Source organism: Chenopodium quinoa, unplaced genomic scaffold, assembly GCF_001683475.1.
Source record: "Chenopodium quinoa cultivar QQ74 unplaced genomic scaffold, ASM168347v1, whole genome shotgun sequence".
NCBI lineage: Eukaryota > Viridiplantae > Streptophyta > Magnoliopsida > Caryophyllales > Amaranthaceae > Chenopodium > Chenopodium quinoa.
In genome coordinates, this window is record NW_018744420.1 from 1,052,944 (window position 1) to 1,121,071 (window position 68,128).

The 68,128-nt window shown below is 38.1% G+C and overlaps 6 protein-coding genes across 9 annotated transcripts; 1 reads left to right on the forward strand and 5 right to left on the reverse strand.

The window, feature by feature from the left end:
• Window positions 1-27,531: 27,531 nt before the first annotated feature.
• On the reverse strand, window positions 27,532-30,101 carry LOC110696945 (nascent polypeptide-associated complex subunit alpha-like protein 1). Its single transcript, XM_021874284.1, has 4 exons — window positions 29,927-30,101; window positions 28,831-28,915; window positions 28,139-28,266; window positions 27,532-28,054 (listed from the first exon to the last, which is right to left on the reverse strand). The coding sequence occupies exons 1-4, from the start codon at window positions 29,984-29,986 to the stop codon at window positions 27,722-27,724; spliced, it is 606 nt and encodes a 201-aa protein (XP_021729976.1). The 5' UTR covers window positions 29,987-30,101; the 3' UTR covers window positions 27,532-27,721.
• A 9,732-nt stretch (window positions 30,102-39,833) lies between these two features.
• LOC110696946 (protein FAR1-RELATED SEQUENCE 5-like) lies at window positions 39,834-43,114 on the forward strand. 4 transcript variants are annotated; one of them, XR_002506434.1, is made up of 4 exons: window positions 39,834-41,278; window positions 41,406-42,571; window positions 42,825-42,890; window positions 42,982-43,114. XR_002506434.1 is itself a non-coding variant. In XM_021874285.1 (2 exons), exons 1-2 carry the CDS (start codon window positions 40,110-40,112, stop codon window positions 41,944-41,946), a joined length of 1,710 nt encoding a protein of 569 aa, XP_021729977.1. In that variant the 5' UTR covers window positions 39,834-40,109; the 3' UTR covers window positions 41,947-42,651. The 4 variants fall into 4 exon arrangements, 1 of the variants encoding a protein (XP_021729977.1); XR_002506435.1 differs by lacking the exons at window positions 42,825-42,890; window positions 42,982-43,114 and adding an exon at window positions 42,658-42,675; XR_002506433.1 differs by lacking the exons at window positions 42,825-42,890; window positions 42,982-43,114 and having other exon boundaries at window positions 41,406-42,408; window positions 42,482-42,651.
• Window positions 43,115-43,906: 792 nt separating this feature from the next.
• On the reverse strand, window positions 43,907-45,190 carry LOC110696911. Its single transcript, XM_021874238.1, has 6 exons — window positions 45,144-45,190; window positions 44,903-45,062; window positions 44,662-44,790; window positions 44,438-44,581; window positions 44,136-44,336; window positions 43,907-44,020 (listed from the first exon to the last, which is right to left on the reverse strand). The coding sequence occupies exons 1-6, from the start codon at window positions 45,188-45,190 to the stop codon at window positions 43,907-43,909; spliced, it is 795 nt and encodes a 264-aa protein (XP_021729930.1).
• Window positions 45,191-46,599: 1,409 nt separating this feature from the next.
• LOC110696912 lies at window positions 46,600-47,417 on the reverse strand. Its single transcript, XM_021874239.1, has 2 exons — window positions 46,823-47,417; window positions 46,600-46,724 (listed from the first exon to the last, which is right to left on the reverse strand). Exons 1-2 carry the CDS (start codon window positions 47,154-47,156, stop codon window positions 46,600-46,602), a joined length of 459 nt encoding a protein of 152 aa, XP_021729931.1. The 5' UTR covers window positions 47,157-47,417.
• On the reverse strand, window positions 47,234-48,188 carry LOC110696913. Its single transcript, XM_021874240.1, has 2 exons — window positions 47,601-48,188; window positions 47,234-47,431 (listed from the first exon to the last, which is right to left on the reverse strand). The coding sequence occupies exons 1-2, from the start codon at window positions 48,186-48,188 to the stop codon at window positions 47,234-47,236; spliced, it is 786 nt and encodes a 261-aa protein (XP_021729932.1).
• A 540-nt stretch (window positions 48,189-48,728) lies between these two features.
• LOC110696914 (translation initiation factor IF-2-like) lies at window positions 48,729-55,629 on the reverse strand. Its single transcript, XM_021874241.1, has 6 exons — window positions 55,559-55,629; window positions 49,889-50,056; window positions 49,612-49,811; window positions 49,176-49,454; window positions 48,899-49,081; window positions 48,729-48,805 (listed from the first exon to the last, which is right to left on the reverse strand). The coding sequence occupies exons 1-6, from the start codon at window positions 55,627-55,629 to the stop codon at window positions 48,729-48,731; spliced, it is 978 nt and encodes a 325-aa protein (XP_021729933.1).
• Between the last annotated feature and the right edge of the window lie 12,499 nt (window positions 55,630-68,128).

A 68,128-nucleotide genomic window follows, 5' to 3' on the forward strand; every position in this document is an offset into this window, starting at 1 on the left:
AACAATTAAATTAATTTATAAAATATAAAAATAAAAATAAAAAAACCATAACCACCTCCACCACCAATCAGCCACCCCTCCCTTGCCAGCAGCCCCCTCCCCCTTCCCACCTGCCCGCCTAGATTTCCCAACCCATGGCGAGTTGTGTCCACCATGAGCTGACCCCTTTCCTTTCCTCTTTACCCCAACTACCCGCCGCGACCACCCAGAAAACCCTAACCCCCGAAAATCCTTTCTTCTCCCTACCACGAAATAACCCCCCCTTTCCCACACCCGAAACAACCTATATATTTAAACCCCCACTGTTAATATCAAGCCATTTCGTCATTCTCTCTCTTCTATCTTGACCACCATTGTAAAACAAGCAAAACCGTTGTTGAAACATTTGGGTTTGAAATGGGGGTGTTTAAACTCTGTCATTTCGATTGGAGAAGAAGTGACATTGAATTGCAAGTTTCAAGGTTTGGAATGGCTTGGTAGGTTACAATGGCTTGATTTTGATTTGATTTCCATTTTGTTGAAATTATTGGGATTTTGGAAATTTGAGGAGAAATAAAAGGGGTGAGAGTGAAGATAAGGTAAGGAGAGAGCGGTGGAGGGTGGGTTAGCCGGCCGGCGGTGGACGGTGGCTCATCAGGGGTGAGGAGTTCCGGGCGGTGGTGGGATGGGGGAGGAGAGGAGGTGGCTTGCTAGTGGTTGGTTTTTTATTTATAAATTAATTAAATTTTTAAATAATTAACCAAGGTTAAACAAGAATGAGTTGAGGAAAATTTGAGGGAAATAAGAAGAAAAGGGGGTGGGATTAGTAAAAAACAAAAATGTTTTTCTAAATTATAACCCTCTAACTTTTCGTTTTCTACGATGTGCCCCCCTTTTTGAGAAATCTACACTATAACCCCAAAATACATTTAGTTTCTACACGGTAACCTTGTCGTTATCCCGCCGTTAACAAATTCCGTTAGTGAGGCTCGCTCTCCAATTAATAATATTTTTTTATCGATTTGCGTGTTGGAAATTGTTCCGTTAAAGGTTTTGGGGGCTATTGTGGTCTTAAGGTACCAAATTGAGCTCAGATTTGGCAAAAAAATAACGTAAATGTCTCGTTTTGCGTGTTAAATACGTAAACACGCAAATCGAGACATTTCTCAATACGTAAAAAGAGGCGTTACGTGTTTTTTCTCCAAAATTTGAGCTCAATTCAGTCCCTTAAATACCAAAATAGTCCCCAAAACCTTTAACGGAACAATTTCCAACACGCAAATCGATAAAAATAATAATATAAGTGGAGAGTGGGCCCCACTAACGGAATTTGTTAACGGCGAGATAACGGCAAGGTTACCATATAGAAACTAAATGTATTTTGGGTTATAGGTGGATTTCTCAAATGGGGGGGCACAACGTAGAAAACGGAAAGTTAGAGGGTTAATATATAGAAAAACCCAAAAAAAAAATGAACATGTGCATGTCACAAGGGAGGTCAATGCCGGAAAGAGAGAAGTCAATGTCGAAAGTGACGGTTGGTTGTTTTCAACAAAAAATAAAAAATAAATAAATATAAGTTATAAACAGGTTTTAAATTGCCAAAAATATTTAAAAAGTTTTTTAGAACAAAAAAGTTACTTTAAAAGGTTTTCTTTGACAAATTTTCTTATTTTTATATGAGAAAAAAAATGATGAATTATGTAACAGGAGAAAAGTTGACACAAAGGTGATGGTAATAATAAAAACGGTAAAATTCTCTCAAAGCGATCATCATGGGTGATTAGGGCTGCTTCCTCATCCATGTTCCGGCGCCTTCCATGGCCAAATTCTAGCGGCTTCCACGTTTAAGCGACTACCACAGTGGCGGGTGCTGTTTCTGACAGCCTCAGGCGGTTTCTAGCAGGGTTTTCATGGCATTTTCCAAGCTGTTTGCGTCTTTTTCAGGGGGATTTTGCGCATGTTCAGGTCAGGCATCGGGTTGTGCGTTCAGGTTAGGCGTATTTCACGCGAATTTCAGGCAGTTTCCGGGAGTTTTTGGGTGCAACTTCCTCGGTTTATTGGTGCAGTTTCTGGGATTGGTCTTGTTCGATTTTTTCTGGGTGTTTTTTGGTGCGTTTTCAGGCGTCTTTTAGGTGCAGTTTAGGAAGGCGTAATTCTGCTGTGTTTTCAAGCGTGGAGCTGCTCTATTTTCTGGTGTGGTTTTTGGTGTGACTTTGGTGCAAATTTCAAGTGGTTATTGCGGGCAGTTTTCCTCTTGGATATTGGAATATTTTGGTGCTGCTTTGGTGTGTATTCGATGTTGGATTTTGGTGCTGCTTTGGTGTGTATTCGCTGCTGTTTTTTGGTGCAGTTAGTGTTTTTGGTGCTATTTTTGGTGCAGTTTGGGTGTGTATTTGGTGCTGTTTTTGGTGCAGTTTTGGTGTGAATTGGGTGTGTTGTTTTGGTGCATTTTTGGGCTGTTTCAAGTGCAGTTTGTGTTGTGTTGTATTGCAATCTTCTCGTGGCAAGTTGTGGGGGGTGTTATGCCTCCTTCTGTTCGCTTTCATGCTCGTTTGTAAGCCTTAATGGGTGTCTTGATGGGGGGGAATGAGCTCACTAAAGCATATTTGATCACTCATCTCCGTGATCGTCATTGTTGTGTGGATGCGCGGGATATATCCCAAATCTCTCTTACCTCTGATTTTGCTATTTTCTTAGAGGCGGAGTCAACCTTTTGTCGTATGGGCATTTGGCTTTGTGGGGAGTGTTTCAAGACACATACTCTTTGTACAAAGTGTCAACATGGTCCTGGTTCTGATGATTTTGTGGCCCCACCTGATTCTGGGGATGGTGTTGTTCAGTTTGTTCTTTATGGTTTTCCTAAAATGCAGGGTCCTTCGGAGGTATCTGATCTTGTTCGTAGTGTGCCTCGTCAGCCTCTTTTGGCATTCGATGTTGCTCTCCTGGATAGGTTGCTATCTAAGCAGTTCTGTTCGGATAAATCTATTCCTCCTAAGTGTCGCTTGGGGTTTTCTCGGGTTCTCAAGGGAGCTCTTGATAAGGTGATTTGCAAGCCTGATGACGTCTCTTGTTGGGTTCAACTGCTTGTGTTTCCTCTCTGTGTTCTTAAAACCTTTTCATAGAGGAGTAGTCATGAGTGTTCTTCGGGTGTCAGGCGGCAGCGGCAAGAAAAAGAGTATCACCGCTGCTATTCGTTCTTGGTGTGAGCGTGGTGGTTTTGTGCATCTTGTGCGGGATACGTTGGCTGATGTGTCTCCTCCTTTGTTGGATGCTGATGATGAGCATAATTTGTCTGAGCGTAATATTAAGCAATGTAAGAGAAAGATTTGTGACGGACATTACACTACTACGGTTAGGGTTCTTTCGTCTTCTGGTCTTGCCCCTTACAATGATGCTACTCTTGCTGATTTACAAGCTAAGCACCATTCCTTTCCGGCTCCTATCTTACCGGATATCCCCGTTGATCAGCCCCTTATTGCTACACCTGCTGTTGTTTTGGATCAAATTAAGGGTTTTCCGCGTGGTACGTCATGCGTAGGGACGGCTTACGTGATCAACACCTTTTGGATTGCTTGAGTGGTGCTGCAGTTGCTATTTCGGATGGGTTGGTAGATTCTATTACGAAGGTGGTTAATCTCTTTCACGCTAGGAAATGTCCTGTTGAGTTGGGAGAATACATTGCTAGTGCTTGTCTCACGCCACTTGTTAAGTCTGGTGGTGGTATTCGGCCTTTTGTTGTGGGTACTGTTTGGAGGCGTCTGGCTTCAAAGGTTGGGGTTGCTTTAATTGGTCCACGTCTAGAAAGCTATTTAGGAGGTCTTAAGTTTGGTTTTGTTGTGTCGGCGGGTAGTGAGGCTATTCTTCATGTTGTTAATCGTTTGGTTGAGGCTCGTGGTGGTGATGTTGGCCTCTCCATGTTGCTAGTGGATTTCCAGAATGCCTTTAATTTGGTTCATCGTACGGCTTAACTGCGTGGGGTCCGTCTCCGTTGTCCAGCTCTCTCGCATTAGGTTGAATTCTGTTACTCTTCTCCAGCCAGACTGTTTTATGGGGAGCATACCTTAAGGTTATGTCAAGGAGTGCAGCAGGGTGATCCTCTTGGCCCTTTGTTTTTTTCTTTGGTGCTCCATCCGTTGGTGTGCCGTATCAGGGATTCATCCGACTTATGTTTGCAGGCTTGGTATTTGGATGACGGCACTATTATTGGTGACACCTTGGTGGTAGGAAAGGTTATGGAGTTGATTTTGGTGGAGGGACCTCGTCTCGGCCTCCATGTAAACGTTAAGAAAACGGAAGTTTTATGGCCCACAGAGGACCCACGTAACCGTCTGGTCGGTGTCTTTCCTCCAGATATTGCTCGTCTTGTACATGGTGTTAAGTTGCTTGGTGGTCCTGTTAGTGCGGATTCCTCTTTCTGTGGTGAGCTTGTTTCGCAGAGAGTGTCGAAGACCATTGTGTTAATGGATGTTGTTGCTAAGCTTGATGATCCCCAATGTGAGTTGTTACTACTTCGTGCTTGTGCTGGGGTTTCAAAACTTTACTTTTCTATGCGCACTTGTCCTCCTCGCCTTTTTGAAGCAGCTCAGATTTCTTTTGATGTGGCCCTTCGATCTTCTTTGGAGCGCATTGTCACTACTTCGGGGCCAGGTTTTGGTGATTGGCAATGGCGACTTGCCACCTTACCTTTTTCTTATGGTGGATTGGGTGTCTGTTAAGCGGGTGATGTTCGGGACTATGCTTTCCTTGCGTCGCGTTTGCAGTCTTCTGGTCTTCAGGCTACGCTTCTTCGCAATTCTAGTATTGTTGGTCCCGGACTTGCCTTCGATGGTGCTCTTAGTCTTTTTAATAGGACTGTGGAGACTGACCTTATGCGTAACCGTAGTGAGATCGCTGCCCTAAAACTCATGAAGAATTTGGCAGATATATATTTCACGAAGGTCACTGCATCTGTAGAATCCACTTTCTCCTTATCCCCGCGTCAGGTTGCCTTAAGGAAGTCCCAGCAGGGAGATCACACTTCTGTCTGGTTGCAAGCAGTCCCAATATCAAGTTTGGGTCAGACTATGAATGGTAAGACTTATCGTTGTGTTCTTTGCTACCGATTGGGTGTTCCCTTGTGAGCGCGGGGAAATTATGTCGTTGACTAACCTCCTCACGGCCAAACAAAATTTATTATAATCCTAAACTAACCCCTAAACAAGTCTAGTGGTAAGTTCGGAGTCGAACCACAAGGAACGGTAATGTTGGATTGTTCTCGATCTAATGCTTAAGCTACGCCGAAGTCGGTTTATGGATAGTGGACACTACAACTACACTAACACACATATAAAGATCAAGATATTACAAAGTCTACTAGGGGCAAAGATCCACTTTGAACAATTAACAAGTTAATGGGAATCGATTTGATAATCAATCATGCAAAGAAAGAATTAAAATGGGAATTAATTACCATCAAGAGCAATCTCTCAAATTCCTAGCCTAGATCCCTCATTGACTAGGTGCATAGAAGAAATTTACCCAAAATGCAATCAAATATATAAATTCTAATTCACAATCCCTTGTCAAACTAGAACTAACATGCAATTAAGTTTGCTATCTTGGGAGATCAATCCAATCTAAAACAAACAACATGCCATCATCAATTCAATCAATTTAATCACACAATTATCATCAAATTTATCTCAAATAACTCAATTAACCATAACAAAGCTTCACTCAACACCTAGTAGAAGGAAATCTACTCAAACATGATTAACAAAGCAATTAATAAAGCATAAAGAGAGAAGAGAGTAAGAAATGCTCATTGATATAAAATGGAGATCTTCAAATCATCAAATTCCTCCTTTGATTATCCAAAATCCATGATAACCATTGTTTCTCTCACTTTCTCTCTCCAAAATTTGAGAGTTTCTCTCTCTAAAAACCTAAAACTAACCTAAAACTACTGAAAATATGAATTCTCTCCTCTAAAATGAGCAAAAAATCTATTTATACCCCTTACTAAATTGCCTAGGAAGCTCCGCAAAAAGTCGAGCAGCGTGCAGAGGAGCGGGCGCTCCAATTTCGTGCACGGGCGCTCCTAGCTGCAGCAAAATATGGCAGAATCGTTCCAGAAAGTTTAGAGCGGGCGCTCCTCATAGGATGCGCGCCCGCTCCTATCGGACTGGGCAAACCGCTCAGCTTCAAATGAGCATATCTCCCACGTTTTACGACGGAATTGGGCATATGACCTGTCTTTGGAAAGCTCTCAAGATAAGCTTTCATCTCCAATTGGAATTGCCCCAAAATGTTTTGTAGATCAAAAGATATAGGCGTTTGAAGTTCGATCATTGAAAATCAAGTGCACATTTCTTCATTACTTGTTCTTTTATGTTTTATATTTCTTCAATCTTGAGCAATGAACTTATCCAAGTGTTCCTAAACATAAGAATAAACCAATAAATTTTAATCTAATGCCATAAGCAACTAAAATATGCAAGAAAAGCCAAAATTGAGCAATAACGACATTTCACACGCAATCATGACAAATGTAATAACATGTTATTAAAACCAAGTAAAAAGATATAAAAACTATGAAAAAATAACTAGAAAACTCTTAAAAATAGCGACATAAATGACACTTATCAAATTCCCCCAAGCTTAACTTTTGCTCGCCCTCGAGCAAAACAAAAGAAACACAAGGGAATGTGATGCATTTTATACAAACAAAGAAAACTAGAAGGGGAAGAATATACACTAACTCACTTTCGTAGGAATCACGAATACATTTAGCGTATGCATCAAGCACTTTAAACCCCTTAGATTGCTCTAGAGGACGAGTAAGCTCTCGTAAGGGTGTCCTAAGAGTTTAACCCATAACTCTTGACAAAAATCAAGGCAAGGCAATAAATAAATAAAATAAAATAAATCGAAGTAAGAAAAAAGTTACAAGCGTTCTAGAGTGGACTTTTATGATGGAACAAACACTAATGAATGTCAATATTTCTAAAATAATAAAGGTATGCACGTTCTAAGATGTCCAAGGTTGGTTGAAACATAACATATGCTAAGCATAGAGAACTAAAGGAAACACATTCCACCTTTTGTTCCAACCAATCAAACCACGTTCTCTCTACTAGTTTCAAATCCACTTTCAAGTTAGCTTCTCATGATTCCACGAAGGAACCGGAAAATAAATAAGAAATTAAAAACATTGAGAAGGTTACCCAACATCTTGGCTATGCAAACTCGCTCTATAGGCTTGATTCCTATTTCCCACCATCATTGAATGACTTAACCCTTTAGGATCAAAAGGACTTTCAAGGTTGTAACATATAAGCTAGGAGAGTAAGGGTGTGGAGAACTCTTGAAATTGGCGGTAAACCTATGTGAAGCACGGGTGGAACTTCTTCCACAAGATCCAAACGATTCCAAAACAAAAGTGCCAAGTATGCTTATTAAATAACTTTCCCCCAAGCTTATTTAACACAAAATAACAAAAACAGGGAAAACAACAATAACAAAACCTCTTTTTTTTGTGCTTTACATTCTTCTTTACTTTTTTTCGATATTTTCTTTTTCCAAGCTTTTGCTTTTGCTATTTTTTTTTTAATGTCCTTGCCTCTTTTAACTTTGGGCGGCTTTTTCTCAAAATGCATTTGGTTTTATGCAAAAAATTATATACAACACATACTTGCTTTGCAAATGAACTCATAATTCTAAACTTGCACCATAAACAATAAAACAAGCTCCAAAACAAAATTGCTTCACAAACTAAAGGTAGGAGTTAAAGTGAAACCAAGGCTGGAAGGCTTGTATTGTGGTTAGAGAAAAGAATGTATACGGCTCAAATGGGCTAGTAATAGGGTCAAATGCAAACCAAATCTAAAATTTAAAATTAATCCTATAAAAAGAGAAATGTCTTTGTCATCCCCTAAAGTGGCTCAGTCGCGATCTTGGGAGCTAAAAGTCAAGTTCTAGATATGAGAATGCAATAGCCAAGGATCCAAATATGCCGCTCAACAAAGTATGATGAAGGCTAGAACAATTATACCTCACTAGGGATAGCAATAACTAACTCTTGATTTCATATCCACTATAGAGAGCAACTCCATCTTACCACAAGCAAGTGAACTAGAGCTTCATGGTCCCAAAGTTCTTAGCCAACTACCTTAGCATACCATATCCTAGAGTCAACCTAACACATTCTCAAACCGTGCACACCTCTAAAATTTAGGAAGAAAGACATTCAAGAATACAAGTCCAAAAGTATTATGTCCAAAGCAAGAACAAAAGAAAATACATTGCAAATTTGCCTTGATAGAAACAAAAATCTTTTTGTGATTTTCAAGACATAGAAAATGGAAAAGCATATACAAATGTGCATGGAATATATATGAATCAAAATCTACCAAATATGATAGAATCCCCTCCCCTAAGCTTGAATGAGACAACATGCTCAAACATAAATCAAATAATCCATGGGAGGGGAAAACAAGGAGATCAATCCAACAACCCAACATATCTCCTATTTCAAAGCCACTTTAGGTATCAACTAACGGAGAAAGAGCAAGGAAAGATATTACCGGATTTTAGGTGGGTGTATATACCCGCAAATGACCCAATTGAACTTTTCAAAGCCACTTTTCTCAAGAATTGAATCTTGTTTTCCATATGCTAGCAATTGTGGTGCCAAACTTCCTTGATCCTTGATCCAAACCAATGCACCAAAGTATACCAAGTTATGTACCTAGAAAAAGGCACACAAACATTTCCATGAGAGAAAATCTATTCTAAAAAGAAAAAAAAAATGAAAGCAATAAAACACGGGTTACTTCCCGAGAAAGGCTTGCTTAAGGTCCAAGCTTGACCGCTCTAGTAAATAATATTGCAACGATCGCAAGAGCTTGTCAAATGCACTACTACACATCTCATAAGATAACAAGTAGGTAAATGATATAAGAAGGGCATGCACCAAGATTAGGGCACGCAAAAGAAAGTGAAGAGGGAGTTGCCAAGAAGAAGAATAATCAAAAGAAAATTCAAGAAAATAAGAAGAAGAATAGAAAGGCAAACTCTCTTCACAAAAATCTTTTTGGGTGGCAAAATCACCCTTTTCCTCAATATAAGACGAATGAGGGACATGAAAATCATCATAGGCAAGGGGTTCCCCAATAGGCTCATTAACAAAGGAAGGAAGGGATATAGGAGTGTAGGGGATATGGTTGAAATTCCTTGAAAAAGGGACATGAGAAAAGGGGATAGGAGCAATGGTCTTACAAATGGTCTCTTCTTCACCACCATTCCTCAAATCACCAATTTGAGCATGAAAATCAATCATAGAATCCTCAAAAGAAGAACACTCATGATCATGATCTCCCTCAAACATCCAACTTCCAAGAGGAACTACATAATCCTCTTCACTACAATCATGAACAACAACTCCCTCAATTTCCTTAAAGCCTAAAATCTCAAAGTCATGCATGAATGGATGCAAATTCATTTCAAAATCATCTCTCTCCCATGAAGCATTCTTAATGAACTCACTCAAAAGGCTATGGGTTTTCATTTGACACTCAATAAACACATTAGACATAACCTCAAATGAATCCAAATACTCATGGATAAAAGGATCACAATCATGCACTTGAGACTCATCAAGATGGGAAAGAGGGTTAGGATTTTCAAAATCAACTCTCTCTTCATTCTCAACTCCTTCACCATCACTCATATGCTCACCAATGGGATCCTCACACTCTCTTGGTTGCTCAAAATCATCATCATCATCCTCAACACACACATTAAATTGGGATTTTTCACAAACAAGCATTAAGGGTGACAATTGGCTTTCTAACTCCTCTTTTCTTCTCCTTCCCTCCTCAAGACGCTCCTCATTCTTTTTTATTATCTCTAATTGACCTCTCATAGAATTAAGAATCATTTCCTTACTAGGCCCAAGCTCATTATCAAGCTCAATGCACCTAATTTGAGATTCAAAAGTAGAAATAAGGGATTCAAAAGGTGTTGAAGGTTGAGGCTCAACAAGAGAAGAAGAAGTACAACCAAGATTGGAAAAATCAACATTAATATCATGAGCATATACATCACATTGGGGAGTGGGGGCACAATCAAACACATGAGATTCATCATTAAGGGAACGAAGCACATCACAAGAAGGCATGGTAAATAATGAAGAATATTGAAACACACCATTAGCATCAACTTGAGCATGTACCTCATCATCATGAACAAAAGAGGAAATAGAGTTGAAATCATGTGTTTTAGGTTCACTTAAGGGACCATGTAACAAATCATGGGAATTCATGCTAATATTAGAAGTATCAACACATTGAATATCAATAATAGAATCATGATTACCCTTATTATAGACATCCCAAGCAAACCAAACATAAAAATCCCAAGCATCATCAATTGATAATGCTCTAAATTCACCATTATGCATGCATTCAACTTCATCCCTAGTTTGCTCATTCAAACCAAAATAACAAATCTCACAAGCCTCCCAAAGACTACAACAATCAAAATCCAAATATCCCTCAAGTCTATTGAAATATTCACAAAAAGGCTCATTGTCATATTGAGGAAACGAGTTACTTGCCATTTTTTTTTTACAAAAACAAGCAAAAATTAAAAAAATAAAATAAAAAGAAAAGTATACACAAAGACCTAGACTCAAGCAATCAAAAACAATCAAGCATTGACACCGTTCCCCGGCAACGGCGCCATTTTGAGCGCGGGGAAATTATGTCGTTGACTAACCTCCTCACGGCCAAACAAAATTTATTATAATCCTAAACTAACCCCTAAACAAGTCTAGTGGTAAGTTCGGAGTCGAACCACAAGGAACGGTAATGTTGGATTGTTCTCGATCTAATGCTTAAGCTACGCCGAAGTCGGTTTATGGATAGTGGGCACTACAACTACACTAACACACATATAAAGATCAAGATATTACAAAGTCTACTAGGGGCAAAGATCCACTTTGAACAATTAACAAGTTAATGGGAATCGATTTGATAATCAATCATGCAAAGAAAGAATTAAAATGGGAATTAATTACCATCAAGAGCAATCTCTCAAATTCCTAGCCTAGATCCCTCATTGACTAGGTGCATAGAAGAAATTTACCCAAAATGCAATCAAATATATAAATTCTAATTCACAATCCCTTGTCAAACTAGAACTAACATGCAATTAAGTTTGCTATCTTGGGAGATCAATCCAATCTAAAACAAACAACATGCCATCATCAATTCAATCAATTTAATCACACAATTATCATCAAATTTATCTCAAATAACTCAATTAACCATAACAAAGCATCACTCAACACCTAGTAGAAGGAAATCTACTCAAACATGATTAACAAAGCAATTAATAAAGCATAAAGAGAGAAGAGAGTAAGAAATGCTCATTGATATAAAATGGAGATCTTCAAATCATCAAATTCCTCCTTTGATTATCCAAAATCCATGATAACCATTGTTTCTCTCACTTTCTCTCTCCAAAATTTGAGAGTTTCTCTCTCTAAAAACCTAAAACTAACCTAAAACTACTGAAAATATGAATTCTCTCCTCTAAAATGAGCAAAAAATCTATTTATACCCCTTACTAAATTGCCTAGGAAGCTCCGCAAAAAGTCGAGCAGCGTGCAGAGGAGCGGGCGCTCCAATTTCGTGCACGGGCGCTCCTAACTGCAGCAAAATATGGCAGAATCGTTCCAGAAAGTTTAGAGCGGGCGCTCCTCATAGGATGCGCGCCCGCTCCTATCGGACTGGGCAAACCGCTCAGCTTCAAATGAGCATATCTCCCACGTTTTACGACGGAATTGGGCATATGACCTGTCTTTGGAAAGCTCTCAAGATAAGCTTTCATCTCCAATTGGAATTGCCCCAAAATGTTTTGTAGATCAAAAGATATAGGCGTTTGAAGTTCGATCATTGAAAATCAAGTGCACATTTCTTCATTACTTGTTCTTTTATGTTTTTTATTTCTTCAATCTTGAGCAATGAACTTATCCAAGTGTTCCTAAACATAAGAATAAACCAATAAAGTTTAATCTAATGCCATAAGCAACTAAAATATGCAAGAAAAGCCAAAATTGAGCAATAACGACATTTCACACGCAATCATGACAAATGTAATAACATGTTATTAAAACCAAGTAAAAAGATATAAAAACTATGAAAAAATAATTAGAAAACTCTTAAAAATAGCGACATAAATGACACTTATCACCTTGTTCTCCGTTTTGACTCTGTGTTCTGCTTGCTCTAGGGTTTTTGATGGGGATCATGCAGTGTTGTGCTGGGATGGTGGGTATTAAACATCGGCACAACGTTGTTCGTGATACCCTTGTTGATATTTGTTTTCGCTATGGGACTTCTACAAGAAAGGAGGTTAACGTTGGGTTGTCTGGAGGGAACGACGGGGCTCTTCGACCAGCAGATGTGTTGCTTATTCCTGGGATAGAGGCCTTGATGTATGTGTCAGCTACGACTCAGTGAAAGCGAGACAAGTACGGGGCGAGTTGCAGGGGCTATTAGCTATGGTTTTCTTCCTTTCTCCTTTTCTTCATTGGGAGAATTAGAGAAGGATGTTGTTGCGCTGCTAAAGCGGGTTCAGGTGTTCGCTAGGACTCAGGATATTGGTGCTCGTGCAGCTGCTCACATCTTCACCGGGATCGGGTTTGCTATAGTTAGAGGGGTGGGGGCCCAGATTGTATCTCGGCTCCACACTAATTTCTTGTAAATTATTGACTTTGTAGGTTTTTATTATAATAATAGTAATAATAATAATGATGATGATGGTGGTGGTGGTGGTGGTGGTGGAGGTGGTGGTGATGATGATGATGATGATGATGAGGCCACTCTTGCGAATTTACAGTTAAAGCACCCTTCTTCTCCAGCTCCATCCTTGCCTAATATACCTGTTGATCACCTTCATCTCGTTACTACTTCTACTGTAGTTTTGGATCGGAATAAGAGTTTTCCGCGTGGCACATCTTGTGGTAGGGACGGTTTACGTGCTCAGCACCTTATGGATTGCTTAAGTGGTGCTACTGTGGCTATCTCAGGTGAGTTAGTTGCCTCTATTCCGGGGTGGTTAATCTCTTTCTAGCTGGAAGATGTCCTATGAACTACGAGAGTATATTGCTAGTGCTCCTCTCACACCTCTAGTCAAGCCTGGTGGTGGTATTCGTCCTATAGCTGTGGGTACTATTTGGCGGCATCTAGTTTCGAAGGTCGGTGTTGTTATGGTTGGCCAGCCTTTAGGAAGTTACTTTGGTGGTCTCCAATTTGGTGTTGGGATTTCTTTAGGAGGTGAGGCGATTCTTCATGCCGTGAATCGGTTGATTGAGGATCGTGGTTTCGATGTTGGTTTTTCTATGTTGGTGGATTTTCAAAATGCCTTCAATCTAGTTGATCGTGCGGTCATGTTACGTGAAGTTCGTCGTCGTTGTCTGGGCCTTTCGCGATGGGTTGAATTCTGCTACTCTAATCCAGCTAGATTGTATTATGGTAACCACACCTTATGGTCGTCTCAGGGGGTGCAACAGGGTGATCCCCTTGGTCCTTTGTTTTTTGCTTTGGTTTTACAACCCCTGTTCTGTAAAATCAGAGACACTTTTGATGTATGTCTTCAGGCTTGGTATTTGGATGACGACACTATTATTGGTGACACGTTGGTGGTGGGGAGGTTCTGCAGTTGATTATGGAGGAAGGGCCTAGTTTTGGGTTACATCTTCTGGCCTACAGAAGACCCTCGAAGCAGGCTTGTGGGTGTCTTTCCACCTAATATTACTCGACCCTTGCGTGGTGTTAAGTTGCTTGGTGGTCTCACTAGTTTCGATTCCGGTTTTGGAGGTGAGCTTGTGATGCAGAGGGTGACCAAGACCATTGCGCTTATGGATAGGGTTGCTAAGCGCGAGCTGTTGTTGTTTAAGGCTTGTACCGGAGTTTCTAAACTCTACTTTTTTTTGTGTACTTGTCCCCCTAGTACTTTTGAGGTGGCTCAGCGCACATTCGACGAGGCTCTTTGATCTTCCTTGGAACGTATCGTTGCTGCTTCAGGGCCTGGGTTTGGCGATTGGTAGTGGCGGCTTGTCACCTTGCCTTTTGCGTATGGCGGGCTTTGTGTTTATTCAGCAGGTGATGTTCGTCATTATGCTTTTCTTGCTTCGCGGTTACAGTCTGCTGGGTTGCAGACAAAGCTTCTACGACATGCTGGCGTTGTTGGCCTTGGTCGAGCCTTTGAGGATGCGTTGAGTTTGTTTGATAGAACGGTGGAGTATGACATTTTGAGTAATCCTAGTGAGGTCGCTGCCCCTAAACTCATGAAGAAATTAGCAGATATATATTTCACAAAGGTTACCGATTCTGCAGAATCCACCTTCTCTTTATCTCCTCGTCAATCAGCATTGTGGAAATCACAGCAAGGAGATCTCACCTCTGCTTGGCTTCGGGCGGTTCCTATTTCGGGGTTGGGTCAGACGATGAACGCAAAGACTTAACAATGTGTGTTGTGCTACCGCTTGGGTGGGATTGTTCTCTGTCTCGACGCCGTGCTCTGCTTGTTCAAGGGTTTTTACTGGGGATATTTTCAGTGATCATGCGGTGTCGTGTGCTGGTATAGTGGGTATCAAACATCGGCATAATGTTGTGCGGATACCCTTGTTGATGTTTGTTATCGATCTGGGATTTCAGCTAGAAAGGAGGTTGACATTGGGTTGTCTGGAGGGAATGATGGGGCCCTCAGACCTGCAAATGTGTTACTTTATTCTTGGGATCGTGGTCGCGATGTCTGTGTTGACTTGATAGGGTCTTCTCCTTTGACACAGTCTGGGTTATCTGACTTTGTTCCTGGACGGGTTGTGGCTGATGCAGCTCATCGGAAGCGGGTCAAGTATGAATCCAGTTGTCGGGCAATTGGATATGGCTTCCTTCCTTTCTCTTTCTCTTTATCTACACTTGGGGAATTAGAGAAGGAGGCGGTTGCATTGCTGAAGCGGATCCAGAAGTTCTCGAAAACTCAAGACATTGGGACACGTGTTGTTGCTCATAACTTCACTATAGTAGGATTTGTTATAGCTAGAGGAGTGGGGGCCCAGCCTATATCTCGGCTTCCACTAATTTTTTGTAGGTTGTATGACTTTGTCTTTTTTGAGCTTAATTTGTCCTGGTTGAAGCTAGATTGAGATGAAGAAGAGGCTCTAGGAGGGAGGGAACTTAGTGTTGCCTTGATCAATTGTTGATAAACTCAAGACATTGGGCCACACTCGCTACGAGTGTTTACTTTATACGATTAAGGAGATTTCATCTCAAAATCATATGACAATGAGAGAAGTAGTCCCTTAGTCTTATAAAATAGACACAAGTTTCTTGTTTCTTCAATGTGGATACACTTTCCAAGACTTTTACACTCTTTCAATGTGGAACAACACTTTCACTCACATGTGGGTTTATTCATGGGCTCAACAACTGTGCTTCCAACTGCCATAGTGCCATCCGATATGCTTCAAGTCCACTCAAAAGTACCTAGAGCAGTAAATTTCTCCTCCTGGTCTAAAAATCTTCTATTAGTCGACTGTTTTGTTATTTAAATTGGTCTTGTTGACATGTGACTAATTGTGTTTGTGAATAGGTTTTGAGCGATGTGGTTAACAAGCGTAGAACTGTGATGATGTGCAGACAAGGGTGATAGTAAAAATAGTTATGAAGGACTTTAGGAGATATCGAGTTTTAGCTAACTTTTTGGGTGGCTAAAAGGATCCTTATTGATGCTCAAATGACTAAAAGGATTCTCTTAAGAAAAGGAAATAGTAGATTCCTCTTCTTGAAAAGGAAACTAATCCTCGACCTTTGTGCCGAAATATTGATTATGTTTATTTTACTTTTTTTAAAAATAATTTTTTTTTAATTAATACTTAAGTACTATTGATAATTAAAAGATTAAAAGAGTATATGGTATGGTATATTAAAATGGAGAAAGAGAATGGGAAAAGTTTCTCATTAATATTGAAAAATTAAAAGAAAGATAATGAGGAAAAGAATTGAGATAGTGGGAAGTGATGTAAAGGAAAGAGAGTATGATGCATCAATTGGAGGAAATAAGAGAGAAAATGGAAAAGAATATATATATCCTTCTCATTGTTCATGCTCTTAACTGGTAGACTTAAAATTTTGCGGCTAATGAGAGTCTTAAAGGATACTAGTCTTCCTCCTTACTCTGATGGGAAAAGAAGGTCATTACACTGCAGAGACATCCTGTGATTTTAATGTCATGTACAATGTAACTTGGAAGAGATAGAATAGATTTTGATTTGGAGAGCTTAGGAGAAAGAAGAAATATTGTCTTGTACTAATTCATCATTATATGTGCTACCTGCTAGGCCTCAATCTTCTTTGTTAGCGGTTTTTTCCGTAAGAACTAAGTATGGAGTATTATTATACTTGTACTTAAAGCTGGGCACGGGCCGGGGTGGCCCGCGTGCCGCCCGGCACGGCCCGCCCTTCGACGGAGCACAGCACAGCCCGACCCTAGGCCCGGCCTGGCACGCCAATCGGACTTCGTGCCACGGACAGCCTTCTGGGTTTCCAGTCACGGCCCGGCACGAGCACAGCCAGGGCCCAGTGTGTTGGCCCGCCGTGTTGGCACGTTGGCCCGGCACAAGGCACAAACACCAGGCATGGCACGCATGCTCGGCACGCAGGCACGGCCCGGCACGGCCCGCGTGCCGAACGTTGCAACGGTCATATTACCGTTTGTAATAACGGCTAACTAACAAAAAAAACGGCTAGTTTTTTGCAAATCCCTCCCCAAATTCCCTATAAATACCCACTTACATTCACTTCCCAAATCACAAAATCACAATCTCTTCTTCCTATCTCTTATGTTCTTTAAATCTCTAATAATCCTTAATCTCTTATATTCTCTAATAATTCTCTTAAATTCTCTAATTATTGGGATATTCTATTTGGTAGCCTCGTGGTTTCAAAAATTCCACATGGAAGACAAAGGTTTTTTTTTAGTCTATGTAGTGACCTCGTGGTTTTTCATATTTGATTATAGTGGCCTAATTATCATTAAGTGGCTAACCATTTACAAAATGGTTCGGTTTTTTTACCATATTTCAGGAAAAGACTAACCTACCCCTAATTAAATGAATTCCCCCTTCCTTCTCATTTAAATACAGACTCCCCTTCAACTGTTTGGCTGGTTGCTCGACATTGTTGAATTTAATCCCAAACCCTTTCCTCTCCCTTCAACCTTCCACCATATCTCACAACCTAGCCTCCTCCATAGGTTATCTCCATGAATTTTCGTGGAGTTTCTTCAAAGAAGAGAGGCGCAACAGATGGAAGCTTTAATTGGGTAAGGATGAAGCACTGCAATTGCAACCCCCCTAGAAACGCTGAGGTTAGATTTTCTGATTCCATGAGCAATCCAAAGAAGCCATACTACAGATGTAGGGAAAAAGTTAGAGGTTGCGGATATTTTGAATGGGTCACAGAAGATGATGTGAGATTTTACGATGCTTCACCAAATTCTAAGATTCCCGCAATGCATAACATGGTCTCAGAACTGTTTGTTTGTTGCAAGAGGGTTATGAAGATTGGTATTATCATATTAGTAATTTGTGTTTTTTGTTACCTTAAATGATGTAAACAGGGTAATGAGGGAAAGGGGAGTATTGTTAAGGTTGAATCGTAATGAAGTTATGTAATGAGGGGTGGTGATGTATTTTGTACTGGGTTTATGAAAGCAGTTATGTAATTCAACCAAGTATAAATAAAAACTCAGTTATGGTACTTGATTTCTAATGTCTATAAATGTGTTGTGAATGAACCAAAGTTGAGATATGATAAGGTAATAAAACTTTAGTTAAATTACAGACCATAAGTTGACAAAAAACCATAATTTCACCTACAAGAACTTAAATACAGAGCATATGTTCAACAACCAAAAGTTGGCCTAAAAGATGTTCTAGTTAAATACAGACCATATGTTCAACAACCAAAATTTGCAAGCAATTGCACTGACATACAAAAACAAACATCCTACTTGCTCCTACTCCATCAAGGTACAGGACATATCAGACTTTGTTCTTTCCTTTGTTACCCTTCCTTGTCCTAGTAACAGGTTGGCTACTTGGACCTTGAGTAGCTTCACATGAAGTCTGAGTTGTGTTAATGGAGGGCTGTGGTTGTGAAAGAGACTGCAATGAGCTTCTTGTGAATCTTCTTGGAGGGTCTGGTGGGTTTGCTGTGGATGTGCTCTTTGGTGCACTGTGTTTAGAGGATTGAGAAGTTTTCTTTGTTGTATTTTTAGCTCTTGCCTTTCTCTGCTCTGCTGCTGTAAGTCCACCCTTACATGTTTGTTTGTTGTGTCCATAACACATACATTTTTGACATTGGACTGTTGTGGACCTTTTCCCTTTGTCTGGTTCATCAGCTGCCCTTTTTCTTTGTCTAGATGGCCTACAAATGGCTCTTTTCATCACAGGTGGTAGTATTGTAGGCACATCAATCTCTGGCCAGTGCTCAAAATCTGGTACAGGGTGTATTGGATTGGCATATGCTTGCTTATAAGTTTGGACGGAGAACCATGTGCTGCAGAAATGGTATGGGTTCAATCCAGCAGCCAAGATTGCTCTGATTGCATGTTTGCAAGGCAATCCTGAAATTTGCCATGCCCCACAAAGACATGTCTTCCTGTGTAGTGACACAGGTAGCATAGACTTCCCATCCTTCACTTCATATTCACCCTCACTTGACTGATAAGCTTTGCAAGTTCTTGATTCAAAGGTCAAACTCCTTATTCTCTTTACTATGTTAGGGCATGGTTCATCCTCATTCCATTTGTTGCACCTTTGTCTTCTTGTTGACAGTCTAACCATGCACATCCTTCTAATACCTGTGCATTCATGTATTCTTTGGTTAGCATTAAAGAGCCATGTCAAATACCATTAATGAAGATGGGAAAAACAGAATGATACCTTCCAAAAGTGTTAAGACAGGCCTGCATCTGTCTATACCTAAAGTTGAGTTGAAGCTCTCCACAAAGTTGGTCTTGTTCTCATCACTGCAAATGTTTGGATCAAATTTGTGCCTTGTCCATCTTGACTGCTCCCCCAGATCAGCCAACCATTCACAAGCTTTTGGATTCACAGCCTGTATCTTGTCCATTGTTTTCTTGACGGTGAAAGGAGATGTTGCACTACATGCCAACCAAAATAGTGAATGCATCAAAGGCCCAGGAAATGCTGCTTTCCAATTCTTGGCTAAGTGTTTGCAGCAATATCTCCTTTCCACTTCAGGCCATAGCTCATTTAGTGCCACATCTATTCCCTGCATCCAAATGTTAGAAAGTCTAAGTTACATTGTTATTTGCAATTGCAGAAATAAAAAGTGTGACTGACAGAGATCACTTACTTTTTGTCTGTCTGAAATAATACACCAATCATTCCCCCTCCCAGAACCTGACAGAATATGCTTAAGATGCCAGAAAAAATACTTCCAGCTGTCACCATCTTCCTTGGGGACAATATCCCATGCAAAAGGAAACAACTCATTGTTCCCATCTACTGCCACAGCATACAGAAGGACCCCACCAAAATGTCCTTTCAAGTGAGCTCCATCAACCCCCACTAAACTCCTACACCCTGTAACAACACCATCAATGGCAGCCTTGAATGAAATAAATATACTAGAGAATGTGAGGGAGGGATCAGGGGGATTAAGTTGCTTCCATGCACAGTTAGCTGCAGATCCTGGGTTGGTTTCCTTAACCATCTCACAGTACTTTGGCAAATACCCATAAGAAGTGTCATGGCCACCATTTATCTCCTTCAATGCTACCCCTCTCATCTTGTAAAGTGTACTAGTTACCATATGCACTCCATACCTACTGAACAACAGATCATTCAGTGTCTTCCCAGAGATGTCATTATTTGCCCTGATATCTTCAAGTAGCTTTTCTGCAGCCCATTTAACAGTTACCAGGGGATTCCTTTCATCTAACCCTCCACAAGTGTGCTCAGGGTTCTTTATACTCTTTATAGCCCATGTGACTCCATCAGGTAGCCTCCTTGAATGAATTCTCCAACCACAGTTTAAAGCAAGACAGGAAGCAGTGAACCTCCTAGGACTACTCCTATCAACTACTACTGCAAAACCACATTGAATGCAATAATCTCTAAAGACAGACATGAAATGCTCTTTATCACTAAAGATCATCCAGGGCTTTAACACTATATTGCCAAACTCAAGATTAGTCACAAAATCACCATTTCTGTACAGCCTACTTAAATAAGTTTCATCTCCATAAAGACCTCTCTGCCAACAGTCTGATGAGTATGGGTCATATGTGTCCTGAACACACCCAATTTCTTCTTCCTCTTCCATGTCATCATCCAACTGAGCATCCTCATTCATTTCATCATCCAACTCATCACCCTCACCAATGAAATCCTCCAATACAGCACCCTCACCAATGTAATCTTCCACCTCAGCTCCCTCATCCATATCATCTTCCACTGCAGCTCTACTAGTCTCACCAGTCTCATATGTTCTCCCAACTTGGGCATCCCTAGCCTCCAATCTTTTAACTGCTTTATTAAACTCACTCTCACTCACCACCATAGCATCAACCATGGGTTTATTGGTCTGGACAATCTTCTTCCTATCAGCTGTAGTTCTTGGTATCTTGTGAAGGACAATACCAGAGTTACATTTCAAGTTTGAGGGTTTTTCTAAGGATGTGTCTGTTTGTGTTTGAATCACAGGTGCATTTGAGAAGGTTGTTTGTGAGGCCATGGTTTCTTTATCATTATGTAGGTGGAGCTTTCTCTTGACGGGTAGTTTCTTAGGTTTCTGTATTTTAGGTGCACTCTTTTTCTTCCTCTTCTGTTCACTCTCCTGCTCACCCTCATCAATGTCATCAACTGGTGCATGTTGTTGTAATTGCATCTCAACCCTAATATCATTCCAGTGCTCCTCGTGATCATCAATTGGTGCTTTTTTCTTAGGTGGGCTAGGACCAAAATGTACACTAGGGTTTTGTTTAAGCGTTTCAGCAAGCTTTCTAGCAGCAATTACACAGTCAATAGGCTTGTCAACACAACCAATCCAAATAGTAATCTCTTCCCTATCCTTTAATCTATCTAGCATTGACATTAAATCACTGTCAGAAGTTATCTTAACATCTTTCATGTTATAGCAGTAGTGAAAGCTAGGGAATCTAGGAAACTCAAAATTCTTTTTGTTAAACCCTTCCTCACACTCAATGATCAAATCTATCCACATGACCTTGTCAATATCTTCTACAAATACTTCAATTACATTACCCATATACGCAAACTTTAGCATACACTGATCCATTCTGCAACATAACAACCAAATGCATATATTTTAACATCAAACACCCACTAGCAAGCATAAAGACTTCATCTTTGTTCAACACGCACTCAGAGAAACAAAAACAGAGCATGCAACTTTTGCAATTATAAGAACAACTTGAAAAACCTAAAGTTTAACGACATACCTTGCTTAAGGTCTGTTTATCACTTCAGAAACTGCAAGAACTCCCCGATGTTGTGATTTCCGTCAGAATTTCACCAACAAACCCTAAATTTCGAACCACAAAATTCACCACAAAACGAACAACTCCAACGAATTATTTCCTAACAATTGCTAAGCAATTTCGCCAATAAATCGTCAACCAACTGTAATTTATGCTTAGAATGCTTTAATCCCTCTTTCCTATATCACAAATTCTTGGAGGTTGAAGGAAGATGCAAAGTTATGGGTTATTTGATTGATGGCTGTCGAATTTACAGAAGAAGGAGATTGCCCATTAATGAGAAGGAAGGGGGAATTCATTTAATTAGGGGTAGGTTAGTCTTTTCCTGAAATATGGTAAAAAAACCGAACCATTTTGTAAATGGTTAGCCACTTAATGATAATTAGGCCACTATAATCAAATATGCAAAACCACGAGGTCACTACATAGACTAAAAAAAACCTTTGTCTTCCATGTGGAATTTTTGAAACCACGAGGCTACCAAATAGAATATCCCCTAATTATTTACTTAATATCGGAAAAAATTAAAAAGTTCGTAATCGTAATTAGTGGAGCGTTGAAGCACGGTTGTAAGATATAAACTAATCTTTAATTTATTACTGTTTTTATTGTATTAGAATAATCTTGTTTAATTATTATTGTTGTTAATTGTTATTGTTATTGTTATAATTGTTGTTATTAATTATTATTATTGTTACAATTGTTGTTATTATTTATTATTGTTGTTGTTATAGTTGTTATTAATTATTATTATTGTTATTTTTATTGTTAAAATTATTGTTATTAATTATTATTATTGTTAATCAGTTTTTATTAAAAATCTAATTGTTAATTATGGCATCGAACAACCCATCATCATCTAGGGGGGGGGGGGGGGGGGAGGCCGACTTGGCCGTAGTAGTAGTTCTAGGGAACCACCTAATACAACGAGCCCCCAAATTCCGAGTCCAACCAATGACCCCGGTTATTTCCCCCTGGGCTATGAGCCATTTAGGCACGATGGTACTTTCGGTGTTCAACCCTATAATATGTCGGGATTTCCACCACCAAACAAATTTCCACCACCAAACCAATTTCAACCACCACAGCAATTCCCACCATTCGGTCAATTCCCACCTAATTATTTTGGTGATCAACAAAACTATTATTCTAGCCAAAGTAGCCAAGAAGATACCCAAATTCCCTCCGGTTCTACCCCTTCTACTACTACTAACCCAAACACACATCATGAATGGTTAACCGAAAGTGAGATGGTACTTTTGAAAAACCGAAAGAGTGATGTATGGCGTTATTTCCTCCTAAATAAACCCCAAACACATGCAAAATGTAAAACATGTAATAGTGTATTCTCGGCACTATCCAAATCTGGGACGGGACACTTAAGTAGACACATGAGAACTTGTGCACAAACAGCTAGTGATCCAACCCAGCCAAAAATTTCCCAATTCCATCCACACTGCTTTACCTACAACTATGAGAGGGATAGGGATGAACTAGGGAAAATGATAGTACACGCCGAACAACCTTTTCTTTTCTCGGAAAGTGACCCATTTAACACTTACATTAACAAAGCACTACAACCCCAACATAAAAGAATCTCTAGGAAAACCGTTTGTTCCACCGCCATGAAAAACTTCCTAGAGTACAAATTGCGGTTACAAGCCGAATTGAGTAACCTTAACTGTAGAGTGTCTTTGACAGCCGATTCTTGGGATAGTGGTTATAAATATCACTATCTATGTGTGACTTGCCATTGGGTAGATGATCAATGGTTGTTACAAAAAAGAATAATACATTTCAAAATGCTGGAATACCCACACACCGGCATTAACATTGCTCACCATTTAATGCAAGCAATAGACGAATACAACCTTCGAGATAAAATGATGTCTATGACTTTTGACAATGCAACCTCTATGACATACACATCTAATCTTGTCAAACAAAACTTAACCGATGTAATATTAGACGGTGATGCTCTTCATACTAGATGTGTTTGTCATGTACTTAACTTATGTGTACAGGATGGATTTCGGACAATTAGCCCATACTACAACAAAATCAGAGATGGTATTATGTCTATTAATAGCTCAAACATGAGGTACCAAGAATGGAAGAGTTTTCTAAGACAACAAAAGATAAGGGCAATAAAAATCAAAATCGATTGCCCAACTAGGTGGAATTCCACCTATGACATGTTAACCAAGGCAATTGAGTACAAGAATCTGTTAACAATATTTTACAACCAAAAATTTCCACAAACTGCGTTATATGATGATGATTGGTATAACTGTGAAAGATATATGCAATTTTTACAGTTATTATATAACATGACGTATTGTTTTTCTTCTGTTTACAATCCTTGTGCTCAAAACTTTCTTTCTAATGCATGTTTACTCGCCCAATTTTTCGCTGATCATCGCAGCCAAAGTGATTATGATCAGTATCTTCCCGCAATGGAAACAAAGTGGCGTAAATATTATAGTGAAATTCCTTTGATTTATATTTTTGCATCCATATTAGATCCTAGGCAAAAGTATGAAAACACATTTATGTTAGTTGACATTTATTTTCAATGCATGAATCTTGATGATGATGTAGAAACCTATAAGACTCATGTGAAGGATCAGTTTTTTGCTTTATATAGAGTCTATGAAATCAAATATGCAACCGTTCCTCGCTCAGGCCCTTCCCAGCCATCCAAAAACGTAAGTAAGAAGGCCAAACATTTATTTTCACAAGCTACTAACTTGATTTCAAAGTTTTCAGGTGATTCATCAATCAGGAGAACGCAAAGCGACGTCTCGGAGTTGCAGATGTACCTAAGTTACGACTTCACCAAAGGCATGGACGACGATGAGATAAACAGCCTCGACCTCCTTGCATGGTGGAAACAACAAAGCGGGAAGCATCCAACTTTGGCGGCAATGGCACGAGACATTTTTGGTATCCAAGTCTCCTTTGTTGCCTCCGAACGAGCTTTCAGCGCATCCAGAAGGGTTCTGGACGATAGAAGAACAAGTCTAAAACCCGAAACACTAGAAATGTGCGTGTGTTTCAAAGATTGGTTGGATGCGGAAAATCGCTCACAAGACCGTTCTTACGAGGACAACGACAACGATGAAGGAACCTCCGCTTCTGACCGTTCGGGTTCGGCTAGTTCCCAATCTATCCAACTAGCCGATGAAGCCGAAGCCGAAGCCAACGACGAAGACGAAGACGAGCAACAAGAAGAATAGACAATTTTTGTATATTGTACGATTTTAATCATTATCATTTATCAATATTATCATTATCCAATTTTCATTGTTATCATTGTACAATTTTCTCAACTCAAGTAATAATAATATGAAGTATGCATTATTCACATCCAAAGTCCAATTTGCCTTTTTTCCCCGTTTGTTATAATTTGTATATTAATATAACAAAAAGAAAATTATACCAATTAATAATACAAAAAAATATTTAATAAATCATAAACATTAAATTTTAAAGTAATAGTATAAACTAAATATATAAATATAAATATTGAATATAAAAAATAATAAAACATAAATGTTCAACTTAATTTATTTTATGACTTATAATTTTATAACTTATAACTTATAAGTTATAATTTATAACTTATAAGTTATAAACTTATAAATTTATAACTTATAAAAGTTATAAGTTATAATTATAATTTTATAAATTATAGGTTATTAACCATTAACAAAAAATAAATAAAAAAAAAATTATTTACACAAGGTCAACCCGCCAGGCTAGGCCAGCACGAAGGCCGGCACGACACGAGCCCGTCAGGCACGAGAGTCGTGCCAGGCCGTGGGCTGGCCTTTGAAATTGGCCGGCACGGCATGGCACGACAACCTGGGCACGCCGGCACGCCGGTGACTGTGGCCCGCCAAGCGCGGCCCGGCACAGCACGATGCTCAGGTTTACTTGTACTAGACAACTTTGTGGTGGTTGTTACCATGTTACCCAGATGGAGTTTATCATCGTCAACCTCCCACACCCCCCCTCCTCCCTCTCTCTCTCTCTCTCTCTCTCTCTCTCTCTCTAAAATCATTCATTTTTATTTTATGTTTAATGTATAAACTAGTTTTTGACCCAGACAATGTCCTGAGTCATTATATATATATATATATATATATATATATATATATATATATATATATATATATATATATTATAAATGGGGTTTTATAATAAAAATTATGTGATAAAATAATATAAATTTAATTAGTTACATTTGTTGTAAATAAAGGAGTAGTCTAGTACAAATAGTATAAAAATATTTAAGTAAGATCAAAAAGATAATCTCACAAACAATGGAACAATATCGGTGCATCATGATACAAATCACTGATTTGAAAACGAATTTTCGGCGCAACCAAGGTGCTCAATTGTATTCACCGGCACGAACTCTAAGGTTAACACATCACTTCCACACAGACACTTTTGGGTTAAAGGTTTGAGTCAAGTAACTTATACCCAATAAAGAATGTGTTTAGACTATTGTACTTGATGTATTTTTTAAGTGTAAAAATCAGGAAAAAAAAAAGAAAAAAAAACTTTTATTTATTTATAGAGAAACATGAAAGAACATAGAAGAAGAATCCCAAGCATCAAGGGAGGTGAATAATTAGACTTGTCAAACGTGTCGTGTCGTGTTCGTTTTCATGTCGGAAATTAAACGGATTGGGGATGGTCAACACTAACCCGACCCATTTAATAAACGTGTCATGTCGTGTTGACTCAATTAATTAATCGCGTCGAAAACTCTTAACACTAACCCACTTTTTTCGTGTTCGATTTGTTGTGTTGAATTGAAAAATATTTGGTCTTATTCAATATATTTATCAATAGTTCTATAAATTATTGGATTTTTATATTAGGCGGGTTGGGTCGTGTTAATTTTGTGTTGAGAATCTCAACACTAACCCAACCTGTTTAATTAAACGTGTCATGTCATGTTGACCCGTTTAATTAAATGTGTCGGAAACCCTTGACACTAACCCGTTTTTTCCCATGTTCGGTTCGTGTCGTGTTGTCGTGTCAGTTTTTGTCAGCTCTATGATTAATCACCTTAAACATCCTTTTAAATGGGGGTTATGAGAGTTACTTATCAAGAGAATAATGATGGTGATTAATCACCTTAAACATCCTCTTAAATTGAGGGTTATAAGAAATTAAGAATTACTCAAGAAATGACATGACACCACATCATCTGCCTAGTCATGATGACATGTGGTGGGCTCGTGTCTTCCCATTAAGTTTTAATATATATATATATATATATATATATATATATATATATATATATATATATATATATATTAACATGATAACACGAACAAATTAACCATTTTTTGTTGGTTTTAGGTTGACGATACCAATATTACCAACTCAAAATAATACGGTTTAACTAGTAATTCAGCGAAGAAAAACAATTGCTCAAGTGATCTTTATACTTCATATTTACTTTGTAATTGTAATTTATTATAGTATATAGTACTGTCGTTCATTATAGTATGAACCATGCAGTATGCAGTCCTTTTATAGAGGGGTCCAAGCAGGGAGTAGGTGGGCGTGGATAGCCAAGTTGGGGGGGTGTTGGGGCAGGGATAGTTTCAGGTTTGAGCCTGCCAAAATGAGGATGGGAAAGGATATTGGTCTATTGGACCCATTGCAAGTATGGGGAGACCAACCAGACCCCCTCTCCCCATAGACATCAACAGTCACACAAATGGCTATATGCTTCTTCATTACATACTGCGTCCATGACATTACATACTGTGTCCATGATATAAACGAAGGATATAAGGCCATATGACTGAGTCATTGCCGATTCGCTCCTTTAAGCTATTCCAGGGTACCACATACTTCAAAAAGAAAAACCTAACTCACTGAAAACTGAGGTTAACTGAGAAACCAAAGAAAACGACAGACTTTTAAAAGACCTATATATGAACCATGCGCTAATCAAACAAGTGCTTTGCTTCATCACATATAAGATATTCTCAAAGTTTTACCAGTACAACAGCTGGAAGTAAACAAACAGCCTCTGAAAATTCCTCAAATTTCAAGACCATGCTTCAGGAAGCACTAATGACTAACTAAGCACCAAAAAACACAAAAAGAAGAGAATGCAAACTTATCAGGTGGTCAGTTCCATAATAGCAGAAACAATATCACCATCAGCAGCCTTGAGTGCCTTGACTGCCTTGCCCCTTGGGACTCCAGCCTGTGTCATCACCAACTCAATGTCCTTAGGTTCCACTCCGGACTCATCAACATCCTCATCATCCTGAGCCATTGCAGAGGATTCAGGCTTGGATATGACATTGCTCATATCCGGGGACTTGAACTGCTCTGCTGCCTGGGTTTGAAGTTGTGAGCTCAGATCTTCAATCTTCGCCTCACCAAAGATAACATAAGTATCTGATGTTGGGCTCTTGAAAACATCAGGCTTTGAGATGACGAACAAAATCTGATTCAACAAACAGATATACACATATTAGAAAAAAGACTTCAATACAATTATAAATGGATACATCAGGGCAAAGAGACTAACGTTCTTGCTCTTCTTCACAGTGACTCTGCTGACACCAGTAATAGGCTTCATCCCCAACTTCAACATAGCTTTTCTACTCTTCTTTTCACTTCTGCTCTGCTTTGACCTACCGCTAGCATCAAGTGCCCCTGTAAACAATTACAGTACACAATCAATATTGAGAACACAAGCAAAGAGATGTTTAAATGGATAAGTAGAAAATGGAGAATATACCTATAAACTAAGGAAACAGAAAGAGAGTACCAAATACATCACACTCATGCAAATACAGCTTGCATACAATTATATTTACATGCAACAGTTCAGAGGGCACATCATGCTAGCAACTTATACGATTAAACTGCATTATGCAAAATTAAAAGCAAGCATAAACAAGAGAGGATTTTTGATAAGATTTAATTTACAAGAGAGGATTTTTGATAAGATTTAATTTCCATTTCTGTATCACATTGCTACAAACAACATGGAAAGACATCACACATTTAAATTTCCGTATCACACAACATGAAATGACATCACACATTTGCTTTTCTGTATCACACTATACTCTGCAAGCCGCAAATTAACTTTTAAAAGCATCCGCCATCAGTTACATCATACATAATCAATGAACTAAAGAAGCTACCAGACCATTCTTAAAAGGCCTATAAGATGCTACTATTGAACTTGAGCTGAAGATACTCGGACTTTACCTTCTACTTCATCATCATCATCCTTGTCATCATCGTCATCCTCATCATCATCGTCCTCATCATCCTCAACAACAGGTTCGTCATGCTACGAAAACAAAAGCACACCATATATCAATAATGAAAAATGACTTATCCAGGGATAAGCGAACAGCATTCTTTGGTAAAAAAATTATTCAGATATCAATTACCACTGAATAAAATGGCGAGTAACCAAAACATCATGCACAGAAATAAATAAAACCCAAATATTACCTAAGCACTTCCAAACCCAATAACATTCTTTAAAATCTTATATCCCATTGTCATATTAGTACATACATATACATACCTACAACTTTCAAGTCACGATAACTGAAGAAATCCTTCAAAACTCTATCACATCCATTCATTGAAGTTAAAACACGAGTAAAATTATAAGACACTTCACACACGGTTGAAACTTCCGGCTCCTTATATAAAGTCAAAGCAGATAACAATTAAACAAACACACATATTGAATAATTTCCAAATCCAATGCCTCTCTTCCAGAGGTTAAGAATGAATAAAATGACAGCACAAATGAAAACTAAACATTATCTCTCACTGCCACCATAGTACGACAAAGAAAACAATAAACCATATTTTTTTACCAAAACATTTCAATATAACAATCCCTCCATTCAAAACTAATTGTCACGTCGATGGTATAATTTGAAGTGCGAAAACTAAATCGGGGCACAACATCCTGAATGAAATACTAAAAATTAATGAATCAATGGGATTTTTTTAAAAAAATTTCTTCTTTGACACTATATTTCAATTAAGCAAAATCTTACATCTTTCTTCAATCTTGAAACAACCATTAATCCAAATCATGGCGAACAAAAATGAGATCCAACTAACCCTAATTACTAAAATAAAGCAAACAACATAAACCCACAAAAATTAAACAAATTCTATCACGTAAGTGAACAAATCCCAAACAATTAACAAACATTTAGCCCTAATTAATAAACAATAGCAAATTAAACCCAGATATGAAATTATTATAAATCGGATTCAAAAACATATGAACAGATATAAATAGAGATAGAAGATAGATAAAAAAGGAATATACATCGATTTTCTGTTGTTCGAGATGAGCAGCGAGAAGCTCTTCTTGAGTTTGAGCAGTCATGGCGGTAGAAGAACGGTGAAAGGAGGAGAGAGAGTGAAAGAAAGGGGAATCACAAAAACCCTAAAACCCCGAAAAAATGAAATGAAAGATAGAGTCGACAGAGAGGCAGATGGTCATTTCTACAATTTTATACTCGTGGGCTCGTGGCTCGGCTAGGCGAATTTTTTACGAAACTAAGCCTTATTAGTAAACTATTTACGAATATAGACGCGTGGTCAAACTATTTACGAAACTGAGCTTCTGAGGTAAAACGCTGTCTCGGTCAGCGTTTTTCCTCATTTTTATTTATTTAATTTGTTTTGAATTATGTATTTTGTGAAATACAAAATAAAAAATAAAAAAAACTGAAATACACAAAAACGCTGCCTCAGTCAGCGTTTTTGTGTTAGGCTATAACAGGCCTTAAAACGCTGATTGAGGCAGCGTTTCATTAATACTAGAAACACGCTGCCTCAGTCAGCGGTTTTGCCTGGTATATTCTTCCAAGCAGACGCAACGCATTCACTCTTCCTCAAAACTAAAAACTCAAACTCACTCTTCCTCAAAGCTCTGCCGTCGTCGTCGCTGCCGCTGCCGCCGCCGCCGCCTGCTGCCTGCCATCGTCGCCGCCGCCTACTGCCTGCTGCCGCTGCGCCTCTCCTCTTCTTTATAATCACATTTTTGGTACTTCTCACTTATTTGTTTTTAAAATTTTAAAACCTAGGTTAGTTTGATAATTATATAGTACATTGTTTTAATTTGATAATGTTGTTGATTATTCTAAGTTAGTTTGATGTAAATTGATAATTATGTTGATAATTCTAAGTTAGTTTGTTGTAATTTGATAATAGTTTAGTATAAAAGCCCTAAATTGATGTTAGTTTAGTAAGAAAGTTTATGATGAAATTGTGGAAATGTTTGGTAAAAATGTTGAAAATGTTGATGAAATTGTTGATATTGTTGATGAAATTGTTGTTTTAATTTGATAAAATAGCCTACATTGTCGTTTAATTACGAAAATTATATTATGTAGAATACGTTGGTTGTTAGTGTGAATATGTTCGTTGTGTACTTTGTTTTGGTTGTTATGTGAATTGGAACAATGATGGTTAATTATGTTTGTAGTGTGAATTTCTTGGTTGTTATTGTGCGAATTGGTGGAGATTGCATGCAATTAAGATGTGTTTTTGGTTGTTGTATAGAATATGGCTGCACAAAACACAGCTTTGTTATGCCGATGGGGGGGTGAATTTGTGTCTGATGGACCGAATGTCCAGTATAGTGGTGGAAATATGGAACCATTGCCACTTGGACCAGACATGACTTTCAACGATTTGATGAACGAGGTTCATAGCATTATTGGCTTAAACCGAATGAATGTACAACTTAACATTCAAATGAGGTTTGAGACTAATAATGCGGTTCAAGTGTTACCTTGTTCTAACGATAGACATTTGAAAGCTTTGAGGAGCGCTGTTTTAATGAGGGGTTATCCACATGAGATATATGTAGAAATAGTGTCTACGTGTACGCAACAAAGTACTCGACCAGATCAACAAGCTACCTATTTTTCCGGTTACACAGAGTCCTTCCGAATGCCCTCACAAGACATTCCATCAACTGAATATGGGATGGGGTCCTTCAGCAGACTGCTTCATGACGATCGGTTCCAGATGCCGTTGAGTTCACATATAGCTTCACCTGTATATGGTGGAACATCTACGACAATGTTTGGCCAATCTGGGCCTTCGACATCGAACACAGTTATATCTTCTCCCATGCAACTCCAAAGTTATTCACCTACGCAGCATGATGATCATACATCATCGAATTGGTGAATCATCTTGAAAATCTACAACATATGGTGAATAACGAGTTGTCTATGTATGATGCGCTCCGGGAAACAAATGATGAGGCTGAGAGCGAAGAGGAGGAACCAATTCTGGATAACATGGATGTTGATTCTACAGACATGGAAGGTGGGGAGGCCATGGTTAGAACTCCTATTCCTTGGTTAAGTCAAGTAAATGAGAATTATGAGGTTGATCAATATTGGGCCGAATCAGGTAGTCATACAACATTTGTGATCGGGGGGGAGTTTGAGAAGGGTATGTTCTTTGAATCTAAGAAACTGCTTCAGGAAATGGTGAAGAAGTATTCTATACAAAGGAACCAATTCTACACCACAGTGACCTCGAATGAGAAGGTCCTTCATCTGCGGTGCAAGAAGAATTGTGGTTGGTCGCTACGAGGCACCAAAAAAAGTGAGCACTCAGATACCTTTACCATAGTCACATACAAAGGCCCGCACCGGGACACCTGTGTCACTGAAGTGTTATCTACAGACCATGCACACTTGGATTCATCCTTAATTTCCGATTTTGTGAAGTCTTTTGTGCAGAAAGATCCATGCTTGAAAGTTGAATTTATACAGGAACTCATATCCAAGCATTTTCAGTTCGACGTTACTTATTGAAGAGCATGGTATGCTAGGGAGAAAGCCATAGCTGAAGTATTTGGAGATTGGGAGAGTTCTTATGGCCGACTTCCGCACTTCATGGAAGCACTCAAACAGTCAAACCCGGGAACCGTTGTTGTAGGGTCCCCCTGATCTGTTTTGAGGTCGTCGAGGGTCACCTACCAGATCGAGTCATGCGACAGTTTGGACTACGACAGACTGTCCCCAGCAGTGTGACACTAGTGCCCGGCTGCACCGCATTGACCGTCGGGGAAAGAGCGACAGGAGCTGGCGGACGGAGCATGCCCAGTACATTGACTTATGGCATCGACGATTGGAGTTCGTCGTCACTGGTGACCCCATCCACGGCGTTATGGATCCATACGATCCATACATGGAGTGGTACATGCGGATTACACGGCGTTTCATCAACCCCAACTACACACCGCCATCCGCACATTACCATCCATCCTTTGACGTGATCAGGGGATATGTAAGTGTATTTGATTAACTTATCTTTATCAATTTTAAATTTGTATATCATTCAACTAACTCATCCTTAATTACTGCAGGCGTTGGATATGACGGCGATGGTTGACGCACTGTCGGACGTCCTTCCAGGCATACCTGAGCCGCCTAGAGCACAGGTCGAGCGGGTGCGAGATATGGGCATGACTACCTTGCAGAGATATGGTCACGCCTATCTCGTCCACCCCCGGGACAATCATGGCGGCCACTCTAGTCACTCACAGTTCGAGGCTGGCCAGAGTAGCTATGGGGGTGATCCTTCGTCATTCACGGGTGCAGAGGAGTACGACATTCGCAGTTCCGCGCCCCTACGTCATCCTGATGACCCATCTTCTAGCCAGCTGACTCTGCCAGTACGCCCGAACCCATTTACCACGGTCCGTCACTACAGCCGTCGTCAAAGGCCGAGAGTGGACATACAGGATAGAGAGTCGTTACACCAAATTGATGAGTCAGAATAGGATAGAATATCTGATTTATTTGTTGTAATGACCTTCTCTAGTTTGTTGTACATAACACTTACATTACATTATTATTTTAATAATTATTTGAATGAATTTGTGTCTTGTTTGAATTTCAAATTCCTTATTTGTCCACGTTTGACTCATTTCGTTCAAAATAAATTGTGGATGTGGAGGTGGTGGATGTGGAGGAGGATGGGTGGTGGAGGTGGTGGATGTGGAGGAGGAGGGTGGTGGAGGTGTTGGAGGATGTGGAGGAGGAGGGTGGTGGAGGTGTTGGAGGATGTGGAGGAGGAGGGTGATGGTGGTGGTGGTGGTGGATGTGGAGGAGGAGGGTGGTGGTGGTGGTGGATGTGGAGGAGGAGGGTGGTGGATGTGGTAGATTTGGAGGAGGAGGGTGGTGGATATGGAGGAGGAGGGTGGTGGTGGATGTGGAGGAGGAGGGTGGTGGTGGTGGTGGTGGATGTGGAGGAGGAGGGTGATGGTGGTGGTGGATGTGGAGGAGGAGGGTGGTGGAGGAGGGTGGTGGTGTTGGTGGATGTGGAAGGGGGCTGCACTGGCTGCTGTTGGGGGCCTGCTGTAGCAGATAAAACGCTGACTGAGGCAGCGTTTTATGCTTAGGTGTAAAACGCTGACTCAGTCAGCGTTTTTCTCTGTTATGGATACAAGAAAAACGCTGACTGAGTCAGCGTTTACTGTATTTCCAATTTTTTTTTTTTTAAATTTGTATTTCACATAATACGAAATTTTATAAAAAAAATAATAACCAAAGGTAAAACGCTGACCGAGGCAGCGTTTTATGTCAGAAGCTCAGTTTTGTAAATAGTTTGGCCACGCGTCTAGATTGGTAAATTGTTTGCCAATTAAGCTAACTTTGTCATTTACATTTTTGACACTACATTTATTTTAAAACTTATTTTCTTATTTTTTATTTTGTGTTTCAATTTAGCAAAGCTATTAATATTCAGTTTACCTTATTTTTACTTATTTCAAATCAGATTAGAAACTTAAGTTCAAATTAAATCAAATTATAAAAAAATAAGTTTATATTAGATTAGTAAAAAGAAGGTAAATTAAACATAGTCTAAGTTATTTACTCCATAGTTCATACACAATGGGTTAGGTTATGTTTTCTTTGCCTTAAACTCTTAAAAAGGTTAACGATGTTAGGTACGGCTTGAAATTTGGTCTATCCCGGCACAAGACAACCATGGCCCTAGAGGTACATCGGTGGGCAATTGGCTATGCTCGTACATTTATTAAAATTTGGCATTGCGCGACAGTGGTTGTTCCAGGTGTCCCAGTTTTGGCAGTGATACTGGACAATAGGAGAGTCATCCCCAAAAGTTAGCTCAAGGGAAGGAGAGCCCATTGTCCTATTGTAGACACCTGATTGTGTCTCCCAAAAAATCAAACCCAATGATGAAGTACCTTTCACGTCTTTGATTATCGAGTTAGGTGAAGAGTTGAAGAGTCTCGTGAATTTACTAAGCTTTGACCATATTTCTAACCTTTCTTTTAATGTTTTAATCCAAAATCATTTATTTCGTGTCTTTAAACCCAAAATAATTCATTTCGTGTCCTTAAAATAATCCTTTTCGTGTCTAATTTATAAATTCGTCCAAACCAATTTATTTTGGTCCATAATCTAGTTCCAATGATTGTGTAGTTGGATGACGGTTGAAAAGAGTTTTCCAACGATATATTATAAGCCCAAATCCGAGTTATAACAAGAAAGTTATGGCCAAAATACTAAACTAGGCCCAAACCGAACCTTACTTACGGACCCAATGACAATGTGGAGGGTCCATTAACCTTAACATCATTCCTAAATCCTCTAATTTATCCTGTTTTTTAAAAGATATGATTTATTACATCGGATAAAACACTTGTTTTTAATAGGCTTAATACTGATAAAACTAGGATATATACGTACGGAAATACGATTGACCCAATTTGATTAGAAGTCGGATTCTGTATGGATTATATCTTTCAAAAAATATCGCATATCGCTAGGCGATGCTTATAGTGCACCGCGATACTAATATCGTGCAGTGATATAGCTGGCGTTTTGCGATACGATCAGTTTTACTCCGAGACGAATTCTGACTCTTTTTCGGATCTTTTTACTTGTTTTTCCCTATAAATAGGGTCGTTTTCCTTCGTTTTCATTCACCAACAATCATCATCTTAACCCCTCTCTCTAAGCTATAAGCTTCTCCCTCACACCATACGACCTTTGCGAGACTTGAATGCTCCAAGCCCTTCTCGTAGTTGTCTTCGACCTCTGCGGGAAAGGTTGATATTTCTGAGGGTTTGGTCCTAAATTTATATTTCAATTTTTATTTAATTTTTTTTATTTAATCTTTGTTGAAGTTACTAACGCGTGTATTGTTTTGATAGAAAGAGATACAAGGCATCAAAGTGAGCAGATCTACCATCTTTATTCCTTGCTTTTGATATAGAAATTGTGCTTAGAATATTATTTTAATTCCTAGTACCATGTTAGGATACTTTTATGATTTCTAGTATCATGTTAGGGTGTTATTTTAATACTTCTAATATTATGCTTTCTAGTATCATGTTTAGGCTAAAACTTTGATCTTTATTTAGTGACATACTAGGGTTTGTTATTAATCCGTTTAGTATCATGCCTAGGATCTTGCTAATATTATTTTTGAGATATTGCTTTATTATGATGATGATGATTGTTGTGTTAATCATATCTTGCTTGATTGTTTATTATTTATTGTTATTGCTTGATCACGCCCTTCTTACAGGTTTAAAGGGAATTTGTACTTGAAATCACGCTTAATAAGATAATTAATAATTTGATTTAGGTTTAATATGATTTTAATTCAAGTGATCACCAATAATATATTTATTTGTGCATTAATAATCAACCAACATAGATTAAACAGATTTAGGGCTAACTTGTTGTATGTATGTTGACCGGAAAGCGCACATGAATATCATAAGAATTAAGTAGAGGCCGATTTAGGGCAGGTTCAATCTTTTTTACGTTGGATTCGTACCATCATCCCCGAATATCCAGTCATGGTTCCGGACCACTATGGAGTTAGCAATCTCTGTGATCGTGAATGGGGTGTAACCTTCACACTCGTAAACGGTTTACAAGTTCCTAAAACTTGTTGGCAACTTTTTATCTCTAGCTTCTTTCCCTTTGGACGCCACCATGCCTAAATGCATGATCATAGTGGGGCTCAAAATTGATGTTTGAAATATTCCCCACACCTATATAAATCCCACATCAACCCTTCATATGACCGATGTGGAACTCAAGTCCTATACCTTGCAATGGACAGCCTTATATCAGGCATGTACAACCTGACATATGCACACTAAGGTGATTTTGTGATAAGCTTGTTGAATGTATGTGTTTAACTAAATTTCTAACAACTACCAACATTTGGCTGAATAATGAATGACTTATATAATTAAATAAATACACAATCAATAAAGAAGTGTATAATTCAAATAGAATGAGTCTAGAGTTATAGTTCAATATATATGTGTGTGACATTTGGGGTTCAAAGGGAATCAAGAATAATCAATTCGTCAATAATCTAACTAGGAGGCTAGGGCACATATAAAATGTGATCGATAATTGCCTAATTCTTATGATCTCTTTGACAAGGTTGTAACATTATTGTAAGGAGATGGAGGGAAAGGAAGGGAAGTGAAATTGAGGGATGGAGTATCTTTTTTATTTAGATAATAAAAATTAAGGAAGGAAGAGAATTAGAGGGAAGAGAAGTAGAGAGATTAAATTGTAAGAAATTGATCTTTTTAACAAGATTTGGAAGGAAAACTCATCATTCTTTTCTCCCCTCCCTTTCCCTTCTCTCCCCTTCTCTACCTCCCCTACTATTTTCCTTACCCTTTCTTTATCCAAATACACTTGTTTACACAAATTTCGAGTCAAAATAAATAAAGACGGGAAATAAAGTAACAAATGAATTTATATTAATATTTGATTTGGGTACAATTTCTGTATAACAGTTTATAATATAATAAACTAAGTCCTCTGATTCTGTTCTGCAGCTTAACGATGACACGTGTCACCGCGTGTGTGACACCTGTAGGATGACGTTTGATGACGTCGACTTGAGTTTGAATGCAGGGTGACGTTTGATGACGTTGACCTGTATTCAAAGGTTTTGTTTGTATACACCTGAACGAGGGCTTCTGAAGCTTAATCTCGTTCAAATATATTTGAATGTATCTGAACAAGTTGGCACGAATTTGATGTGCTTGTTGACTTATTTAGGGAGAATTTCGTTTGAGTTTTATGAGCTCTTGAAAATAATGATTTCTGGATCCCTCCAACTGATGGAGGAATGAATATTTATAGGAGGTGAGAACCGCCTGAGTGGGCTTAGTTGGTTTGAGCTCAGCCCATTTAATGGCTTAGAAGTCTTTTAACCTGGTCCACTTGATTTATTTTATAACCCGAATTGTATTTGACTATTTTGAATTATTTATTTGGGTGGGCCAAAAATAATTAAAATGGATGATTAACATGATTTAACCCAAATGACACTCATAAAATTTCCGTGTCTACATATTGTCCCCCGAGACTGTGTCACATACACGATTTGAACCGTTTGGCGTGACAAGGTCTCGACTCTTTTGCTTAGCTTGGGAGTCACCAATACTTACTATTTTTTCGGTATTGGGTTTGAATTATGGGATTCCTTGAGCTCTAAGGTTAGACTCCTAGCTGTACTAGGTTTTGATCTCCTAAAAGATAATTGTCAACCGTAACTTATAAATTAGGAACTCAACCCCACCCTATTTCTCTGTTACGGCAGACTCATACTTGACGAACAAGGCCGTATCTGACTAAACCTTGTTGCTCTTCGTGGATCAACCGCCGTAAAGGTAAACCACTAATGTGTGTGCTCCTCCTTCTAAATAATCCATGATCATGTCATCCATGTAGGAGTCATTTATGATTACTCTTTGTACTTGCTCGTAGTATTTTGAGTCGGCTTGGCCTCTTCCCTGACATCCAAACTTTGACCGTCTTCGAGACTCGTGGCAAGGAGGTGATAATTGCCGCAGCAAGTAAATTATCAACAACAATAGGTAATTAGTACCTAACTTTCACTTTTCTATTTCAATTAACTCAACAATTATGCACTCCATCCACTAGGAGTAAATATTGCTTCTTGAATCAATTCGCAGCATCGAACGTGGAAATTCACTTTTGTAGCAAATTCATTAATAATCCTAGGTATTTAACTCGTTTCGTATTGCCGTCAAAACTCGATGCGTTGAATGCTATGCCTTGCGATATGACGTTAATTTCTTGATACCTATACTCTTGCTGCTAAATACACCGACTGCTAGATGACTTATTGCAATTTGATCCAACTATTTTAGCGTAGCAATTGTCGCCAATGGTCAATACCCAATGTTTCGGTTAGAAAACAATGGACCTTCGGAAAGTCCTTTCGTATGAGAGGAGACGAGGCCCAATCCGAGAGATGTCCGGATTGGGAATTTCCTGCAAAATACACGTAAACTGGCCTCGGGGGTGTGCCGAGGAAGGCCCCTCCGATGCCGAAGTCAATACAGTGTATAAAAGTAGAGAGAATAACTATGCAAGAGATTTGGTTGCTTGAGGCTATATGTGAATGAATGTAATGAATGAGATAAATTGGACTTTTATACCTTAGCTTGAGTAAGGGACATGGGCCCTTGGAATCCAGATGGGTTTGCCACTTGGATTGATCCATTTGCTGACTTAGCATATAGAGAGGAGTACAAATTTTTGCCTAGACTCTAGGGTAGCCAGCTTCTCCTACACCCCCATGCTACTACGTCGTTTTATATTGAACCATTCTGCCATTTTTTTTTCTTCATCTTTTTTCATTTTTGTTAACTTTCTATTCAAGCAACTATATAATGATTTTCTTAACCTAATTTCCATTTTATTTATCTCATATTTTACTTATTTCATTTTCTCTCTCCTGCATTTTTTATTTTTCCCCCAATTTTTCTCTCTCTTCTTCCATGGAAATTTCTAGCTCAATTGTGTTTGATCGTGACAGTGATTCTAGCTTAATTGCTTTTGATCGTGATTGTGATTTTATTTTTTCAGCTGGAGTTGGTTTAGTCGACTCGTTTTCGAAACAATGTGAGTAATTTTTTCCTCAATCATTCGATTTTGATTATGCTCTGTTTTTCGCGTGTAATAGTTCGATTTTGATATTTGATTTCATAGTTTTGCTAATTGTATGAACTATAGTTTATATAATGCTCAATTACAATTTTTGATTTTATTGTTTAGCTAATTGTTATTGCTTATTGTATGAATTAAAATCAAAATTATGGTCGATTATAATATTTGATTTCATTTTTATTTATGATTATTTTAATTTATAGTTTGTGATGTATTGTTGTGATTTTATTGTTTTTCTTTGTAATGTTGTTATTCGATTGATGTTTTTTCCAGTTTTCTGCATTTTAATGATTGTCTATAGTTTTATAAAATTTGACATTCAATTAATGCTCATGTATGTTATATTATATGTACATTTACGTTAACATAGGTGTAATTACTGTAATTTACATTTATCTATGTAATCATAAATGTTCATTTATATGTTTTATTATCATTTTGATATATGTTCATTTATGTAATGATAAATGATCATTAACAGTTTACATGTGGTTATTGTACATTATTGCTATTATTTGTGTTCATTTGTTACATTTTAATATTGCAGTGGAAAAAAAGAATGCTATTTTATTTGAGGAAGCAGCTAGTTCTGAATTTTATGGGAAACAATTTCCTTCTGAAGATGTGGCTTATGAAATGTTTAATGAATATGCATTTAGAAAGGGCTTTGGAATTAGAATTGGAAAAAGTAAGAGGCGAAGAGATGATTCATTCTCTATGAAAAGATTTGTTTGTACAAATGAGGGTTTTAAAGATGATAAGTGCAGGAATAATAGGTTGTATGAGAGACTTAACATAAGGATTGGTTGCTTAGCTTTTGTGCAGTTTAGTATTGACCGTTCAGGTGTATATACATGTACAAGACATGAGATGGTTCATAATCATGAAATGATTCCTGTTGACAAGAGACATTTAATAAGGTCTCAAAGGGATATTTCTAAGGAACATATTAATTTCATTTCTACACTTAGATTGAGTGGAGTTAAAGTTTCTGATTCTTTGAGAGCTTTGAAGAAGGAGGTTGGAGGGTCTCCTAACCTTTGTTTTACAGCTCCTGATGCTTATAATGCTATTTCTGTTGAAAAGACAGCTAAACTTGGGGGAGGTGACAGCAATCAACTAATCAATTTTTTTGCTAAGAGACAAATTGATGAAGCAGATTTCTATTATGATTTTGAACAAGATGAAAATGGTGCATTGGTTAATTTCTTTTGGAGAGATGGAAGGATGATGAGAGATTATCATTACTTTGGTGATTTGTTAGTTTTTGATACTACTTATAGGACTAACAAACATGGTATGATTTGTGCTCCATTTGTGGGTATGAATCATCATGCAAATAATGTGATGTTTGGCATGGGATTTATACTTAATGAAAGAACAGAATCATTTGAGTGGTTATTTAATACTTTTCTAACTTCTATGGGAAGGAGAAGTCCTATTACTATTATGACTGATCAAGCTCAAGCAATTGCAGCTAGGATAAGAAATATTTTCCCCAAAGGTGTTCATCATAGATTATGTGTGTGGCATATTGAACAAAATTCTAAGAAACACATTGGGGCGTTGAGAGCTTTGGATGGTTTCACTGATTTATTTGGTTATTTACTGAAGTATTGTGAAACTCCACCAGAATTTGAGCATTATTGGAAAAGGTACTTCTGCTTTTTACTTGTTTAGCTTCTTAAATAATTTTTACAGAAATGAACATTTAGTTTTTTTATAAATGTTTATTTATAATGATCATAACTGTTATGCTTAATGATCATGTTTCATTTACAGAATGTTGTTGAAATATGACTGTGCAAATGTTGATTGGTTGAATGATTTGTATAAAATCAAAGAGATGTGGTGTCCAGCTTTTTCAAAGAAATTTTGGTCAGGAGGTGTGCTTTCATCTCAACGTAGTGAGACAACTAACAAATCAGTTTCTCAAAGGCTTAACAAGACACAAGGTCTATGTGATTTCTATCAAGTGTTTCTCGATGTGGTTCAAGAGTGGAGAAGCAAAGAAAAAGGGAGAGATTATAATACAATCAGAGGTAATCGTCATTTGGCCTTTGCATACATTGGGATTCTTGTTCATGCTAGATCATTGTATACTATTCAAGCTTATGTGCTTTTTGAGGAAGAGTTCATTAAGGGTACTGCTTGTGATCATAAGGATGCTGGTGTGAATTTTCCTGAATATTATTATCATTTGTGGAGACCTGGGAAAGATATGATCAAGCACGAGGTTGTTTTTAATAAAGAAACACATGCAATATGTTGTACATGCATGTTGTTTAGTGAAATGGGTTTGCTTTGTTGTCATGCTCTTTGAATTTATCATAAGAATTGTGTTCATAAGATTCCAGATGGCTATATATGTAAGAGGTGGACTAAGGCTGCTATGTGTAGTCATGGCCTTGATGAACCTACAATGAAAACCAATGTAGTATCTACAAGTGTTTGGAGGACACAAACACTAAGGAAATTTGTTAAGTTGGTAACAAGTTGTCAACACTCTTTGAATGCTAGAGCAGAGGTTGAATGTTATTTCAATCTTTTAAAATAAAAGATTGAGAGTGTTACTGGTACTATTGATTTTAATGAACCGGTTGAAGGTATTGAAATTGTTGATCATGAAGTTAAGAATCCGGCAAAATCAAGACCTATTGGAGAGAGGAATTATAGGCCTAAGAGTAATTTAGAGAAGGCTTATAACAAAGCCAGGGGTCAGTGGTTGAAGAAAAAGTCAGTATACACTCCTTATAAAAGATCTAAAGGTCAAGCAGTAGTTCAGGTAATAATGCACATTTATGTTTTTGTTATTGATCATTTATGTTCAAGAATTGAACATTTTTGTTTTGCCTTAGGAATTGGACGAGAATGGGTGTCCTATATCTTATGCTAATTCTTTGGCTGATCCTAATGAGTTAATTGTGATTGAAGATCCAAGTGCTCAGGTAAAAACTTATTTTCTTTTTTTTTTATCTGTTTTTATCAAATTCTTTAGAATATTAAACATTTTTACTTTTAATTTTTTTTCAAGGTTTGTAATAAAAAGACTACCATTGTAGAAGATATCCCTTCAGATGATAGTGTTTCAAATGACTTTGAACAGGTATTATGTAAATGATTATGTATGTAATTGTAGTTGTTCATTTTAGTAGTTTAAGTTGTGATTATAATGTTTTTATAATTTTCATTTTATTATAGGAATATGGATATAGCTCTATGCAATCAAACGTTACTGTTGATCCAGACATATCTTCTATTGTTAAGGTGAAATATTAATCATCTACCTTTTAATTTTGTATAAGGTCATTATGAATTTTGAATTTTGATCATTAATTATTTTAATTTTGATCATCAGGGTAAAACAGCTGCAATTGCTCATGATGTTGATAATTTTCCAACAAGTTCTTAATTGCCACCAAAGAAACCAAGAAATGTACAATTTCCCACAGTTGTGCATGCTCAAATCAATGCTCAAGCTCCTTCTAAAGTTTCTAGCATTGTTTTAAATCCTCCAAAAGCTCCAAGAAATGTTCAAGTTCGTTCTAGTGTTCCGAAGAAAGTTCAAGCTCCTTCTAATGTTCCAAGAAGTACTCAAGGCTGTTTTCGGAATGTTCAAGTTGATTCTAGTATTTCAAGAAATGTGCATGATGTTCCTAATGTTCCAAGAAGTACTCAAGGAAATTCAAGGAATGTGCAAGTTTCTCCTAGTGTTTCAAGGAATGTTCTACTTTCTCCTAGTGTTTCAATGAATGTTCAAGGATCTCCTACTGTTTCAAGAAGTACTCAAGGAGGTTCTCCACAGATTTCAACCAAATATGATAGGTTATTAGCGTTTTTTGATACTAGTGTGGCTAAGAGATTGGCTACAAATGGTAAATAAGAGAGTAAATCAATATGCAATTATGTTTTGGTGTTTAACTATCAACATTTTTAGTTGTCTCAACTTTATAGAGATTCAAGTGCTTTAAGTTTTTTATATTTTGATTAATTAAGTAATTTGAATCTTTTTTTTTTCAAACTATTCTTAAATGTTCTATAAATGATTATTTTTGCTTTTGGAAGTGATCATATACTATTTTAAATAGTAAGAACCATTATTAAATTGGAATAATTATATTAGATGATTTAAAACTGGCAATTATAATGTAACACTTTACTATTTGTAAATATTAAAAAGATAATAAATTTTGTCTTTACTTGAACAACAACAAAAACTTATGTCCATACAAATACTGAAAGCAAGTATGATTATATATATGTCTATATATGAACATATTGTATTAAGCTTGTGCAAATCTTCTTGCTGCTCTTCTATTGTTTTGTGACTGCCTGTTTCCTTCATTCAGCATTAGTTCAGCAGTGTATTGTACTCTGAGCTTTCTGATTTGGTTCACCTGTTCCAAGAAAATAATTTATTATAAACATGAACATTAATGGGATATAAATGATCATTATGTATTATAAAGTGATCATGAAGTATATTTTTTTATTTTGTTGAAATTTACTTACATTGTTTGGTTTTAGGTCACAAACCCATTCTTCATTGGGATCAGCAGTGAAAGTTTCCATATGTTTCATAATGTAAACTCCACAGTTGGTGTAATCTTCGTTGCTCCTCCACTTCATTTTTTGCAAAACCACCTTATATTTCTCAATAGAATCTGCATCTTCATACCCCAACCCTTTCAAATATTCTGCATATCCTTTTAACTGCAACATATACAGAAAAAAAATTCAAAGGATCATATTAATATTGATCATTTTGTATAAACAAATTGATCATTTATATATCTATTAAACAATATACTTACCACCAATTGGGGTTGGTTTTCATACTTTGTTGCAATTGTTTGATGTTTTGGCAGTTTCCTATTGTCAATTATATGCATTGTCTCATTGATATGATCAATGCATAGAAGATAGAAATGTGCATATATGGCCACTGGAAAAAAAATCTGTACATAGTACACAATATTATTATATATACACATTAATGTAAATGAACATATTATAATTCCATATTGTTCATTAATACCTGTTGATATCCAACTGCACTCTTGATTTTGTATAACCTCAATTCATTTGTTATTCTTTCTTTGAAGTATGCAATTCTAAGCTCCATTGATGATCCTTCAGGACACACTGTATTTGCATACATAATTTGCTGCAAATAATGCACAAGGATCATTTTAATATTCATAATGATCATCTAGTATAAGTGAACTGATCATTTTAGTACACCAATGTATACATGTGTAATTTCAATAAAGACTTACATGTGGAAATGTTGAAAAGTATAACTTGTTCTTTGACCTTTTTTGATTCAGAAGTACTGCCCATGAATCGATCACATTGTTAACTACTAATGTATCCCCTTCAAGAGTTTTCATCTCTTCCCTATTGATCGAATTCACTCCATCATAGTATAGTAGCTCACTGCAAAATATCAATTTTTTAAATTTTATGTGTTTACAACAAACATAATGTTAAAGTTTTAATGAAGTAAGTGATGTATACCTTTGATCTTTTCCACTATAAGCATAGTCTGTTACAAGTTTGTTCATTGTCTCTTCATCTTTGAACAAATCCTTGTACTTGACCATGTATGGAGATCGGAAAGCAAGAGGAACATTTGGGATTTCCCTTTGTGGCCTAGTTAATGTGACCATATATTAATACAAATATGAATTTTTTTAATAATGAACAAATAATTTATATAAAGAACAAATGGTAATACCTTATCTCTTTTTCCTTTGCAATCTCAGTTTTTGCCTTCTCAGCTTCTCTTGATTTTTTTCTTTCCAAAGTCTTCTCTCTGTCACTGAATAAATATTGAATTATGAATGATCATTTAGTATATTGATAATGAACATTATAAATCTATACACATGTAAAGACCATTTACCTTTGTCCTGTTGTGTTTTTGGAAATTTGAATCTTCTCTGTTTCAATTTCTTTTGAATCCTTTTTTGTCTCACTGAATATAAATATAGTATAAATGATTATTCAGTTTAATGTAAAAGAACATGTATATGTGGAATAATCATTTACCTTTCCTTCACATTTGAAGCATATATCTGTTTCTTCTTGTCTTCTCTGAAATATTAATCATGGTTAGTAATGAAGAGTAATTATTATAAAAAAAACATTATTCTCCTTTTTTGAACAATAAACACTTAAAATATTACTAAAATATTTAAATTAAAATACATAATTTACATATCTTAAATTGTGCATTCCTACCCTAAAGCACAATATTCCCTTCTGATTTTATAATACATATCCATTACTAACTTCATAAACAAAAACTGTCCAAAATAATTACACTTTATAACCAAATTTATTCTACATGTCCATTCAAAATTATATATTTTCTAACAAGATAGGTCTTCCATGTTTACCCCATGCTTCCTCCTTTCTTGTTTGATTTATCAAGGATATCTTCCATACTTGAACATGCTGGAGATTTCAAGATTGTAGAAATATCTCCAGCAGCTTCCCTATTTTCAGTTGGTGTCTTGGGATCACCAACTTTTGAATCAGATGCTGCAAACAAAATACATGAAAAAAATTTAATATAACTAGAAATGAACATTATACTTAATAATTTGATCATTTATTTGTAATATGAGAACATTGTACCACTCTTTGAATTTCCTTCAACATTTTCTTCTAATGCTTCAGATTTTGAACCTTCACCTTTGTTTAATGCTTTTTGTATTAATTTGCATTCACACATATATAGACTTAGTATCATTAAAGAAGAATATCTTACAATCACAAATGTTCATTTAATACTATATAAGTGAACTTTTTACCTTTTTTTGAATTTCCTCCATCTTGTGGTTCTTCAGAATTTGAACCTCCAACTCTTTCTGTTGATTTAAAATATATGAAATTGTTAATGTAAATGAACATTTGTTATTCTGAATATATACTTTTTTGAATATTTAGACTAAACAAACTTATTATTTTATAAATGAACATTATACTTTTCATAATTGTACATAGATATTAAAGCTTTACCCTCTTCTGGCTTAGAGGAAACATTTGCATCAGTTGTTGTTGAAGTTGTTGCTGCAACATTAATCTGTGCTTCTATGTTCAAATAAATTAAATTTTAATTCTTTAATTATATTATACTCTTTAAGTAAGGATATTCAAATTAATGACAGTTTTTAATTAAGCATATTTACCAGTTGTTGGAGTTGGGGGAGTTAAGTTGCAACCCAAACTGAATGCCTTCCTTATATCATATTCCTTCTCATTTCCTATTTTCTTTTTTTCTGCTTCACTTGCCTCCATCAGTTCCTTCTCAATTTGAGCTATGGCATTCAAAAAATCCTCTGATCCAAATATTTCTTCATCTTGGCTGAGAATTGATGGTTCTCTTGCCATCTTTCCCAACACTTCATCTACCTTCTTGACCAATTGATTCCCAGGGAAGAGCTCTTTTTCCTTAACCAATTTGGTAGAAAGTCTTGCCAAAGATGCACCAACTTCTTGTACCATTGATGCAAATTCATTCATAAAGACCTGTCATTTATAGAACATATAAGAAAAATCATATAAGACATTATGTGTTTTGATATTGAACATTTCATAATTTATAAATGATCATTTTGTACCTTAGGATTGTCTGCAGGCTTTTCTTCTATTCTTGGAAGGACTTTTCCATATCCATAGTTCAAATCATTTTCTGTTTTTATCCTTTCAAGTGACATATCCCTTTTCCAACAAGAAATTATTGGAATTGTTCTTGGTTGTTTTTTGTTCAATCTTTGAACTCTGTCAAAGTAGAACAGCTGCACCAAAACCCATTACTATAAATGAACATATAATATTATACAAATGAACAATTAATATAAAAGATTAAAATTTTAGACGAAATCGATATTTAACATTTTGTTAATGAACATTCATTGTTACTAAAATGAACATTTTATAATTTACTATTGTGTGTTGTAAACTTACCATCAGAAATTGCAGTGGTCCATTGTAGAATCCTTTTCCTCCACTCTTTCTCCATGTCACATGGAAACTGATGAGAGAGTCAAACACGTACTGACACCAATTCAAGTTTTTTATTTTTTCTTTGTCCATCATAGAAAACAGAAACTTGAAATGGCATTGGTTGTTTGAAATACACTTCATCAAACAATTCACAGCAACTACCAAAAAGTTGGTGAGAAAATCTTCTTCTGCTGGCCTTTGGTTTTTAAATTTATCACTTGTATATTGAGCAATAATTTGGTTTACAGATGGTGTTTTGCCTTGCCATTTTGACCTCCAATTTTTTATAAATACACCAAAATCTTCACTTGCTCTGTCTGATTTGGCTTCAACAATGGGAATGTCTCCCATTGGCAAACCATATACAATTCTCACATCCTCCACCTCAATTTCAATTTTCTCACCTTTAGGCAGCTCAAAACTATAACTACTGACTTCAAAGCTATCTAAAACCCAATGGCTGAATTGTTTGTCAAGCTGAGGAAGTTCTATATCCAACAACGACCCTAGTCCTATTTCATGCACTAATTTCTTCTGTGTATCACTCATTTTCTTAACTCAATGCATGAATTTGACATGGCTTCCTCTTGTCGAACTTCCAACTTCCTCTTCATTCTTTTCTTCCTCCTCTTCTTTTTTTTTAGCTACTGAAAATTCAGTTTTCCTCTTCACAATCTTTTTTATTGGTTCCCTCTCATACAGAACCATTCTTTTTTCTTCAGCTTTTGGTTTTTTCAATGTTGTTTTCTTTTCTTGAACTACTTTCACCTCCTCACTTTCTTCATCAGTATTACTTTTATCATCTTCTTCATTTTCCTCCTTTGATTGTTCTTCAATGATTTTTGTTTTCTTCAAAGGGCCTTTAGCTGATGCAGAAGGCCTCTTCTGGCCACCTAAACATTTGATCAATTATAATATGTAAAATGAACATATATATATGAAAGTGTAAATTGCTAGTTTGTATTTGAACATTTAACTTTATTAATATGTACATTACCTTTTTGTTCTACTTTTTTAAGAATTTTCTTTTCTGCAGGAGCATAACTTGTTGTAGGGACTTCTTCTTGTTCTTCATCCTCTGATGGTTCATCATAAGGCACTTGATCTATAACTTTTATTTTTTTTTGCAGGACTTTTGGCTGATGCAGCAGGTCTTTTCTGAGCACCTAATTATTTGATCAATTACATTAAGTAAAATAAACATTTTAAAAGTGTAAGATTGTAATTGAACATTTATTGTTTTAGATATGTTCTTTTACCTTTTTGGCCTGCTTTCCCAATAACTGCAGCTCTTGTACGCCCTATTTTCTCAACAGGTTTCTCTGCAACTGCAGTTGCAACCCTTGGACGCCCAGGTTTTTTGGGTGTTGTTGCTGTTGGTAGGTTTTCAGCAATTGCTACAGCAGCTGTTGCTATAGCTGATATGCCAGACAACTTAACATCTGCAAATAAACATTGTTATATAAATATTAATATAGTTGTAATATTTTATTTAATATGATCATTGTTATATTAGAAATTGTACATTTTATTTACCTCGTGATTTACTTCTTGTTCTTCTTGCTGGTGATTGTTCATATTCCTGTTTTTTCTGATTTTCTTCCAATTCTTTTTTCTTTTGATTTTTCCTTGCAACCATTTTCCTTCTTGGTTGCTTTGAATTTTTTGAAGATTCTTCACTCTTTTGAGACAAATTTAACTCTTCAACAGGTTTTATACCTCTCAATATTCTTGTCAACTCCTCATCCCTTTGTAATTCTTCTTGTCTTTCCAATTCTTCTTCTGTTTCATCCTCAATCTCAATTTCTTCACCACCTATACATTTAGATCATTTACAAATTGGTAAATGAACATTTTCAGTATAAGTGTTATTGATTAAAAAAATTTAATATTTAATTTAACAATTATGTACATTACCTAATAGGATTTTTTTTAATTTCAGCAGGGGCCTTCTGTTGTGCATTTGCAGAACTTGCTGCATGGGATTTTTCTGCAGCAGAGGACTTTTCAGTAGTTGTAGCTGGGGCCATTTCAGCAGCAGTGGCTTTTCCAGCAGTATCAACAGTTGTAGCAGGGGCCTTTTTAGCAGCAATGACCTTGCTAACAGGAGCAGTTTTCCAGTTTTTTGTCAGTTTTTTTAGTATTCCTTGAGCTGACACTTTTAATTTTTTCCTGGAAACAAATAATTTATGATCAATAATATTGTAAATGTGGAATAGAAACATTTAATAAGTTATATATGTTCATACTTTTGCATTATGTATGAAAGTGTTTCTTCAATTGCTGCTGGAGGTTCATCCTCTTTTGGAGGCTCTTCCTCTGCTGGAGGCTCATCCTCTGCTATAGCCTTCACTTGTTGTGTAGGCTGATCCTTTGCTGTAGCCTCTTTTGGAGGCTCATCTTCAGTTGATTGATTTCTGAAAATTAAAAATTGAAAATGATTAAAAATGTTTATCAACTAATATGAAAATGAACATTAGTTGATTTCTGAAAATACCCTGCTGATATACGTGTTTTATACAATGGTTTTCCCCGGTTTTACTTAGTAATTTTATATGGTTTTGAGCTCTACGGAGCCATTTCTTGCTAACAATCTCTTCTTTAGTGTATTCGATTGTTTTAGTAAGCTTTTCAGGAATATGAAGCGTTTCTAGGCAATTGGACGTGTTTTTAGTAGATTCGGAAGAGTTGATAGCCAAGAACTGCAATTTATGTGGAGTGCCCGACCGGGCATGGCTTGCCCGGGCAGACCGGGCAATGAAGAGTTCACAGGAAGAAGCCCAATTCTGAACGGTGCAACGCGCGCCCGATCGGGCAGGCTTCGCCCGGTCAGACCGGGCGATGAAGAAGTCAAGTTATGAAGATGCAATTCTGGAAACGTGTTACGCGCGCCCGACCGGGCGAGGTTCGCCCGGTCTGACCGGGCAAAGAAGGAAAACTGTCGTATTTTACGCAGCCTTCCTCCGCCCGATCGGGCGAGATCTGCCCGGTCTGACCGGGCGATGTTCAAGATTGCGCGATTTCAGCTATTTCCGAATTTCTATCTTTTGGGGGTATAAATACCCTTTTGTAATTAACTCTTAGAGAGAGTTTTTCATTAGTTTTTCTCCTTAAGCCCTAGAAAACTCTCAAGAACCCTAGTTTTATTTCCTTTAAGCAATTTCAATCTTTTAATCCCAGATTAATCAATTGTTCATCAACAATTTGAGTTCTTTCAATTGGAGTAATTGGTATTTATCTTACTTCACTCTTTTCTGATATTCACTGTTCTCTAAATATGTTTTCTTTACTGTTTCTTGTTTTTGAACTTGATTTTGATTTTATTATGATGTGTGAGTAGTTTCCTTAATCCGGGATCTTGCTAAGCTCGATTATGATTGATGTATAAAGTAGATCTTTAAATTCCCCAATAATAATCCCAATTGACATGCTTAATTGATTGTGTTTATGCCAATACTAGATTAGGAATAATTAGTATTGTTATCATCCCTTTGTTCTTATTGCAACGGAAGTTGGGTATTAACGGGATTAGGTTATTCCAATTAAGGGTTTGAAGATCATCACGGAAGTAGATGATTGAATAATTAGGAATCTAGGCATGGTGTTTAATGTCCCTTATTCGCTTGATTCCACGGAAGTAGGCTTGATAGTTAATTTGGGAAGCCATTGATAACTTGGAAGAGACCTTTGGTATTATTATTAGGGATTGCTTTTCTTCTTGTCAATTGATTTATATATTGGGGGTAGATTTATTAGTTTATCAATCATAATCGTGGTAATGCTTGATCTTGGATGCTTTAGTTTATTGATTAATATTTCCTCTAGTTAATTGTGTTATTTAATATATTAGTTGATTATTATCATCCATTATTGATTGGTGACGTGCTTAGTGATTAATTGAGTCTGATTAATTGAATGAACCATAGTCTCTTGGGATTCGATCCTTACTTGCCCTACTACACAGTTAGAAGGAATAGTTAGGTTATTTTTGTTAGGTACGCGATAAGCCTATCAAATTTTGGCGCCGTTGCCGGGGACTAACGGTTTCATATTGATTTTCCGTGATTCGTTTTTACTAAGCGTTGTTTGTTGCTTCGGCTATTGCCTCCTGTGTTTTTGATGTTCTTTGCCTAGTTCTTTGTTGTATGCAAACACGTCGCTCAGGGTCAGACGACTTAGTGCCTCTCGATTCAGAAATTGAAGCGACTGCAAGAAGACGAAGAAGTAGAAGAAGAGCAGGTAACAGAAATATGGAAGACCAAGCAACAAAGTCTCTTTTGGAGTACGGTATCCCTGACACAACAACCGGACTCCTTTCTAGCATTGTTAGACCACCTATCACCGCTCAGAATTTTGAATTGAAACCGCAGTTTATTCAATTCATATCCAATGATTCATTTGCTGGCACACCTCTTGATTGCCCAGTGAATCATATAGATGGTTTCTTGGAAAAGTGTGACACTATGAAGCTGAATGGTGTTACAGATGATGCTCTTAGACTTCGCCTTTTTCCATTCTCATTACGGGATAGGGCGAAGGAATGGTTAAGAGATGAGGGTTCTGGTTCCTTTGATACATGGGATAAACTAGTAAAAGCTTTTCTGGTCAAGTTCTTGGGACAAGAAAAGACTGCAAGATTAAGGAACGAGCTATCCACTTTCAGGCAATCAGATGAAGAATCCTTATATGACGCATGGAGGAGATTCAAGAGATTACAGAGACAGTGCCCTCATCATGGCATACCTGAATGGATGTTAATCCAAACCTTTTATAACGGTCTAACCCATGAATTCCGGATCTATATCGACGCCGCATCTGGAGGCTCCCTTTTAACTAAAAATCCAACCGAAGCAAAGGAGCTGGTTGAGAAGATGTCAGCCAATGACAACTATCACCCAGGCGGCCGAAATAGTGTCAAGAAAGGAGGTAAATTAGATGTTGATGCTCTAACTCTTTTAACTAGTTCTGTGCAGGCACTTTCAAGCAAGTTCGATAGATTACAAACTGGATCTTCTAATAATGTGCTAGAAACTTGTCAAATGTGTAATACTCAAGGTCACATCGCACCTAATTGCCCACGAAATTCGAATGAGGTATCAATTGAGGAAGCCAATGCCTTCTACAATTCCAACCCTAAAAGACCATACGATCCCCATTCTAATACTTATAATGAAGGTTGGAAGAATCACCCAAATTTCTCATACAAAAACACCCAGGCTCAGCAAAATCCACCTCCGCCCCCACCTCGAAACAACAATTATAATCCACCTGGTTTTCAACCAAGACCACCCCTAGTACAACAACCCATGCAACCTATGCAACCACTCCCTCAAAAATCCAATCTCGAACTAATGATGGAGAACTTCATCAACACCACAAATAATTCCATCCAACAGTTACAAGCCCAGAATAAGCTCATGGAAAATCAAATAAGCCAACTTGCTCATCAAGTCGGCCAATCTTCAAAAACACCAGGTACGTTTCCTGGCCAAACAGAGCAACCACAAAAGGGGCACATGAATGCTGTAATTTTAAGGAGTGGAAAACAGTTGGAAGACCTTCCCGTAAGGGAACCATCAACGATAGATATTGAGGGAATGAGTGAAAAACAGGGGATTTTGCAAAATTCTTCTTCGCCCGGTCAGACCGGGCAATGTCCGCCCGATCGGGCGCGAGAAGCAGTCGACGAAAAACAGGGGACTGTGCGAATTTCTTCTTCGCCCGGTCAGACCGGGCAAGGTCCGCCCGATCGGGCGCAAGAAGAAATTCCAGACAAACAGAAGAACATAAGCAGCTCTTCTTCGCCCGGTCAGACCGGGCAATCACTGCCCGACCGGGCGGGAGATCCAGACAGCCTAATTCCAAGGAATGATGTTCAAGAAAAGCCACGGGAACCGATCCCACCTCTCGCCCCATACATGCCAAGAGTCCCTTTCCCACAGAGGTTAGCCCAGGCTAAGTTAGAGAAAAAGTACGGTAAATTTCTAGACATCCTTAAGAAACTTCACATTAATATACCGTTCTTGGATGCAATTTCTGAAATGCCTTCTTATGCAAAGTTTTTGAAAGACATGCTATCTAACAAGAAGAAGCTTGCAGAGAATGCTACTTTTTCTCTAACTGCAGAATGTAGTGCCATTCTGCAAAACACTCTTCCTAAGAAACTAGGTGATCCAGGCAGCTATTCAATCCCAGTGAAGCTCGGAGATATAGAGATCAATAGAGCGCTATGCGATCTTGGTGCAAGTGTAAGCCTTATGCCGCTCTCCATCTGCGAAAAGCTTCAAATGGGTGAGCTAAAGCCTACAAGGATATCTCTGCAACTTGCAGACAGGTCAGTTAAATTTCCCCTCGGTATACTTGAAGATGTTCCATTGCGAGTTGGTAAATTCTTTATTCCATGTGATTTTGTTGTTATGGAAATGGAAGAAGATGCCCATGTCCCTATTATTCTTGGTAGACCATTCTTAGCTACTGCAGGTGCAATTATTGACATGAAGAATGGGAAAATAACATTTGAAGTAGGGGATGAGAAAATGGAGTATTCATTACTGAATGCTATGGGAAATCCGTCTATGGGTGAGACTATTTGTCAAGTGGATGTCCTCGATGATCTACAACAAGAACAACTTCCCCTGATCAAAAAGGAAGATGCTCTTGAAACGGTGTTGATAGGGAGTATCCATGATGAAGATTGGGAAGTAAGGGAGTACACGAGGCTACTAGAAGACGCAAAAGCTAATCCAATCATCGCTCCAGTCAAGGAAGTCCTTAGTACATCGAGTGTTGGGGAGGGTTCGACGCCTCCCGAGGTAGAGTTGAAACCCCTTCCATCTAATCTTAAATATGCATATCTTGGTCCTAAAAATACATACCCTGTTATTGTTAATGCTGAGCTTAATAACATTGAATTAGAGAAACTTCTCGCTGTTTTAAGAAAATATAGAAATGTTATTGGGTATACCATTGATGATATCAAGGGTATTAATCCCTCTTTTTGTATGCATAAGATCATTCTTGAGGATGATCATGCCTCCTCTAGAGAACCTCAAAGAAGGCTAAATCCAACTATGATGGAGGTAGTCAAGAAAGAGGTTCTCAAATTGCTTGCTGCAGGAATAATCTACCCTATCTCAGATAGTAAGTGGGTTAGTCCTGTACAAGTAGTACCAAAGAAAGGAGGTATGACAGTTGTCAAGAATGACAAAGGCGAGCCTGTTGCCACAAGAACTGTTACAGGGTGGCGGATGTGCATTGATTACAGAAAATTAAATAAAGCCACCCGTAAAGATCATTTCCCCTTGCCTTTCATTGATCAAATGCTCGAACGATTGGCTAACCATTCCTTTTTCTGTTACTTGGATGGATATTCCGGTTTTTTTCAAATCCCCATCCGCCCTTGTGATCAGGAAAAGACTACATTCACATGTCCATATGGCACCTTCGCATATCGCAGAATGCCATTCGGACTGTGTAATGCCCCAGCCACGTTCCAACGGTGTATGATGGCTATTTTCTCAGGTCTCATAGAAAATTCTATGGAAGTTTTTATGGATGATTTTTCTGTTTATGGTTCATCTTTCGATATTTGCCTTGATAATCTAACAAAGGTGCTCCATAGATGCCAGGATGTCAATCTGATATTGAACTGGGAGAAGTGCCATTTTATGGTACAACAGGGAATCGTTTTAGGCCATGTAGTTTCAAACAAAGGGATTGAAGTGGACAAAGCCAAAGTAGAGGTAATAGAGAAACTTCCCCCTCCAAATTCTGTGAAAGGAGTACGAAGTTTTCTTGGCCATGCAGGTTTTTATCGCAGGTTTATCAAGGACTTTTCAAAAATTGCTCGACCCTTAACCGAACTGTTAGCTAAGGACGCCCAATTTGATTTTAATGATGCTTGTCTTGAAGCTTTTAACAGGTTGAAGGAAGCCTTAACCTCTGCTCCTGTTATGCAACCCCCGGATTGGGCCCTACCCTTTGAAATCATGTGCGATGCTAGTGATTATGCGATAGGGGCCGTCCTGGGGCAACGAAAGGATAAGAAATTGCATGCTATATATTACTCTAGTAAAACTCTTAGCCCTGCTCAAATGAATTATGCAACTACTGAAAAAGAGATGCTAGCTGTCATATATGCAATAGATAAGTTTCATTCTTATTTAGTTGGGTCAAAAGTGATTATCCATACAGATCATGCGGCATTGAAATATCTGATGAGCAAGAGCAATGCCAAGCCGCGGTTGTTTAGATGGATCCTCCAATTGCAGGATTATGATATAGAGATCAGAGATACGAAGGGGACAGAGAATGTCGTCGCAGACCATCTCTCTCGCCTCCTCCTTGATGAGGAGGATGAGGATAACCTCCCATTTGACGACTCTTTTCCCGCTGAGCGTTTGTTAGCTCTTTTACAGGTTGAATCTCCTTGGTATGCTGATTTAGCTAACTATCTTTCTACAGGTACACTGCCTCACGGGTACTCCTATCAACAAAGGAAGAAATTCCTTTATGAGGCACACCGACACTTTTGGGAAGACCCTTTCTTGTACAAACTATGTGCCGATGCAGTGATCAGACGGTGCATTCCCGAATGTGAGGTAAGCAATATAATTTCTCATTGCCATGACTTACCTTGTGGTGGACATGCAGGCCCCTCGAAAACAAGTGCGAAGATCCTACAATGCGGATTTTACTGGCCCACTATGTTTAAGGATGTGTACTCCTATGTCAAGGCCTGTGACCGTTGTCAACGAACGGGAAATATTTCCAAGAGGAACGAAATGCCACTCACCAACATACTCGAGGTCGAGTTGTTTGATGTGTGGGGGATAGATTTCATGGGCCCTTTCTCTTCCTCTAAGGGGAATCGATACATTTTGGTAGCCGTTGACTACGTGTCAAAATGGGTTGAGGCCATTGCTACACCAAGCAATGATGCCCGTGTGGTAAGTAAATTCTTCAAGAAAAACATTTTCAATAGATTTGGTATCCCACGTGTGTTGATTAGTGACAGGGGAACACACTTCATGGAGAGCCGATTCGAAGCAATGTTGAAGAAATATGGAGTGCAGCATAAACTTGGAATTGGCTATCACCCCCAAACCAGTGGCCAAGTAGAGGTATCAAATCGAGAGATAAAGTCCATCCTAGAGAAAACAGTTGCAAGAACGAGAAAGGATTGGGCTGACAAAATTGATGATGCACTTTGGGCCTACCGAACAGCTTACAAAACTCCAATAGGTACAACCCCGTACAGACTTGTATACGGAAAAGCTTGTCACTTACCCGTCGAGCTAGAACATCGAGCATTCTGGGCCATCAAAAGCCTAAACTTTGACGCTAAGGCCGCGGGAGAGAAGAGGCTATTGCAGTTGAATGAGCTAGATGAGCTCCGCCTCGAAGCCTATGAGAGTTCAAAGCTTTATAAGGAGAAAACAAAGAGGTGGCACGACAAGGGCCTCATAAGAAGAGAACTCAAAGAAGGAGAGCAAGTCCTTCTATTCAATTCAAGGTTGAAACTATTCCCAGGGAAACTCAGGTCAAGATGGTCGGGCCCTTTCACGGTCTACAAAGCATATCCTTATGGCACCATTGAATTATGGAACAACACCGGGGGCACCTTCAAAGTCAATGGACAAAGGGTGAAGCACTATCGAGCGGGAGATCCTATTGAAGAAAAGTCAGATATCACATTCTCTTCCTCACCACAAACTCAATGAGGATGAATACGGTCAAGCTAATGACCTTCTAAACAAGCGCTTGCGGGAGGCAACCCGATTCTTTTTGAGGAGCCGTCGAGATTCCTATGCTCTCCTTACGCTGTAATGAGGCCATTGCCGCATTTAGCTTGGGGGAGTTGCTTCGTACATGTGGTACTCTCTCTCTCCTTATCTCTCTTATCTTTCTTGTTTTATTTTAGTGTAGTTATTTTAGTTGTTTTTAAAAAAAAAAAAAACAAAAAAAAAAAACATACAAAAAATACGATCCAATGAATAATAAATCATGCTTCCCTGTGCCCCATTCATGAAAATTGTTTTAATTCTTGGTATATGATGACGAGTATTGTGGATAGGTTAGCCATGATTTGATGTTTGATTACTTGGATGTCTTAACATGAGTCAATTTTGCCCAACTACTTGTAAATATAGTGCTTGACTAGTTGATTTGGTTAGGAATGTGTGTTAGTTCCTGGTATGTCAATGAAGTTGAGTATTGGTTTATAACTTTGAGTAATGTTTGCATGACTCATTAATATGCACATTGAGGAGGACGAAGGCATTTGTTCCTCTAGGTGGCTTTCAGACGATATTAGATACATTTGTTCCCTTCTTGCTACCCATGTTGTTGCTTGTGCCCTTTTATTGTTTATTTTGCCACATTACAAGCCTATTTAAGCCCCATTGGTTACTAGTCCCAAGCTTGGCTTGGGGGAGCTAATAGTGAGTGAGGTGAGGGAGTTGTAGTGTGCATGTAATCTGCACAATTTTGGGTGGATTTGAGAAGTTTTTGTTTGTTCTTATTGTTGTGGATTGAAAAAAATTGAAAATTTATTGTGCAAAGAAAAAATTCCAATGTGAGATGAAAAAAAGGGAAAAGAAAGAGCAAAAGAAAAAAATTGTTTCAATGTTCAAGTGTTCTAATTGAAGGCTGCTCAAGAAAAAAAAGGAGAGTTCAAAGTTTGTTTGTTCACTCAAGTTCTATAATTTTATATTTTGTATATATGAGTGAAATTTTAAGTGTTGGAAATTTTTAATATAATTGGATGTTTGGTGAATTTTTGGTAGAGTTGAGTTGTGTTGGAGATGATTTGGTCATTAATTCATTTTGATCTTGGTTTTATTTATTAGGATTTTGGCTCCCTTAAGCATAGCTTTACTCTTACATTTTCCCAAATATTTCCTACCTTTTATCCTAGCCTTACATTACAAGCTTTGAAGACCTTCTGACCTTTGTGCATAGAGTTGTGTGAATGTGAAATTAGTTGTTTTCCAATGCAAAGAATGATTTGATATATTTCGAGTCGACTGCTAGGTTGAGTGCTTGTTTTCTTTAAACACACGAGTGCGTGAGTTTGGGAGGGCATTGTTCACATTTAAAGGAGTTGGATGGAGAGCGATCGAGTATATCTTTTACTCGCCACATAAATGAGAGTTGAGTGTGTGAACACTAGTCTTGAATTCTATATGCTCTTGTGGTTTGCTCTATTTGACTATTGTCAGACAGGATGAGTAGTCAGATGGATTTGATTGGTTGACTTTGATGCATAACTGTCGAGTTTACCTTTAATCGTATTTATTGATTTGAATTGCTTTTGGGGTGAAGTATTGATTTATTTATTCATTGCTTTGCTTAGGGACAAGCAAAGGTTTAGCTTGGGGGAATTTGATATACGTGTTTTATACAATGGTTTTCCCCGGTTTTACTTAGTAATTTTATATGGTTTTGAGCTCTACGGAGCCATTTCTTGCTAACAATCTCTTCTTTAGTGTATTCGATTGTTTTAGTAAGCTTTTCAGGAATATGAAGCGTTTCTAGGCAATTGGACGTGTTTTTAGTAGATTCGGAAGAGTTGATAGCCAAGAACTGCAATTTATGTGGAGTGCCCGACCGGGCATGGCTTGCCCGGGCAGACCGGGCAATGAAGAGTTCACAGGAAGAAGCCCAATTCTGAACGGTGCAACGCGCGCCCGATCGGGCAGGCTTCGCCCGGTCAGACCGGGCGATGAAGAAGTCAAGTTATGAAGATGCAATTCTGGAAACGTGTTACGCGCGCCCGACCGGGCGAGGTTCGCCCGGTCTGACCGGGCAAAGAAGGAAAACTGTCGTATTTTACGCAGCCTTCCTCCGCCCGATCGGGCGAGATCTGCCCGGTCTGACCGGGCGATGTTCAAGATTGCGCGATTTCAGCTATTTCCGAATTTCTATCTTTTGGGGGTATAAATACCCTTTTGTAATTAACTCTTAGAGAGAGTTTTTCATTAGTTTTTCTCCTTAAGCCCTAGAAAACTCTCAAGAACCCTAGTTTTATTTCCTTTAAGCAATTTCAATCTTTTAATCCCAGATTAATCAATTGTTCATCAACAATTTGAGTTCTTTCAATTGGAGTAATTGGTATTTATCTTACTTCACTCTTTTCTGATATTCACTGTTCTCTAAATATGTTTTCTTTACTGTTTCTTGTTTTTGAACTTGATTTTGATTTTATTATGATGTGTGAGTAGTTTCCTTAATCCGGGATCTTGCTAAGCTCGATTATGATTGATGTATAAAGTAGATCTTTAAATTCCCCAATAATAATCCCAATTGACATGCTTAATTGATTGTGTTTATGCCAATACTAGATTAGGAATAATTAGTATTGTTATCATCCCTTTGTTCTTATTGCAACGGAAGTTGGGTATTAACGGGATTAGGTTATTCCAATTAAGGGTTTGAAGATCATCACGGAAGTAGATGATTGAATAATTAGGAATCTAGGCATGGTGTTTAATGTCCCTTATTCGCTTGATTCCACGGAAGTAGGCTTGATAGTTAATTTGGGAAGCCATTGATAACTTGGAAGAGACCTTTGGTATTATTATTAGGGATTGCTTTTCTTCTTGTCAATTGATTTATATATTGGGGGTAGATTTATTAGTTTATCAATCATAATCGTGGTAATGCTTGATCTTGGATGCTTTAGTTTATTGATTAATATTTCCTCTAGTTAATTGTGTTATTTAATATATTAGTTGATTATTATCATCCATTATTGATTGGTGACGTGCTTAGTGATTAATTGAGTCTGATTAATTGAATGAACCATAGTCTCTTGGGATTCGATCCTTACTTGCCCTACTACACAGTTAGAAGGAATAGTTAGGTTATTTTTGTTAGGTACGCGATAAGCCTATCACCTGCTGCATCCTTTTTTGGTTGTTGTTGTTCAACCTCTCTTGTGTCTTTCTTAGGTGATTGATTTCTGAAAATCAATTAATTTCAAATAATTAAAAATGTTTATTAAGTAATATGAAAATGAACATTATGGGAATCAAATACCCTGTATTCACTAATTCTGATCCAGCCTTTTCTTGTTGTAGGTGATCAGTTTTTGCTTCCTCTTCAGTTGTTTTTTTTTTCTGAGAATGCAAATCATTAGATTATGTATGACAACTAAGAAATAAATGAACGTTAAACACATTGAGGTAGAATACACCCTTGATTTGTTGATGCATCATCTATTTTTGAAGTTTCCTTCTCTTGTTCACTGAAATTTTTCGAATGTTAATACATAAAAGTATGATTATGTAACTGTATAAAAATTAATTATTGAATTTTTATTAAGTATTTATACCTTATTGATTGATTTTTCTCTGGCCTTGATCTTGACATTATAAATTTCACTTTCAACTTTTTTGGTTCACTAAAATTTTACAAATTATTTCAATTATGAGATTAAGTATTGAAGTAAATGATTGTACATTAAATATTACATATATGAATATTTGTAAGTATATCAACTTACTTGGGATGTAGGTTGTCTCCTAATAAATAGGGTTCCCACTTTTTTATAACTTCATTTCTATCCAATTTGTTGTCTATTTCAGAACATTCTTTTCTCTCATGAATTATAGGATAAGGATTGAACATTCCATTGTCAAATTGCATCAAGTGTATCACTTTAAATGGTACATCACTACAATGTAAATTAATATTGTAAATCATAAAAATTGACATGATGTTTCTATGTTAGACAAATGTACAAAATAGTTCATATAAATGATCAATATAGTTGTAGCAATGAACGTTTGTATACACATATATGGATATATATAACATAATATGAATTTTGACAATATAGTGTTTTGTAAATGTTCATTTTACTACACAGATGAATAAAGTATATGTTTTCTATTTGTACAAAATGGAATTTAGACATGAACAATTAATATGTCAGTAAATGTATACACATAAATTTAGAAATGAACAATTTAGAAACAAACATAAATTGCATGCTGTACACATAATATACAAATTTGAACATATGTATACATATATATGCACACATATATGCACACAATCCAATTTGAACATATATTGTTTTGTATTTGTTCATTATATTTCACAATACTATACTTTATATTTTTTTTGGTTGATCATTTAATCAAAATTATGCATACATTCCAATATTAACAGTAACTTGTTTAAATTTTTATTATCGTCTCAGAAATAGAGGAAAATTATGTTTATTTTGAAATTAAACAGTAACTTGTTTAAATATGAGCAAATTTAAATAAATTTATGCTTATAATTCCAAAAAAAATAGTAATACTTACTTTGATTGTTCTGGAACTCCAGTATTTTCAAATTTTTTCCTGAAGCATCATCAAAAAGAAAAAATACCAAAAAATTAGGGTTTTGTTTCGCAATTTTCAATTAATTTTACACTAAACATGTAAAACATACTTCTCATCAGATTTTTGGTTTGTTGTTGTTGAAATTTGTCGAGATTGTGCAATTTCGTCTCTTTTGTCGGACATTTTAGACAATTTTACTTGCTAATTGAATGTACGAAAATGGAGTAGAGAGAGAAAATGGAGGTTGAGTGAGAAATTGGAGAAAGAGGATGAGAAAGAAAAATGTGATTATTTGAAAAGTTTTTTTTTTTTAATTATATATATATATGGGTGGGGTAGTGGGAAGTTACTGGCAGTTTTAGAGGGAATTTACTGGAATGTGTGGTACGGCGTCGTTTAGGGGGGGTGTAGGGATAAATGGCTAAACTAGAGTCTAGCCATAAACAATTAAAAGAGGAGGGTTGAACCTTGCCAATGGGCTTTGGTTATTTTCATTTATGGACTGGGCCCAAATAAAAGTTATTTGGACCCCAAACAACTTACCCCCCAGACCCGATTCGTGAGGATAATGGGTCGGGTTTTCTGATTTTCGAGAAATTTGGAGGGAAGTAAATGAAAATAATTTGAATTAGGAGAAGTTGGGAGGTTATTGTCACTAATAACCGTTAACTGGAGAATAATTGGAAGTAATGGGGAAGTGGAGTAGATTAGTGAGCATTGATTGGAGGAGAATACGAACAGGTATAGAATAAAGTGGGATTAAGGCGGTTATTAATCGGTGTGAACCTCGAAAAACTTGTTTCCAGAGGACATTTAAGCCACTCATTCCTTAATCCTTCCTCACCTTACTCAAATTCGCACAAACAAACCCGCATTTCGCTAAGTTTTCTCCCGCATTCGAATCTATTTCGCACATAAATCCCACAATCCGAGGCTTTTGGACGAAATTCGTTGCTCCGAACGCACAGATCGGCGAATCCGGCATTTAATCGAGGTAATTTTTTCTAAAATCTCCTCAACTTTCCTTGATTTTAGAGCTTTCCCCCTTTTTGCGTCCTTTCGAACTTCCGTTCAACCGACAAATGGCCGGCGACCGGGGAAAAGAGCCAGTCAGGCCCGAATCAAGCGCCGAGGAAGAAGAAGAAGAGGTGCCGCAACTAATTCTGAGGCGGAATCGCCCTTTGGCGATGATGCCCCCTCTCAGTGGCCAGAACCCTAATGCTGGGTTGCGCCAGCCGCCGCTTCGAGTGGTGCTGCATTGAGTGTAGTGCCTCTGATCAGCATTCCACCTAGAGGTTCAACTGAGGCCAGTACCTCTGGCTGAAGTGAGGCTTCGGCATCCAGGCCGCTGACTCCCGAAGAGCGGGAGTGGACTGAAGTTAGGGAGAATGAGGGCATTATGAATGCTGCGCCCTATTCTTGGTGGATTGAGAATGATGCCCAGTACCATTTTGCCGAACAACTCGAGGTCTATTACGGCAATGCCTAGTGCCAATGATAGGATTCATCGCCCCCGCCTAAGTATATTGGGGTTTACACTTGGCAATTGCAAAACGGGCTTTGATTTCCCGTTCACTCTTTTGTCATCAAATTGCTGAATGGATACAACATATCCTTGCCTCAGCTGACCCCAGTGAGCCTTCGAAGAATTATGACCTATCTTTGGGTCTGTTAATTTTATGGATTTGAGCCGAGCGTTCACTGTTTTCGGTGCATTCACAAACTTATGCCGAACATCCAATCTAATAAGTGGCACGACCCTGGGTGGTGGCTGATAGAGGATGAGAAGGGATTTCTAACATCTTATCCGAATGACACTTCGGATAAAAATTGGAGAGGGCAATGGATCTGGGTCCGAGCACCCTCTGATGAAGCTCATCCGAACTACTTCGGGGCTCCCCGATATCTGAGAAAACCAGATCCTGAAATGTCAAGCATCGGCCCTGATGAATTCATTGACCTTGATCATCGCTAAATGGAGCTGTTTGGCCGAAATAAGATGGTCGTTACTAGCTGAATGGCCAATGTGCCGAGTACCTGGTTGCCTTGCTTCCATTACGTCTTCCAAGAGAAGATGCTCGCTGTTGTCGGCCTCAGCCGAAGATACCAAGGCGGTAAGGGATTCGGCTGGGGCCGAAGCCTTTTTATGTTTTATTCTTTATTGCTTACTGACTTGTGAATCTTAACTTTTTCAGCTGAACTCATCCTCGTTTTCTTTGACTTTTCAGAGTTATACGAAGGGAACTCAAGCGTTGACTACGAGGTGCTTGGGATAAGTGAGGAAAGGGTCCCATTCACCAACACGCCGAAGATCACCGAGTCTAAAGATCGGCCCCTTTCCTTTCAGCCGAGAAAACTTCAAATTGTCAGCGCCTTAGAGTATTAGAGGCAGAAGGCTTGGCATCAAAAGATTGACCCTTTCTTCCTTCACTCGGCTGAAGAAGTTGCTGCTGCCGCTGAAGCTTCTTCTGCTCCTCAACATGAAACAAAGCCCTCTGCCTCGGTTGCTGAACCAAGAGGAGAGGGAGCCAAAGAGGAAGAAGGTTCCGAAGACGAGCACTTGCTAGATAATTCAGTGAGTTTTTACTGCTTTCTCAATTTGCGAGAAATTGCTTGAGTGTAGATCTTCAGTTACTTTACTTTCTTCAGTTTGAGTATACATGTTACACATAGCTTTCTTAACTTGTAAGAATTTTGCTAAGTGTAGAACTTCAGATGCATGTTGCTTTTTCCACTTAAATCTTTCAACTTGTGAAAATTCATCTAAGTATTAAGCTTCGACTTGAAGTTTACTTCTCTCTTTCTCTTTTTTTTTTTTTTTTTTTTTTTTTTTTTTTTTTTGCTTCTACTGATCCCTGCCCCCCTTTTTTCTATTCTGCTTCAGTGTGACGAAGAGGAAGTGCAAAAAGGAGACCCCGCCGAAGCATTCCCCGTTCCAGACTCTCCAGAAGAAGGAATGGCCGACGAAAGAAGAAAGAGGAGGCTTGTCAGGCTGGGAGAGTTTTTGGCTCCCTAGATTCCGGAGAAGAGGCCTTGTCTTGAAGAGGACAAGCAGGAAGAGGCCAAGGAGGTCACTCCTCCGCCTCCCGAAGCTGCCGTTGAGGGAGTAATCATTCTGCAAACTCCCCCTCTCTCTCCGGTCCATATGGCCGAAGCCACTTCTGAAGAGGCCCGGAGAGAGGCCGATGCGTTGATAGTCAATGCTGAAGATGAAGCGCTTATTGCGAATGAGGACAGGCCGAAGGAGGCTGAGGTAGAGGAGAAAATAGAAGAACCCAAAAAACGATGTGCCGTCTACCTTGGCTGTTGGCTCCTTTAGGACCTTTGAGTCCTCTGAGATGAGGTTCGACTCCACGCCCTTAGTACCTATCCCAGAATATGCACGAACTCTTTTTGAGTCTAAACGGGACTCAGTGAATGAGTACTTCGGCGATCTGGATAACTTGTCAGCGCTGGACAGGGCTAGAGCCTGGATGGTAGGTGCGGCTTCTAGGGCGTCCGATCCGCTTGCGAAAGTGCCGAACCCTTTTTTGGAAAACCAAAAATTGCTGATGTAGGTGAGCTTTTGGACTTAGCTTTCAAGTTTTTCTTTTGCCTTTGCTATGACTTCTGATTTTCTGCATTTCTGTATAGAACTTCGGCTTGAGGTTCTACACCCACAAAAAATCTGCTAAGTTCTTAGCTTTGGCTAACTTTTATTTCAATTTTTGCAAGTTGTTCACAACCATTTCCTTGCTGTGGAAATGAACGACGAGCTGAAAGCTAAAAGCTGACAAGGCTGAAGAGGCTGAATGTCGGGCTCAGCTTGCGGAGCTGAAGCAGATGAATGCCAAAGATGAAGCCTCGGCTTTGAAGATGGAGATGAAGACCATGAACGATAATTTTTCTCTCCTTTTGTCAAGACCTGGAGCAGACCGTTTTCCATGGTAGGATGAAGGCCATGCTCTAATCTAGGAATACGGGGCTGAGAGTATTGCTGACTTCAAAGCCCGTATTGAAGACAGAGTGAAGAGAGAGGTTGAGACTCGGCGTCTCCAAGCTTTAGTTTATGAAAGCCAGATTGTTCGCATCAAAGATGAAGCTAAGGACAAGCAATCTGAGCTTGAAGCTGAGGTTAAGAGGCTGAAGGACAAGCAGCAGGCTAAGAAAGACGGATCCATCCAAGCTAAGACAGAGCTCGAAGCTGCGCAAAAACTGTTGAAGACTTAGATTTACGCCGAGGAACAATATGCTGATGGCTTTGAAATGGCTGGAAGACTGCTCGGCGATTGGCCTTTCATATTTAAGCCTGAAATCAACTGGGACCAAGTCGAGGATTGGTCCATGGATCCTGCAGATGCTCATATGACCCAGGCTAGCCCAACTGATGTGGCTTTCCTGGTTCGTCAAGCCGAGGCGGAGGTTCGACCAGAAAAGGAAGAAGAGGCTGAGAAGCCAGAACAGGAGTCTGCCCTCCCTGCCTCATCTTCGGCCGGGGCTGCGCTTTCTCAAGTTCCCCTTGCTGATGCTGGTACTGATGCTGAAGCATAGGAACTCGGGCAGCCGTCTTCAGAATCATGCGGATCAACCTGTGCTTAATTTGTGAATGCCGCATCTGTTTTTGCCTGTGTTTTTATCTTCAGCCTACCTTTGTACAAACTTTTTAACTGTTTTTGTGTACTTTTCGCAGCTGTGTTTTCCGCTTTGTGGGCGGCTGCCGACTTTGAATTTCTTAATGTTCGGAACTTGATATTTGTAGTCCCAACTTTTCTGAATGATGAAGTAGAATTTCAGCTTTTTCTTCCCACTTTTCCTGTTTGAGTGGCTTTAAGGCTTAGTTATTTTTCTGAATCTTTCAAAATTTGGCTGAGTGTAAAGCTTCGGCTTAGAAAATACTTGGCTGAGAATTCCCTTTGTTTGAATGTACTGTCTCCTCATTCTTTTTGCCTTGCTCATTTTACTCGGGTTTTGGCTATAAATTTTTCCAAGTACTGGGCTTCGGCTTGAAGCTTGATGGGTGAGTACCTCTTGCCCCCCTAGAATTTTGGAGATGAGGTCTTTAGAGTTCTGAAGGTTAGTAAAATTTTTGCACCATAACAGTCTCAACACTTATGTTTGTTTTTTATGTTCTGCCTGGTTTTAATTCATCCGAGGGAACGACTATCTGAGACACAGTGCCAGGGCAATGATCATCCTAAGTACAAGGCATCACTATGCAATACTTCGGAGGTGAAATCATCACCCGGAATTGACTTGCCGAAGCACAAGGCATCATTATGCAATACTTCGAGGCTTTTATCAATTCTTATTTTAGGCTATGTCGTAGATGAGCCTATGACCTCTTTGCCAAGAGTAACGAATCCGTCCGAGGCACAGTGCATCACTATGCAATACCTCGAGGTTCTATTCGTTACCCTCATTTTGGCAGGTTCTTCGGCTTGCCGAAGTACAGTGCATCACTATGCAATACTTCGGACAGCGCCGGGTGTAAACCTTGAATTTTTCAAAAACGATGAAGACAGAAATAATGAAAACATAATAAAATTTTGACTAATGGTGGCTCAAAGGCCTTTCATTGACTGAATAAAATGTACTTACATAGATTGTTCTCCTACAACGGTTTTACACATGATATCTCTTAAGTACATCAGCATTCCAATGGTTTTTCAGCTCAATTCCATCTAATTGCCGAAGTCGATAAGTTCCTGGTTGGAGCTCATCATATATTTCATAGGGCCCCTCCCAGTTTTTCGAAAGTTTTCTATGGATGGGACCTTTTTGGACAGCGACAGCATTCCGAAGAACAAGGTCCCCAACTTTGAGAAGCCTTGCTTTGACTCTTTGGTTATAGAACTTGTTGATTCTTTGTTTGTATGCTGTCATTTTGTCTTTGGCCGAATCTCGGATTTCGTCTAGGAAATCAAGGGACTCTTTCATGAGATGCTCATTTTCTTCGGCTGAGAACTGGTTGACTCGAAGACTTTCTGAGCCAATATCCACTGGCAAAACAGCTTCGGATCCATACACTAATTCGAAAGGTGAATGTCCTGTTGCCTCTTTCTCGGTTGTCCGAAGTGACCATAGAGTTCCGGGAAGTTCCTCTATCGACTCGGACTTTTGATCTTCAACTCTCTGTTTCAGAGTGCTGAGTATTTTCTTATTTGCGGCTTC

Coding starts and splice junctions, on each gene's coding strand:
- LOC110696945 (XM_021874284.1), bottom strand. CDS start 29,986: ATGACTGCTCAAACTCAAGAAGAGCTTCTCGCTGCTCATCTCGAACAA. Junction 28,916..29,926: donor TCGAACAACAGAAAATCGAT/GTATATTCCTTT, acceptor TTGTTTTCGTAG/CATGACGAACCTGTTGTTGA. Junction 28,267..28,830: donor TGATGATGATGAAGTAGAAG/GTAAAGTCCGAG, acceptor AATTGTTTACAG/GGGCACTTGATGCTAGCGGT.
- LOC110696946 (XM_021874285.1), top strand. CDS start 40,110: ATGTGGTTATTGTACATTATTGCTATTATTTGTGTTCATTTGTTACAT. Junction 41,279..41,405: donor TTTGAGCATTATTGGAAAAG/GTACTTCTGCTT, acceptor TTTCATTTACAG/AATGTTGTTGAAATATGACT.
- LOC110696911 (XM_021874238.1), bottom strand. CDS start 45,190: ATGAACAAACTTGTAACAGACTATGCTTATAGTGGAAAAGATCAAAG. Junction 44,791..44,902: donor ACTTTTCAACATTTCCACAT/GTAAGTCTTTAT, acceptor CATTATTTGCAG/CAAATTATGTATGCAAATAC. Junction 44,582..44,661: donor GTGCAGTTGGATATCAACAG/GTATTAATGAAC, acceptor TACTATGTACAG/ATTTTTTTTCCAGTGGCCAT.
- LOC110696912 (XM_021874239.1), bottom strand. CDS start 47,156: ATGAATGAATTTGCATCAATGGTACAAGAAGTTGGTGCATCTTTGGCA. Junction 46,725..46,822: donor TCCCCCAACTCCAACAACTG/GTAAATATGCTT, acceptor ATTTGAACATAG/AAGCACAGATTAATGTTGCA.
- LOC110696913 (XM_021874240.1), bottom strand. CDS start 48,188: ATGAGTGATACACAGAAGAAATTAGTGCATGAAATAGGACTAGGGTCG. Junction 47,432..47,600: donor GACCACTGCAATTTCTGATG/GTAAGTTTACAA, acceptor GTTTTGGTGCAG/CTGTTCTACTTTGACAGAGT.
- LOC110696914 (XM_021874241.1), bottom strand. CDS start 55,629: ATGATTTCAAAGGGTAGGGCCCAATCCGGGGGTTGCATAACAGGAGCA. Junction 49,812..49,888: donor CTTTCATACATAATGCAAAA/GTATGAACATAT, acceptor ATTTGTTTCCAG/GAAAAAATTAAAAGTGTCAG. Junction 49,455..49,611: donor AGAAAAATCCCATGCAGCAA/GTTCTGCAAATG, acceptor CTAAATGTATAG/GTGGTGAAGAAATTGAGATT.